The sequence below is a fragment of the Musca domestica genome, unplaced genomic scaffold, assembly GCF_030504385.1.
Source record: "Musca domestica strain aabys unplaced genomic scaffold, Musca_domestica.polishedcontigs.V.1.1 19, whole genome shotgun sequence".
NCBI classification, from domain to species: Eukaryota; Metazoa; Arthropoda; class Insecta; order Diptera; family Muscidae; genus Musca; species Musca domestica.
In genome coordinates this window covers 13,067,078-13,139,166 of record NW_026712245.1, presented here as the reverse complement: position 1 = coordinate 13,139,166, position 72,089 = coordinate 13,067,078, and the positions used below count along the sequence as shown (strand labels likewise).

At 36.0% G+C, this 72,089-nt stretch overlaps 3 protein-coding genes and 1 long non-coding RNA gene across 4 annotated transcripts; 1 reads left to right on the top strand and 3 right to left on the bottom strand.

Moving 5' to 3' along the window:
* Nucleotides 1–8,042: 8,042 nt before the first annotated feature.
* On the bottom strand, nucleotides 8,043–8,816 carry LOC131802056 (uncharacterized). Its single transcript, XR_009342023.1, has 3 exons — nucleotides 8,569–8,816; nucleotides 8,358–8,480; nucleotides 8,043–8,291 (listed from the first exon to the last, which is right to left on the bottom strand). It is a non-coding gene; the product is annotated as an uncharacterized LOC131802056 (long non-coding RNA).
* Nucleotides 8,817–10,314: 1,498 nt separating this feature from the next.
* On the bottom strand, nucleotides 10,315–11,193 carry LOC101892681 (cylicin-2). Its single transcript, XM_005185681.2, has one exon. The coding sequence runs from the start codon at nucleotides 11,191–11,193 to the stop codon at nucleotides 10,315–10,317; it is 879 nt and encodes a 292-aa protein (XP_005185738.2).
* Nucleotides 11,194–25,909: 14,716 nt separating this feature from the next.
* LOC101892506 (probable serine/threonine-protein kinase tsuA) lies at nucleotides 25,910–29,506 on the bottom strand. The gene is made up of 3 exons (XM_005185680.4): nucleotides 29,213–29,506; nucleotides 28,255–28,560; nucleotides 25,910–28,181 (listed from the first exon to the last, which is right to left on the bottom strand). Exons 1-3 carry the CDS (start codon nucleotides 29,219–29,221, stop codon nucleotides 26,901–26,903), a joined length of 1,596 nt encoding a protein of 531 aa, XP_005185737.1. The 5' UTR covers nucleotides 29,222–29,506; the 3' UTR covers nucleotides 25,910–26,900.
* Nucleotides 29,507–42,597: 13,091 nt separating this feature from the next.
* Nucleotides 42,598–45,434, top strand: LOC131802054 (odorant receptor 33a-like). Its single transcript, XM_059121400.1, has 2 exons — nucleotides 42,598–44,698; nucleotides 44,757–45,434. Exons 1-2 carry the CDS (start codon nucleotides 43,962–43,964, stop codon nucleotides 45,166–45,168), a joined length of 1,149 nt encoding a protein of 382 aa, XP_058977383.1. The 5' UTR covers nucleotides 42,598–43,961; the 3' UTR covers nucleotides 45,169–45,434.
* The last annotated feature ends 26,655 nt before the right edge of the window (nucleotides 45,435–72,089 follow it).

Here is a 72,089-nt window from a genome sequence, read left to right as displayed (position 1 = left end):
AAATTTTTCACGTCTGAGCCTTTAATATTAAACGTAGACTCATCCCAGAAATAATGTTTTTTCCATTGAGCTTGATTCCACTTAATATTATCGTTTCCGAAAGCCTTTTTGATTTTTTCAGATATAAATGGTTTTTTGATGCCTTACGGGCATGCAGACCAGCTGCCCCTACTCGTCTACGTACTGATCTCCAGCTTATATCCAATGATTGCTCTGTCACCAATCCAGTTGAACTCTTAAATAGTTGTTTTTTATTTCTCTCACAATTTGTGGATTAGTACGGGCTGAAGTTTTTCACGGCCTTCATCCGTTATAGACTGTTACTACTGATCCAGTTTCAAAAAACCGACTTAGTATACAGAAATAATTATGAAATCACAGAAATATTTATGAAATATTTCTCGGAAATTATTTTCTGTGATATGTTGTTTTGATAGTCACTGATAATTTGCTGTTTAATTCAGTTACTGTATTTGCTTCTAGCCATTTTTAAAATTTTTTTGGGCAGTACTTAAAAAACGAAAAGAAAAACACATACTATTGTAAAAAACTTCTCAAAAAGGATTTATGACTAGCGAAATTGTCGAAGGAAGCAAAAAGCGATAAATATCACAGTAAAAACCACTGAAATTGCAGCGGTTATATGAATGTACAACAGAGTTGCTTTTGTTTTGTCCAAGCCAAAATCGGGTTAATTGATTTTACCAAACATTATTTTTTATATAAAAATGAATTTTGGTTTTATGTTTTAGGTTTTTAAAAAGTGAATAAAGTACCTAATTTAAAACAAGAAAAACTTTCTCATTTTCTTAATTTTTGAAAAAGTTACAGGGCATTCATTCTCCTTGTAACTTCAGTTGCTTTAGTTTTGGCCACCAGTGTATATTCTTGATATGTGTAAAATTCTAAGAAATGGTTCGAAAAGTAAAGAAGCGACTTGATCGAAACCCGTTCGTGAGCTGAACATATCGCAATATTAAATTCGGCAAATATTCAAAAATGAACTCGGGGTAAAACCATTGAAATTCTAAAAAGTGCAATTGATGGTGTGGGCCGCCATATCAGACGACGGTCGATCTCTGCTCATATTAATCGACCGTGGCATCAGAATAAATACCAAATATTATTGCGAAAATATTCTGTAGGGTGTATTAAAGCCTTGGGCACGCAAACATTTTGGCCGCAGACCTTGGACATTCCAACAGGACTCAGCCCGCGCCACCAAAGAATGGTTACAAAATGAGGTTCCTCGCTCCATTTCCAGCGCACAATGGCCATCAAAGTCTCCGGTTACCAATCCGTTGGACTATTGAGTCTGGAGTAGTTTGGATAGCAAGGTTGGCACTAAAAAATACCAAAGTGTCGATCATCTCAAGCAAGCGTTTCGCCGGGTATGGGCCAAAATACCGCAGAGCAACATTCTAGCAGCGTATGAAGGTTTCATTGGCCGTTTGAAGGCCATATTTCGTGCCAAAGGTGACCAATTCGAACAAATCTAAACTTATTCTAAAATTTGATGCTTTTTCCAACATTTTTTGCTTTCATTCAATAAAATTAAAAAAAAAAATGTAAATATTATGGCGTTTGACTTTGATTCAGTTTTTTATCTCACCCTGTGTAGCACCCTTATAACGGAAGCCCCAATATTCGGTATTTTTATGATGTTAGACATATTCAATGGAATTGTCTGAAACACAAGGAATTCCTTCTGAGTACTTTACCCCCTGGAAGATAATTGTGTATATAGGTCCACGATATCGTATATCCCCCACATTATGGTACATTCTGATATTCGGTATTTTGATAGTTTTTGGCGACATTATTCTCCGTTTAGAAATACGAATTGAAATACAATTTTGGTGAGATACTAAGGTAAGAATTTCTGGAGGCAATTATGTAAATAGGATCCTTCGATTTTGCCTTTTACAGGCTCATCCAACATCCGAAGTGAAAGATACCAAAATTCGTCGAACGTATAAGTTTTCAAGGTTGAAGGCATTTGACCGAAGTTATTATAATTTTCTAGTATAATAATTGGAAATGAAAAATATTTAAATTTAGCAAACTTTTAAAATTAGTTCACATTTTAACTATATTATTAAATAGGTTTGCAGATATATTAAAAACTTGGAGATGGTATTTTCGAGCTGTATTTGATGTCCGGAATCAAAAATCATTGTTATGGAGGCCTATTACGCAAACGGATGAAACATTCATATGGGAGCTATAGATATATCTGAACTGATTTCCATCAACATTTGAAGTACTTGATATTAGCCAATTGAGGCACAATAAACCTGAAATCGGATAAAGATATAAATGGGAGCTATATTCACATCTGAACCGATCTTGACACACTTATTTCTGAGCTGTATTTGATATCTGGTACCAAAGATCATTGTTGTGGAGTGTATATTACGCATTTGAGGGACCTAAAACTCCAAATGGGATGAAACATATGTATGGAAGCTATAGCTAAATCTTGATGTACTTGCTTCAAGACTGAATTCGGTAGGATGTTCCAAAATGCAAGTCATTTTAACTGATAGTGGCCCTTTGATGCCCAATTAACCCGAAATCGGTTAAAGATATATATTGTAGCCATATCTAAATTTTGATCGATTATATCCAATTTCAATAGGATTCGTCCTGTAAAATATCATCTCGATCGGGCAATAAATGCGAATGAATCCATTAATTGGTAATTAATTTTTTTGCTGAAATATTTGAACTTTACATGTCTACTAACTTATAATGTTATCTTTGTCGTTCATAAAAAATGCAGCTATTTATTATCGAACACAAAAGATAGATAAAGATAGTTATCATTATACTCATAATATGCCTTATTTAAATAACGTTTTATTATAAAAACACTGGTCATAACAAGTTTTTGTGTAGAAGAAAGTGAATCGTAGCCATATATTAGGATTTTGCATATCGCGTGAAATGAAGCAAATAATAACTATAAAATGTGTCAAGAATTAGATACGCAGGGTCTTTTTGGGCTATGCAACAAGGGTTTTTGAACACACACCTAGGCTTCAAATTGCCAGAATAATAGTGGCCTCTGAGATTTTAAGGCTTATTCGAAGAAATTACTAAATTTCGACTTTTTCAGGAGCAATAATTATTAGAGGAATAGTTGTTAGTATAGTAATTTGCTTGGTTAATAAGTCGGATTGGAATTTTTTTAGTAGCCATAAAAACAATGTCGTTTTTTGCGTGTCATACATTTTTAATAATAAAGCTCGGGAATTAATGCTGCAGAATCCGATGTGATTATTCTCAACTATAAGGTCTTACTCTGTAAAATTCGAAATTCTTACAAAAAAAAAGAAAATTCAACTTTCCACAAACTAATCGAATGAATGCAAAAGGTTAAGTCCATGTCCTTTTCAGATGCTGTGGCCATTGCAAGATTAGACGTTGTTCCATTCCATAATTCGCCTTCGTAGCCAAAGATTACATGAAGCTCTTTTTGGATTATGACTTGGTTGCTGTTGCTGCTGTTTGTATTTCCCTCCGACCAAAATGGGCACCAACAATGTGCTGCATGACAGAGCGTAAAGCGAGTACACTTGCCCACATGGCGTGGTATGTTTGCACCACGCTGTGAATATCGCCTCATTGACAATTTAAAGTGTTTTGTTGCCAGCAATTTACCAATTTGAGCAACACATGCACCATGTCTGGCAGTTAACGTCACCAGCACTACAACGACCGACCACCACCTCCAACGTCTCAAATGTGGCGTAAATATCAAAAAGGTGCCGTGCACCCAACGCACGCACTTATGGGAATGAAATCACACAATTCGATTGAGAAGCGATTAAGAGAGTCAACGAATTGTTGGTCACTACGGAGTAAAGCGTAAACTTCGAAACTTTTGATATTTTGGACAATAATGAAAATGTACTATTGTGCAACACTCGTCTACGGGCAAAATATTTTGAAAAATGTTCACAAACGTTTGTGCCACAAGTAGGGTTCTAAATCCAAAACGAGGCTAATTCCAAAAAGAATCCGAAAAATAATCAAATGCATTCCTGTACAAGTGCTGCCGTTGCATTACCATTGGCCATAAAAGGATTTCCACTTGCATTGTGTTTTCCTGGAGTCGGGTCGAATATTGGCATGTTTAGTCCAACACTGCCTGCGCACACTCCGCGACACACACAGACACATCCATTGCCTGCAACAGATGCAAAATGTAAGTGAACACCAGGAATGCTGTGTCCGAAAATTCACCACGATCCATACACAAAACAATCAGCAGCATGTTCAGTGCTGCGAATTTAGGCGTCCATAAGATCGGACCAACATACTCGCACATAGCTGCTGACCAAGCTCATTTGCCTCGCCATTGAAACGTTTAGCTGAAGTTGAAATTCCCAAAAAAGAACTGGACGTAGTCGCAATGAATTTGAACAACACCAAGACGGCGAGTAGCTAACAAACAGATGTTAATACTGTGGTGATTGGGATTCGGAATACCGACTCCTGGGATTTACGAAATTTTTAACAAGGCTATCATTTAGGAAAAGAAACGTTGATAATGTTATCTGTTCCCTAGGATTTGTAAGCAGAATTTAAATACCAATCAGGGTTCTATTAATGGGAGAATACCTGCAATGAATGTGGGTACGAGTCAAATTTTCAAAAATTATTTGAAAACCTATTTAATTTGTTTTAAAAAAAATAAAACGAATTCCACTTTTGGCAACTTGGGCCTCAAACCCATATAAAGGGCTCTTGTTGATTGGAATTAACCAAGGGACCATATAAACTACATTAAATTTATCGGGGTCAATGAAAATGCTGCCGCTCGTTTTATGATAATATTTGTTAGTTTGTCAATCTATACCAATACTACACCACGTGGGGGTGGAAAATATTTTTAGGATTAAGTTCTTAATGTAAGACCTGATTTAATTTGGATGAAAATTTGCAGATTGTTTTTGGAGGAAAATATGTAAATTTCCTTTTTTAAATACCTTTGCCTACTATATGAGCAAAGGATTTGCATTTTCTAGGGGGAACTACTCATTTCGATCTGAACATGTCAACCAAAATTTTGTAGTTACTATGACCAAACAAGAAATGTCCTATATCTTCAAAGGAATGCGAGAAAATTCAACTCTGAACTAGAGTCTGCAACAATTGGTTTTGTATAATTTTAAGATGGAATGACAATATACTATTATACCAATATTGTAATTTTTTTGCCAATCTACCTCGAAAGATTTTTTGTTGCAATTGAATTTGAAATAGTGTTAAATTGTTATTTTTTATTCAAAACAATACACACACATATACAAACTGTGTAAATGTTTTGACAGAATTGGAATAAAAAAATATTGTATTGAGGAAATGCAGGGTCCGCCAAATAACATTTTTTTTTGAAAATGCGATAAAAAAAAAACTGCTTAATGCTTTCGATTTTTTTTTGTTTGAAAATACAGTGTTGCCCTTTAAAGACTCAATTAATCCCCGGCTTGTCGACGTAACACTTATCTTTAACGGCAGCCACATATAATTGTATAACGGTGTAAATCGCGGCTCTGAAGTAACCAACCGATTTTAGGTCTGCTGTTGATAATACGACATTTAACAAGTAAACAAGCAGGAACAAGGCAAAAACCAGGCCTGGTCGAACTTAATACCCTCCACAATTTGGAACGAATTTGGACATTTTCAAAAAAAGTGAAAAATAGAATAGAATAGAAAAATAGAATATTGGGAGTCACAGTTATTTTGGGGTCCATACGAAGACGTGGACCCGCATAGGCAATTTTCTATCACAGGCTGTAGTACCCATATCGAAGTGCAAATACGAAATTTGAAACAAATCCGGAGACTAATGTAGCTAAATCATCAAATAGGGAGCTACAGATATTTAGGGGCTAAAAGAAGACCTGGACCTGCATAGATGTTTATCTGTCATAGGCTGTAGTACCAATTACGAATTGCAAATACGACATTTGAAACGATTCCGTTGAAAAGTGTCGCCCTAATCTGCAAAATACAAAATATGAGGAGGTACCGTTATATGGGGGATATACGAAGACATGGACCTGCATATGTAATTTGTTGCCATAGGCTGCAGTACACATTACGAACTCGAAATAAGAAATTTGAAAAAAAAATCTGGTAAATAATGTCGGTATAATCATAAAAATACCGAATAAAAGGAGATACCGTTATATGGGGGCTATATGAAGACCTGGACCTGCATAGACAATTTTCTGTCACACATTGTGGTATCTATTAGGAACTTCATATACGAAATTTGAAATGAATCCGGTGAACAATGGGAACAAAACATCGAATGTAGCTTCGGCTGTGTGGCATGAAGCGTCGTCCCGCAAAAACCAATTGTTGCCAATATTCTCCTCTTCCATTTTTGTGAATAATAATAAAAATGGTCCATATAGGTATACATTTTAATATAGCCGCCATATGAACAGAACATAAACTCCTGTACTATAACCTACCCCCTATATTCGATATTTTGATGATTTGCGTCAAATTTGTCACCGGCATTCTGTCAAATTTGATATTTGGAGTTCTAATGAATACCACCACCACTGAGAAAAAATTGCTTTTACAGGTATGTGGTTTTGCATAACACCAATATCACTGGACAATTCCAAAATTCGAGATGAATCACCACTGTTCGGCTTCAAAAAACATACTGCCACTGTGCAGACAATCTAGCTCGTTCGTTTCATCGGTCTCATCATCCTTTACAGCTCCCATTGTGAAATGTTCAGTGTTTGTTTGGTTGGATGTAACTTTTGGAAATCTCTTGTTACGGTAAAGCATTTAATGAGCGTTCTTTCGCAATTATCTACTTATGGCTACAATGGCCACAACTGCGCAGAAGATTCAAATGCTGCTGACGATGTCTATTCGTCTAAACATGGAACAAAGTAGAGCATCGGAAAATTGGTTAACAGTTTTGTTGTTATTTGTTGTTGTTATCTGTGAACATTTGTTAAAAGAACAGCCTAATTTTCATTTCGTAATATTTGACATGACCTGTAATTTGCAAAGGGCTTTCACAGGCCACTAAAAGAAAAACAGTCACTCCAGTAGGGCTAGGTGGCAGAGGGAGAAAGAGATGGAGATGGATAGCATTCAGTCTAAAACGTGCCACGATGTCAAAGTAGTCACTGTCGTTGCTTTGCAACAATTACACTTTGGTGGGAATCAAACAAATGTTTGATAGACCCCTGAACTTCGTCTTGGAGGAAGTGTAACGGGCATAGATGGCGAATCAGCGGTTGGCCGGATGGATGAGCTTCATTTGATTTGCATTGTTGAGAATAAAGTGCCGTTGAGCGTTTTGTGGTGTGCGCCTTAAAAAGGGGTAACCATGAAAATAATTGATAGCCAGAAGAAGAAGAAGAATGTTGTCAACCATTATTAGGGAACATCTGTTTATTCCAATGACTTAAATGTCAATAAGGGGGAATAATTTAAAAAGAAAATGGACAAATTAAACGAGGAAAATGGCAGCCAGAATTTCCTGGCAGAAATTGTAAGGAAATTCTTTCCTTTTTATCTCATCAGCGAAGAAGATTGGATGCGTGGCTCCCAGCTCCCAGCGAAGTAAAACACCCGGCATTTTTTGGCGATAAATTCCATAAGTAAACGGAATTACATTTATTAATTTGATGTGTTCAACAAAATAAATGAAAAGAATACAAAATCCAAACCTTTTTTTTTTTGCTAAAAAGGCTTGAATCTTAAAACAAAATATAAATCTTAAAACAAAATATAAAATTTAAAAAGCTAAAATGTGAACATTTAAGAACTAAACCTGAAAGTATTCTTAATAGTTATACAAAAACTAAATAAACATCTTAAAGTTTGGCAAAATTTTAAACAAAAAGGAAAGACTTGAAACTGAATTAAGTTTAAACAAAACAAAGCTGAATTAAGTTTAAACGAAATGAAAATGAATTAAAGATTAAACAAAACAAAACTGAATTAAGTTTAAACAAAATGAAAATGAATTAAAATTAAAACAAAACGAAACTGAATTAAGCTTGAAACAAAACTTAATAAATACAAAGAAAATTAAGAAAAATCTTAAAAATTAAGTCCTGGCAGAATTTTTGGAGTAAAGAGCCACACCATCGCCCATCCAATCCATCGAGGGAGGCGCAGATTTTCCGTCACTGCTATACCAGCGTGACTTGGTATCTTCCCTATAGACGTCACTATAAACTCCGGACAGACAGACGGACGACGAGGCGACATAATTAGATTCCGCGGTTTTCCTGAAAAGAAAAGTACAATTTTTAAATAAAAAGGGGTAAACAAAAGAAGTTTAATTTAAGATTTACTCGCCTGGTGTTGCAGTGCAGGATCCCTCGTTGAATTGAGCTCATTTCGAGGTTAGGTATCCACTTTTTTTTCTCGTCGATTGTTTTTGTGGTGTCGACATACTGCCTTTTGTTTGTCCTGGCCTGGAATTGGAAAATAAATTATCATTTTTTTTAATCTTGAACCGGGAATGTAGTTATAAAGCTAAACTTCATACTATTACGTACTTACTCTTTGGGAAGAACCTTGTCCATTAGCTGCCGTCAGTGGTCCTAACTCTTGATACCCGCCATCGAACCCTGAAAAGGAAAAAGAAAGAGAAGGAGCTTAGAGTTGGAATTAATTTTTTTTATGGAGTTAATAATTACGTTTCCTGTTTTTTTTCATTGATTGATAGTATAAATCAATATGTAATGTACAATAGGTGTAATAAAATTGTATACTTCCAAATGAAGATGATGTCGTTGGCTTAAGGCCATTAAGAAGGTGGTAGGGATGGTTTAAACGGAGGTAAGTGAAGGGTCAAATTTGGGACGTCAGGGAGTGGTGACGTCATGGCGAGAGGTGTTCTCGGTGGGAGGGCTATCTCTTGGTCGGACAGCCGCCAAGAGAGCTGTTTCCGGAGGAAAGAATTGGGTTAAAGTGAGTTTAAGATTGAGTTTTTGGTAGACAAGTGTAGTTTTTTGTATTTTTAGGCATGTTTCAGGCTTCTAATAATATTCCCCTTTTAGATATTCGTGCAAGCCCGGTATGATATTTTTTTTGTGTTCAACCGAAAAGGTCTTCAAGTGGCAAGAACCACCCCTCACCCGACGAGCCATAGCCGCGCTAAACGCCAGCATACCGGCAACGCCACTTAAAGCCAAATATTGCGATTTTTCGTCATCCTCGGAAAACGGTTGTTACAGTTTTGTCGACATAATAATTCTGGCTAATAGTTTGAAGGGAATAATTGAAAATTTTGGGAAAATTCATTTGTCATTGCATTGAAGATGTGGAACAGTCGCTTATTAGCGGTCGGAAAAATGATCATTAGCATCTGTGACCGTTTCTCTGTACAATACATGCATTGTGCAGTTCACTGGTTTAATCTGTTATATCAGAAAAGACAGATTGTATGCATGAATATGAGCTTACCAGTGGTACAGTAAGAAGTTAGAACAGCTTCGTAAGACTACAGCCCTAATGCCCACTTCCTGTCAAAATTGTTGAAAATCAAATGCAATATGTTGTTCTCATTTCTCAAAAAATAGTAATCAGCTGGTAGCTCTACCTTAATTTTTCATTGTACCATGAGCTTATCAGCTTTAGTTCTTCCAAATATTAAAGATGTTCTTTTAATAGTTCAACCTTTTTGTGTTTTTTTTTTTAAATCGAGAACAATTTATAGACCTTCTTCCTTCTCAATGGTTTAAATTTTGAAAAATGCCTAAAATTGTTATTTTCCTGGTAAAGTTGAATCCTATTGCCACACCAAATATTTTTGCAGTTTGTCACTATGTACCGTTCCCGCCAACCAAAAACAGAGAAACCAACTCAAATCCTCCCCTGGGGAAATGACAATTTGTTATATGCTTTTATGGCTTGACAACATGGCTTCTATTGGTCACTTAGCGTCAAGTTTTGCTCTTTACAGAGGTTGTTGTTACTGTTGTTCATTGTTAAATAAGATGTTGTGTTTGACATTTATGAACTGCCAATTGATAAGTGGAACATGAAATTGTATATGCTTCAAGTTTTTAGATCATTAACCTATTGCCCCAACAAAATATCGAAATACATAGAGACATACTCCACTATTTATTTTCATATTTATGGGATACTGTGTGCTCTCTTAAAAGGTAACAACTTAGAATTATCTAAACAATAATTTGTCAACCACGTTCACATTCTCCTTCAATATTCGAATATTTTATTGGCAAGAATATTAACATTTGTCGAATAATTTTAAAATAGCAGTTTTTGGGCGACCGGATTTTACCAACCATGCTCATCATGACCACCTCCGCCTTCACTACTTTTCTTTTCAGATTTCTTCCATTTCTTCTTCTCACTTTCTTCTTTCTTTTTGTCATCGCCATGTTCGTGACCCCACTTCTTTTTTTCTTCATGCTTTTTCTTGTGACCTTTGTGGCCCTTCTTCTTATGGCCCTTGTGGCTGTGACCCTTCTTACCATATTTTTCTTCTTCTTCGGATTTTTTCTTGCCACCTTTCTTGTGATGTTTTCCCTTTTTGTGGTGGTCGCCCTTCTCGAATTCACCGTGCTTCTCTTCGTCGCCCTCGTCGTGCTTTTCATCATAGTATTTCTTTTCTTTTTTGTCCTCGTCCAGTTTGTGGACGTGATGTTTTCCCTTTATGGAGTGTCCTTTCTTATATGATCCATGGTCTTCAAACTCATGTCCCTTTTCGCCTTTATCGCCCTTCTTGTGTTTCTTGTGGTGCTCGGAACCCTTCTTGTGCTTCTTTTCGTGACCTTCCTCCTCTTCGTGTTCACCCTTTTTTCCCTCCTCGTCGTGGTGACCTTTTTCGCCCTTGGCATGTTCCTCTTCCTCTTTGTGGTGTTTCTTACTTTTCTCTCCTTTTTCCTCTTCGTGTTTACTGGACTTTTCTTCACTTGATTCGGATTCATAGCTTTCCTCTTCCTCCTTTTCTTCCTTATCGTAATGTTTCGATTCCGACGGTGTCAAGTCCTGAGAATGGTAGACATTCTCTATGGCGCGCCATGGTACAACATCTTTTAGATCAAGTTGAGATAATCTAGGCGTAAGGCTACCGGCTGCTACCAAGTCCAATAGTGGACCCCATATTATTGATGAACTCAGAAAACACCAGCTTAGCAATGCTAGTCGCACCATCTTGCAATTTCTGGCAAGTCGAATATCTCACCGACTGCGACTAATTTATTTTTGCCACCCAGACGTCTTTTTATTGAAATTAGCAAAGATATTGTCGCGATGGTCATCGAAGCGTTGAAATAATTTGTGTTGTGAAATGTTGTCGTTTCGATTCGGTTTATCGGTTGTGGTCACTTCAAAATAATTACGGAAATCTAAAAAAACAACTTTTTTAACTTCCAAAGTTCCGGACCTAAAATTCGAATTGCATTCCATGGTTGGGAAAAATACCATTGATCTATGCGAATCGCTCTTTCTTGGTGCAACAGATGGCCTGGCACATCTGTTGAGCCCCCACTCCAACATTGAGATGTTGTTCCCTTTGGTCATTGCCTTAAGTGTGCATTTGGAAAGTGTTTGCACACTTGTGGCCACCATTTTGCTGGTAAAAAGAACCAATTCAATAACTGTGTAAGAAAATCTGTAGCTAGGCAGAGACTAGCAGTATATGGAAGACATCATGCACCTGTGAACAGTTTTTGTTTTCCACTTCCACTTGTGTCGCCCGATGCTTTTGTTTCTGTTAGTTTTTAGTCTCCTCGTTTTTATCTTTGAGAGAACAGTGATTTTTTGGGGCGAAAGGGGAGGCCTATTATTATAAACTTTAAAAAGTATCAGAAATATGTAAAGTTGTATTGGGACTAGGATAAAACCTATACCAAGTCTGGAACAGTACCGAAATGTAATGTTTTGAAAATATCCTTTAACTAACAAGGCGGTTAGACGGTTTTGTTGCGATGATGCTTCTATATCTGGATTGAAAATTGGATATGCAGGTCAACGTCTTCGTATAGCCCCAATAGAACGATTCCTCCTTTTATTCGGCATATTTATGATTTTACCGACATTATATACAAGATCTTTTTCAAATTTCATATTTGAAGTTCGTGCAGCACCCAGCAGCCTATGACAGAAAATTACATATGCAAGTCCATATCTTCGTGTAGTACCTAAATAACAGTACCTGCCTATATTCGACATTTGGGTGATTTTAGCTACATTGTTCTCCGGAATTGTTTCAAATTTCTTATTTGCACTTCGATATGGGTACTACAGTCTGTGACATGGACCTCAAAATAAAGTTAACTCACTATATTCTGTATTTTTAAGCATTTTGCTGAATTTTTAATGGATTATATTTTTTATTTACATATTTTATTTATTTATTTATTTATTTTTTTTTTGGAAAATTTACAAATTCGTTCCGTATGGTAAAGGATATTTAGAGTTTGGCCCGGTCGAACTAACTACTTTTTAATTTGTTATTCTACTCATCATCGAAAGAAGCCTATTTTAAAATTCGTCATTTCGTGTGTAACACCTCCAAATATGGGTCGGAAACCCCATAATGTATATACATTCTAATTTCGATTAAATTATATCCCTCTGTTTGTCTGCTGAAATATAGTCCTATTTATTTGACATAGAGTTTGAAAATTCGGCATAATAGTAGACATAAAATTATGTTATTTCCGACATAAAATTATGTTATATCGGTTCACGTGTTCATATAGCCTCTATATAACGAATAAAATACTTTATATTTTGATTAATTGATTTTACCTGTTCTAGACAAATATGGATTAGGTTTTCCACTCACTGTTCGGTATTTTTATAATTTTGATAGGTTTTTCTTAAATTGTTTAAAATCTGGTACTGGACAAATAACAACCTCTATATCAGAAACTTGTCTTGCGCCCTAATTTGTTCGATTTGAACAACATTTGAGATTTGGGAAGGTATAATTCCACCTTTAATTTGAGGGTTTTTTAAGCTATGTATTAGGTTTGATCTTATAATGCTTTGAATCTCTCTGGGCGATATAGAGTAAATATTAGCTCTAATTTAAACTGCTTTGCTTAAGAAATAATGAGCCAATGGACTTGAACATATTTTCGCAGGAAAAATCAAATCTATGCTTTCCACTGTCACCGGTTTGGAAATGGCTTTGGCTTGAGTTGAATCTCGCTTGTTTTACGTTCTATGCTCTGTGCATTAATTTGCAACAAATTGTAACCGTCTTAAGATTCTTGTTTTCTTTCTTCTTTCATTCTCTTTTCAGCTCATTCGTGGCTGTTTAGTTTAGCCATGCTCTGTGGTGCTTGGAAATGCATGCATACTTGAGAAAAGTATAATTTTCTAAATACCGTAATAATGTTAATGTGGCTTTGCTGTTTTTATTTTATTTTTTCAGTTCAAGATTTTTTCTCCATTTCATCACTTTGGGAAAAGTCCCAGGTCAATTTAGCAGAAGTCGGTTCACATCCAGAAAATCAGATGTTCCATGGAAGGAGATGGATGAGTGGCAAGGTGAGAGCACGCGGTTGACTTTTTCCAATGACATTCACAGCGATGCTGGTTGGATGGATGGATGGATGAATGGTGCGTTTGAATTTCCGTTCTTCACTGACAATCTCCCCTCCCCCCTCGCATGGAACGGCTTTGGCTAATTTCATGTGAAAATAATAGTGTGCAAATATTTTCATAGCAATTTTCTACTTAAAATATTAGAAATGATGACCATGTGGCGATGAGGTGATGTGACGATGACCAATGGTCTTGGCTGCAAGAATGACGCTGCTGTCAATGCAGAACAAACTTTTGACTTTATTACTATTGCATAAGTTTCCTTGCCGCATCGGAATTTCTTGGCAGCATCTGTAGTTGGAAGTCAACGAACCATGGAGAATGTACTCTTAAAAATTGTAACACTGTGTGACTCATTCGATGAATGAAAAATAATTGGAGTTTTTGCAAGAATAATCCGCTGTCAAAAATTGCAAATCATTTACCATGAACTAAATTATCACACACTCTTTCCCGGCCGACATCTGTGAACACACAAGACAATGTTGAGACACAATCTGAATGAACGTCATCTGTTTGTTTTTTAATCAGTGAATTTCATTGGCATATTTATTGAAATGTCCTTGGATTGAAACGAAACACTCACAACTTCAAACTGTTTCTCTCGCCACCCAGGTATGAGCCCATTGATTTTTCTTTGAATCAATTTCCGCTAACCGATTCTTAGAATTCATTAACAATTCAATCGATTGTTCAATCGTTTCTATGCCACTGAGTTGGGATTGGGTAACAACGATCATTCATTTCAAAATTTGATGGAAAGTGAAATGTAAAAAAAGAATTAAGAATTTTTGTACTAAAAAAATATAACCAGATAAGTTTGGTTAGGTTGTCTATCGTTTACTTATAACTGGGTCAATAGCAAATAATTAACGCAACAGCTCACTACAAGACTCAAGATTTATCTGTTCTACGGTAATCCCGGTGTACACACCAGGGGCGTTCATCCTCTAAAATATTTTGTCAACTCCCCACACAGTGATCTCCTAAGTCGGATATAAATATTAGAAAGTGTCAGATTTTTACTATATCGACTACTTCCTGTACTTTATATTAGGTATGTGATTTTTGGAAAATAGTCAAGTATAAGCGATGTACCAGTGAACTGAAGTATTCCATTTCATCTAATACTGATAAAAATGTTGAGATGTTAAATATTTAAGAATATTCCATCTTCACTTCAGACCTTGGGATTAAAAAATGTAGAGATGTGTGAAATTTGAAAACAATCGGACTCTTTCATCATATATTATAAGAGTTATAACTATTCAAAATATTATCGTGGGGGAGATACTTAATGGAGTGCACCGATGTGGTCTATTGCCGCACCTAACCTAGCACTGATGCAAAATCGGGTTATCGTTTCTCCTTCTGTGCAGTAAATTTTTTTTGTTGAAAATTTCGACTTTTTGTGTGGGAGGTACTTGAAGGAGTGGACCGATATTGCTCATCGCGGAACTCAAACTAAATTTGATAATAATATTGGAATGTGCCAAGTTTAGACCAACCAGCCAGACAGACGGACGGGCATAGCTAGATCGACTCCAAATGTTCTGAAACGAATTTGGTCCAAAGAGACTTAGGGTCTAAAACCGTTATTTCGTTGAGGCACGTTTTAACAGTATCAAATTATATATACCCTCTCTCTCTGACTTGCGTCATAATTATTAAAGCTGTCGACCCTTTATGGGGGAGGTTCCGAAGCGAATGGCCAATATTGTCCATTTCATATCTGACCTAAGTCTGATAACAATATTCAGATGTGCACAATTTAAATAAATATCCCTACTTCACACCAGCTCTTGTCTTAATAAAAAATATCGGGATGTGTGAAATTTAAAGACAATCGGATGCTTACATCGCATTTTAGAAGATATATAAATATTTAGCTTGTTTTATTAGAAATATTGAGATGTGCTGAATTTGGACTAAATCGGATACTCCCTTTTGAGAGTTATCGTGCGCACCAGTCAGCCAGACGGACGGACACCTCTAAATCGACTATAAATGTCCTGAAACAGATTTGGTTCAAATAGAGCTAGGGTCTTAAACCGATATTTGGGTGAGGCACGTTTATAGTTTGATATACGCGTTTATCAAATGATATATACGTTCTGTTACCATAGATATCCAAAATGTATGATGAAGATAAAGACTCCGAGAAATAATAAATTAAATTCTTCTTACGATATTCAATAGACTATTGAGTGTCAAGGCAAAGAACACTCTTTACTTGTTTCCATAGTCAGTTTACCAGACGTCGAAACCCAATTTTTTTCTGCGAGGCCAAATGTTGCCTTCTATTGCTCTCAAAATACATACTCATGCCCTGCACTATAAGGTGGAGGATATACTAACTCCATTTGCAACAGAGTTTATGCCACTCCTAAGATATTTGGTAGTGACAACGGACTAAATTTGTCAACGCTTATGTGCAGCCGGATGTTCGGAATTTTGAAGATTCTACCCACAATTCGAACATTATTAAAATCAAATCAATCAAAACAATCGGTAATGTATTGAGAATAAGAAGCGTAGTTTTGTTTATTTTTTCGGTGAAGGAAAACGCAATTTCGTCTCCTACTTCTCTTTTTCATTTATTGTTTCGGGTTCTCGTTATATAGGTTTTTCCCTTTTAATACTGTCGTGATAGATCCACTATTTTGTAAGTATTAGGATATTGCCCGATTTAATGTATCCCAAGAGGCTGTTATTTTGATATTTAGAAATCTTGCTGAGAATTATTTAACTTCACAAAAACTGCTCCATATAGGTTAAGATTTCGGAAAGACCTCCTTAAGGAGGTACCCTCAAATATGGGTATTTTGAATATCCTCTCCACATTACTCAATAGAATAGTCTACAAGTTTGTATTTTGAATTGAGTTGATGGTACGCTACTTCTTGAAAATATTCCACATTTTTGCAAGTTTCGTCATGTAGTCCACCCAGTCTAAAAAATGAGAACAAGCCATTTTTCCATAATTAGAATGTTCACATGGAGGACATTGAAGAATGTATAGGTGTCAAATAATTAAATGAATGTAAAAAATATTTGCTAGGGCTTTCTACCTTTCTGAGAGATTTCTAACAAAACAAATTTTTAGAGCATTGGATTGGGTTCCAACCATGGTACAATGAAGAGAAGGTAGGTCAACTTTGAAAAATTGCAAGTATAGAGGTCTACCTGTTTGGCTTGTAATGTCAGAATTAGTATCAAAACAATAAAAAATCAAACAACTTGTTGCATTGATTTTGAATTAACAATTAAAAACCGCGAAAACTGAATGAAAGGTCAAAATTTCTTTTCAAAATCATGTTCTATATATCTCTTATGGTTTATTTCGCGACAAAAACTGTAGATTTTGTCGATGCATTCGTTGCAATAAGCATTTTGAAAACACCCGAATTTAAATATTTTCTGAATAATTTTTTATTATTGAAAAGGAGACACACACATATGCAAATGAAGTTGACATATTATGCCAGAAAAATAAAAAAAATTAAATCATATGGTAGTTCTGCCCTACCTTGAATTCATTGTACCATGGTTCCAACCATCTCTTTTATTGAATAGTTCTCTTGAACTAGTTAGTTCCGCTACACGGTGTTAATTAAGATTATTTTATATAGTAAAATGTTTCCTTATTTTAAGTTCTTTAACAAGAAATCCCTACAATTGATTAAAATCAGGTGCAATAATAGATACTTTTTTTAGTTTCGCTATATACACTGTAATTGCTCCAAAAAATATGTTTTGATAGAATTTAAATTTCTTAGATAGAAGATCTCCATTATAACAAATTATACTTGAAATGGTGTAATATATCAAAATCGATAGTTGTATTGTGGCGACATCTATTTGTGACATAACGCATAGCGAAGTCAAACGACAAGACATAACTACATATCTGTGACGCAAACCAGCTTTGTGTTTTTATATATAGTAAAGACATACTCCATGATAAGAAATGGCTATGGAATACTCGTTGGATCAAATTGTTCAATAGATGGTGCTCACTAACATTTCCTTCTACACTGTTACAATAGAGTTTGTAATGCTAGTTTGCAACTCTTCAACAGCATTTGAAGTCATTATATAATGTTAATGTGCCTTTGCACCGGATATTTTTGTACCCTCCACCATAGTATAAAGGGTTTATTAAGTTTTTCATTCCGTTTGTAACACCTCGAAATATACATTTTAGATCCCACAAAATTTATTTATTCTTGGTCAGCATAAAATTATATGTCGATTTAGCGATGTCCGGCCGTCTGTGGAAATCACTCTGGCTTCCGAACGAAATGAAGTAGGGTGATACAATTTTACGCAAATGTATATAATGTTATATTGAATATTGGCATTGAAAATGGGTCATGTAAGTCCACATTTTGATATATTCCCCATATAACGGTACCTCCCGATATTCGGTACTTTGAAGATTTTAGCGACATTATTCACCGGAATTGCTTCAAATTTGGTATTTGAATTTCGTAATGGATACTACAACCTAAGACAGAAAAGTGTCTGTGCAGGTTTACTTCTTCGTATAGCCCCCATATAACGGTACCTCCCGATATTTGGTATTTTGGTGATTTTAGCGACATTATTCACCGGAATTGCTTCAAATTTGGTATCAGAAGTTCGTAATGGATACTACAGCCTATGCCAGAAAATCATCAGTGCAGGTCCATGTTTTGGTGTAGCATCCCCTATAATAGTACCTCCCTAAATTCGGTATTTTTATGATTTTGATGATGCAGGTCCACGTCGTCGTATACATTTGGTATTTTTTAGATTTTAAGAGAATTTGTAACGTATTTTATTTTTCTAAAAATTGCCAAATTTGTTCCAAATGCTGATTTTTTTTGTTGTCTGATTATTTATTGGATGTTGTTTTTTTACTCAAAAGTTCAGTAAAGTTCAGTAAATGAGAATATATTAGGAAAGTATCCTTGCATGGAACTATAAATATAAGTCCAAGTTTTGATATAGTCTCCATATAACTGTATTTCTAGACATTCGGTATTTTGATGAGCTGTGTTCCACTTTCTACAGAAATTTCTTTCAAAAGTTGTATTTGGAGTTCCTGATGGGTGCTCCATTCTATGATGGGGAATTGATTTTACAGGTCCACGTCTTTGTATAGCCTCCATATAACTGTGCCTCCCGATATTAGGTATTTTCACGATATTAACAACATTTTACACCGGATTTATTTCAAAGTTAGAATTTGGGGTCCACAATTGTCTGCACAGATCAACGTCCCCGTATGGCTCCATATAAAGCTATCTTTCTGTATTTGGATTTTGATGATTTAAGCGATATTTTCCAACGAAGTTATTATAAAGTATTTGATATTAACCATACGTACTGTAATCTCTGAGAGAGTGTATGGTGCCGCATTTTTGGTATAACCCCATTATAGCTGTGGCTGACGATATTCGGTGTTTTGATTTAAGAGACATTTTTCAGCGGTTTTGCTTATTTCCTAGTCGTCGAAAAAGCTTGAAGAATTGAATGGGGCAGAGTTATGGATGTTTAAATAAGCACTAATTAAGAGGAACGGAGAAATCGGAGATTAACAGCAACATTATTTTTTATGAAATTCAAGATTGAATGTTGGAATTAAAATATTTTAAGTCTTCGAAAGGTCCTTGATCTTTTATCCATCCCGATGTCTAATTACAATTTTTAACATATTTTGTAAGTAAAGAATTTAATATGTGTATTTTTTAGACGAATATTTGCAGATTTGAATTCAATATTGGGATGCACATTACTCACGATTCATTTCATGACATATTATTTACAAATCTTTTTGTTATCCTTACATATTTGTAAAGCATTTCCTTGCAGAATATAGAAGCTGTAACGATGGTATGCAAAATATTCCGGATTCTTATAGCAGCAATCCTTGTGGGCATTGGGTCCCAGTATTTCCTCTGGCGATTGAAATTTACGAAAAGCAGAGGCAGCCAAAAACGTGGGAGCTTCAAAGGCTTCGTGTTCAACGCACAGGGGATGGTAGTTCGCCGGAGGGTCCTTTGGTGGATGAGGAGTATTGTATAAAGGCCTCTCCTTATCATGACATTTTGTGCCTTTTTCCCGCCTGTTGTGGCAAATCGTATCTACTAATAATTGGGGTTTGCCCCGAAAATTTGCAACGCGCTTAATTATCCATAGGAAAGATTGTTTTTTAGCGAATTTAATTGACATATTAAAAATAATTTTTTTATGTTTTGAATACAAAAATATATGAAAGTTCAAATGTATGTACGTACATATGTTGCTAAGTAACTAAACGTTGTAATTCTAAAAGCATTTGACTGTTAGAGCCGATAGAGGCTTATTTGATTAAATCAAAACAAGACCGAGATTGATAAAGCTGCCACATGTTTGCGGTACGTGATACACAATCGCTCTCTCTCGCTGTCAGTAGTCGTATGGCTTGCATTGCGTAGGAAATTGAATTTGTTGTCGTTGTAAAGTGATACGGTCTGTATCGTTCTCTTTTCCTTTACCAATTTTTCTTGTTATCCTTTACGTGATGGTAGGAGTGCAAAAAAAAGTAATAAAACGTTTCGATGAGGATACCGACTACGCATTGCTGTACATGAAGTGGGAAGCATTGCAAATTGGACATGGCTATACTATAAGAATGAAATGTAGCCGATAGAGTTCTAATTTGGGGCCGAACTTAAACCACCCTTAAAGTTGGGTGCAAGCATGGTACAATGATATCAAGGTAGGGCTATGATACCATATGATTTTAATTTTTTTATTTTCTTGGCTTAATATGTCATCTTTATTTGTTTATGTACGTTTTTTTTTTTTCAATAACAAAAAAATTGTTCAGAAAATATTCAAATTCGGATGTTTTCACAATGTTTATTTCAACGTATGCATCGACATCAACGTATGCATCGATCTAGAGTTTTTGTAGCGAAATAATCCTTTAGAGATATATAGTACATGATTTTTAAAAGAAGTGTTGACCTTTCATTCAGTTATCGCGGTTTTCAATTATTTATTCAAAATAAATGCAACAAGTTGTTTGATTTTTTATTGTTTTGATACTAAAGGGCTAAGTACATAAGAAGCTTGAAGTCATGGCTAGGCATATTTTGTGACATTTCAGAAAGGGATTACAGAGCCGCACTAAAATCCTGCCGTCGTTTTTCATTATAATTTGGCATTAATATGCCTAGCCATGACTTCAAGCTTTTTATGTATTTGCAGCCTAATTTTGACATTACAAGCCAAACAGGTAGACCTCTATACTTGCAATTTTTTCAAAGTTGACCTACCTTCTCTTCATTGTACCATGGGTGCAAGCATGGTATAATAAATACATGGTAGGATAAGTTCGAGAAAGTTGTGTGAAGTGAGACTTAGGCTGGAAATACATAAAGAGCATATTTGGCTGGCTTAAGTCATCGGCTGGCTTCTTCGTAGATGAACAAAGGAGTTGTAGGTTGACTTAGTTCGATTTTGGCCGTAGACTCCTTTGTTCATTTCCGAAGAAGCCAGCCGGTGACTTAAGCCAACGAAATATACTCTTTATGTATTTCCAGCCTTACCCGTATGGATGGTAATGACAGAAATACTACCAAAAATAGCAACAATATCAATTTTTTATTAATTTTTTTTATGAAAAGTCAAGATTTCTTTTCAAAATCATATTCTATGTATTACGATGTCATCACGAAATTTTTAACTTTTCTTTCATTATGGTACAATTTTCAACTTACAATGATATTTTTAACATTTTAAAATGATGTTACTTCAATATTTTCAATCATACACCTGAAACGATATAGACGACATCAAGTGATCCGAATTGTTTCTAAGATAAGCGGTGAGAGAATTCCTTCGTCTATATTTTCATTTGTCTGTGGATTCACTTTCGAGTTAAAACGAGCAAATATGTGCTCTGATTTCTAGACTATATGTGTTCCTTCGTCCCTAATATCAATGGTATGGAGTGCATATAATTACTTTGGAAAGGTTGAAATAGGAAATCGGATGAAACATATATATGGCAGGTACAGTTTTTTTTATCTTGACGAAAAAAATATTTCCAATAATTTAACAACAATAATTTTAAAAATTCGAACCATTAAGTACCTGGTGTACATAAGTAATGTATGTTCCGTTGTAGGGTACCTAACTTAGCCTTAGAAGTGGAAGAATGCAACAAAACGCCTGGAGAGGGCAAACATTACATAAGCCGGGTGGATGCAACAGCAACAATTAACAATGCTTTCAACATTCATTTTATAAATTGTTTGCAAACACTCCACTTTAATTGTATCGCAGTCCTTTAGAACAACACACACTAATGCCAGACATTCGTACATATGTATCCATGCGTTCTTATGTGTATGTATGTGCGTACAAACATGTGAATGGCGATAGAAAGGTGGAAAGAAAACTCTCTTGTTCATTTCTTCCGTTAAATGCATGCTGCGTGGAAACGGGGGCCAGGGGAGCAGAAATATGATACCGATTCTCCCTTCCGTCAGTTGTCAATTCGCTAAACGATTTATCAGGTCGTCTTCGATAAGGATCCGTGAACAATGGAAACTATGAATGAACTCAATGAAAGGAAGACAAGACAAATGTAGTTTGTTTGTCGGAAGGCCATTAAATGAACAACTGCTTTAAAGTGAACAAACGGCATCCATTCACATCCATTCCACAATGGAAACAATTGAAAATCCGTATGACTTCGGGAAAATTGTCCACTTTAATTCAAAATCTTTTGAATTCTTCAGTGATTTGTTGATGTTAACATTAAGTGTTGAACAGAATTTGGAAAGTTTTCAGATTTTATTTGCTAACTTGAACATAGGAGGGATATATACATATATTTATTAAAGCCAACCTAAATTATTCATAGGTGTGAGGACAAAATAGATCTATGTATAAAAATAAAAACAAAATATGTTAAAAATCAATGATTATTGCTGACGTGCATTTGATTTCATTTGCCATGCAATTGAAAGATTGAAGACTTTCGACCACATTTTTGAGAAAAAGTCCAAGCATTTCATTTGATTTTCGCATTATTTAATTCATTTGAAAACAAGTAAGCAAAGGCTACAGTCGAGCGGGGCCGACCGTTGAATACCCTACAACACTATAATAAGTGATACAGCTTATATAGGCGAGATACTCGAATGAATTCCACAAGATATTGTGACAAATAATAAAAGAAAACCATCAGGTTTCGTTCTCTAATTTTCGAATAATAGCAACTTAAACTAATTTGCGCATTTCTAATTTATTGGTAGATGTTGCACGTAAATGGTCTTCCTAGATCTGGAACCAATATTTCCCAAAGACCTATAACCTCTCAGAAGTGGCAAAAGATTAACATTTATTATTGGTTTTTGACTGAAACGTATCTATATGAGATACAGACATTTGACTATATTCTTCAACGAAATCAGCGTTAACGAAATAGTCAGAAGTGTGTCTTTCCTGTATTTGTGAATTCTCCAAAAAGTCACCGGAATGGGCATTTTCGTATTTTGTCTACAAAAGTTGGCAAACTATTTCACACATTGAATATTTTTGGATGGCCATCCGAAACTGCTTGGCTTTTGCAATGTCCGGTAACCCCCATTCAAATGTGCGTGAGGATCGGGCAATAATTACGGCCTGCCAACAATTTTACAGTTTTTTGGTCCATTTCAACCCCTAAATATATGGCGATCATCTCCAAAAAGAGTAGGCTTCTATTCTGACCCTCATCTTATCCCCATGCAAAATTTCGTAAGAATCGGGCCATAAATGCGATCTGTATATGATATCCTTATATCCTAACCACTTAATTTTGTTAGCTGTAGAAATATTACCAAATGTTAAATTCAAAATGAAAATATGCCAAAAATATGACAAAATTGAAAAAAATATGAGAAAATTTTAGAAAATCAATATTTTCATCTTTAGACAGATATTTTTATGCGATTTTTAGACGTTTTTTCTTTCCTGCCAAGAGGCCATTCTGAATTAATGAGAACTGTCGAAATCAGTTCCGCCGTTCTCGACATATAAGAGATCTTTCAAGCATATCTTCCTTGATAGACATATATATCGCACATATTTTGCTATATATCCGATTTGTTGGATGTTAACATCAATGTAAAGATCAGAAGTAACCTTGTCATGGCTTTGTGATTTCGCCGGGATTTAAAATATTCGCGGTTTAATGAAAAATTTTGAATTTTTTCAACACAAAAGATATGGTCTATTTTACCCGCTAAATGTTATCCGATGACCACCCAAATTGGTAGGCTTCTTCCCCGCCCTATACTCTACCTACATGCGAAATTCCGCGTCGATTGGTCTATAATTGCGACCTGTATAGCTACTGCAAAATCCGACATTTTTTCAGTATTTGGTCCATTTCAACCCCTAAACATTTGGCGATCATCTCCAAAAGCAATAGGGTTCTATTCTGACCCAAACCCCAACTTCGTGCAAAATTTCGTAAGGATCGGGCCATAATTGCGACCAGTAGCGTGATTACAAATTAATATGGCTAATAGCTAGATCGACTCAGCTCGGCGAGCTAGGAAGATCCATATATACTTTCCTATATGGGAAACCAATATTTCGTGGTGTTACATAATTTTTGGCCCAATCAAACTTATAATACCCCCAACACATAGAGTTATAGGGTATAAAAAGAACAAAAATATCAAATAAATAATAATAACTTGTTGCATATAATTGGAATAATTCTAACAGGAAGCGAGTATAGCCTCAGGGCTGTATTTCTGTAGTTTTACGAAACTGTTATACCTGAAATGCTTTAAATTTCGGTAAATAACGAAATTTTTCGGTAAGTTAAATCAAAATAGTCGCTAAGACCTACCGATAGATACCAATGTTGTCAACCATAATTTCTTATTTATATCAAAATTGTTAGTTTCGAAGTTACCGATATTTGTCGGTAACTCAAAAAATGAGTTAGAGAATCCCACTAATGAATAAATATAATTTGATGATTTGATTTTTTACATGTGGTGATGTGTGTTGGGATATACGGATGAAAAAGTAGTAAATAGATGTAGTAATAGAAGCTGGAATTTGGAAAATTAAAATTTCCGACTTTATGCTCTCGAAGCGTCTAACACCACATTGAAGAAAATTGTGGCCATATCTTCAGGTACAATATAAGCATAATTAAAAGCTCAAAAAAAAATGGATGCAATTTTGATTTTTGAAAAATAAACCTCGAATTTTTTTATTGCTGAAATTAAGATTCAAATTTGCGGCATAAAGAAACTTAGTCGGATTATAAACTTGATTTTGTGAAAAATCTGTAATGTTCCGTAAATTTGAAGGCAAACAAGGCAAAAGGTTTAGAGTTGTATTTTGTATTTCAGAGATGTATTTAATGAGTCTGTCCTACCTTGCATTTGTTGTGTCATGGTCCATGTGGGATATTTCCTTTTTCACAATTCAAGTTACATCCAAATCCACGCCTTTTTCTAGACCCACACACTTGCCGAAGCTCACAATATCAGATTTCTATTACCATACCTCCACAATTTTATTGCTACACTCAATACCAAATTTAGTACCATTTACTGCTTTTCGAACAAGTAATAGTACTCATTTTTAAATCCACCTCATTGTCTAAACGCTACATACTCGGAGTGATCCTAATACCAAAATTCACAGTACAAGCTCTTATGCTGCATTTTTTTAAGATTCACAGCGAGATCTAGCAAATTAGTATTTACGTACTTTAAATGTACGAATTTAACGTTTGCATTTTCAAGGAACCCTTTGGTACATCTATGCTAAACTTCACAAGTGGCCCTTCATTCCAAATTTCAGAATTCTATTGGTATCAATTCGCCCAATACATAGCACATTTAATAACTTTTAGTACTTTTCGTAATATTTTAGTACGGATTTTGTTGTAATACTCAACTCTTATGTTAATTATATAGACTTTCCCTAGTTTTTCTACATGTCATAGCCAGGATAAACAGGGAGTAATGTTTTTATGCACGAAAGTGATATTTTATGCACGAAAGTGGCATTATATTTCCAGATCGCTATCAATGCCATGATTTCATCACCGGCGATAAGTAGACTCTTTAATTATCTAGTATTCTGTAGTAATGTCAATCAATGATACTCACTTCTAGTTTTTTTTTTGCCCTACATAGATAAAGAGAAATAACTGTCAAAGTTCTTTGCAAAATTAAATAATTTTTTATTTTTGTAATGCTTTTTTAGGATGCCATCTTTTTTGTTTTAATATAAGCTTAAGCGACTAGCAACTAAAAATATTAAAAACACAGAGAGAGTTGAAAAATAAAATAAAACTGAAAACGTTTGTTAAACATAAAGATATTGTAAAAAAAAAAAAACAAAATAAAAATGTTAAGAATAAAAAATACATAAAGTAAGAAAAATACAACAAAAGTGTCACAATAAATGTATGTATGAATGTGTATGTGTTTGTTTGTATGAATGTGTGTAAGTTACTTTGTAATGTATATCTGTTGATGTAGAGGGACACAATGAAGATATTATAAAGGTAGGGATAGAGAGAAAGAAGGAAATAAAACTTTTTTGTTTCATTTTAAAGGAGACAGTTTAAGAGCTGTCTGATTTTATGAGCGAGTTACTCTAGTACCTCAACACAAAATGGAGGTAAAGATGAAGACTCTTTTGTTTGTTTGAGGATGCAGAATGAAAGGATACGGAAACGTCAACGCTATATTGTAGATAACGAGTAAGAAATCAGTTGATGGAGGGTCTATAGACAGACATTATTTGTACGGGAGATAGAAGCGTACAAATAGTCAAGAGGTAAGTGTGTTAGTATTAGTAATCGAGTTTGTGTTGAGTTATACGAAAATTCCCAAATCCCTTTCTAAGAAGATAAAGAATAAAGAATAGAATAGAAAACTATCTTGAAATGAACTCTAATAATAAATACAAATGATGTGAACAATTGAAGAAATTGCGATAAGAGAACTAACAAATGCAAATTACACTAAGGCTTACAAACTATGAACAAAAACAAAAACACTGTACTATAATTGTTGTTTTCTGGTTGTTGTTGTTGCTGCTGTTGGTTTTGTGGTTATACGAGAGTCATGGTCCTTGAAGAGTTAGCCGTGGTCCAGGTGCCAAGTCGAGTGGGAGGGGTATGTGTGTTGTATTTGGTTTTTCTAAAATCTACTGAAGATCGTTGTTCTGCTTTCGTCCTGCCTTTTTATGGAGTGGCGTTTGTTTGCTGCGGTGTGTCCATCTCCTCCTCCTTACCATAGAGATTTGCCGTTTCCATTGCCATTTCCGTTACCGTTGCCATTGCGGTTGCCATTGCCGTTACCATTGCCATTCGAATGATAGATGCCCTGCAAGCGGCGATTATTCTGTTGCTGACGCAAGGAATTTCTGAGACCATTTCCATTGCCGTTGAGACGCAATTCCAAGCTGTCGTTGTTTCCCAACGATTCAAAGGTGTAGTGACCATTGCCGTTGCTGCCACCGTTGCGGCTGCCGTTGCCATCATCGCCATTGCCGTTACCATTGCCATTTCCATTACCATTCAGAATGCGAATGCTGGCCGAGCTGGATGTAGCCGATTGACGGGAGAGGGCATTTTGCAATTCGCTGCTGTCCAAACCGTTCAACAGTTGATCGCTGCTTCCGTGACGTCCGTTTCCATTGATGTTCAGTCCTGAGCCGGATCCAGTGGTACGTCCATTCGTAGAGATTCTTGTCGTTATAATGGAACCACTTCCAGATCGAAGGCCATTGCTGCTTTCCAAAAGCGTGGCAATGGGTGAGTGAATAACTTGGGCCTGGACAGTGGCGCTGGCGGGTTGGGTAATGACAATTTGAGGTTGACCTGTGCGTTCAATATTGAGGCGGGCAGTGCTCTCTTGGATTTCTTTTAGGGCGGGAATGTCATGCGACTGGGCGAATACAGTTCCGGTGGATTGACGCGACAATAGACTGGGTGGGTGATTGACGACGGTGGCATGCACACTGTGACCCAAGGCCTGAGAGGGCAACGACTGCGACAGAAGCAAAGCCTGGTCGTTGGAGATGCGATCCTGGGACTGTTGGAACTGGGTACGCAACAATTGCTGTTGTTGTTGTTGACTACGTTGCAGTTGTTGTTGAGCTTGCAGTTGCAATTGTTGTTGTTTGTATTGTTGTTCAAATTGTTCCATCAGCTGCTGGGCTTGGGCACGGGCTTGATTTTCGGATTGGATTCTGGCTTGAGTTTCTGCTTGGGAGTTTTGCTGGGCCTGAGCCATTGCCTCTGCTCTGACCTGGGCTTCAGCCAAGGCTTGTGCCTCAGCATATGCTGCACTCTGGGCCTGTGCTTCGGCAATTGCCTGAGCTTGGATTTGTGATTGCAAAACCTCAATGCTGTTGTAGCGGGACGAAGAAGAGGTACCAGGAGCAGCAGAAGCAGCACGAGCGCGTTCATCGGACATCTGTTTCGAGACGACGGCATTGAAACCGTTGATATCGTCGGCAGTGTACTCGACTATTCTGCGAGTGCCGTCGGGTTCAATGAGGGAATACTGTACAGAAAGAGAATGTGGAAATTAATTAAGCCCGTGTAAATGACAGCACCCATTCGGCGTCTTATGTTACCTGTCCTTGGACCACATCACCGTCACGTTTCTCTTCCTGTTGCTTATCATCACCGGTTAGCGAGTCTCTGACATCATAAGCAAAGCTGTACTGAGGATGGGCATCATAATCTTCTGAAGAGCTCACGGTAGCGCCAAAATCATTTCCAATTTCCGATGAGTCCGATGTCTGCTCGAGAGAGTTACGCACATCCTGTGGATTTGTTATTGACTTTTGCTGGGCCAAATGGAGGGCAGCATGCAGCGCAGGATAAGAAGCCGTAACCATGTTACTGGCCAACACGCCGAGGCACAAACATACAAACAGCTGGAATGGAAAAAGGAAAACGACAACAAGTGAACAGAGTGCTCGTATAAATTATGTGCCACATTAAACTTGCAACTGGTGGCATGCCGCTGCATTGGATTACTACGGAAATCAGTTTATGGAGCATGAAAGTGACTTCGGTATTACCTTTGAGATTTCCCATAAAATACAAAGAAATGAAATGATAAAACCATGTCAACAATGTTGATTGGCATGGAACACTGGACATGGAAATCAAAGAAGGATTCCTATAACCGAAATGTCGGACATATATCTAAATATTGCATCCATATGACTTGAACGCCCTTGGTAGTACTGGATGCAAGGGAAAAAGGGAGAAGGGCTCAAAAAAAGAAGGTTATAAACAAAAAGTTAGGTTGAATCGGGTCACAGGATCCATCTGGTGTGTTCGCTTCCAGACAAATACGTTTCTTTACCCCCACACTATTTCCTTTGCTTTAAATCATTTTGTACAACACTTTGAAGTGCATAGATATTTTTGTGTGGTGTGGGTTTCGGAACATTTCGAAAATCCCTTGAGGGTTTTGATTTATGGCATGCTTTAAAACAATTCCGGTATTGTCTTTAAGATTGTTTTGGTGTCACTGACAATTGTTTTGTTTGTTCTTAAATATTTCTGCTGATCACATACCCACTTCATAGCTTGCGAGAAAAGTTTTTAATTTGTAAAAAGAGAGTTTGTAATAATTTGTTGATATTATTGCTGTTGTTGTTGATGTGGAACAACTTCAAACTCTGTTCGTTTGGTACACTTTATTTGCACTGCACTGATACACGGACACACACAGTCACATACACAATTTCACAAACAATCCAAGGAGTGTCGTTGGGCAGGGCGTTGTTAATCCTTATGGAAGGCGAGCAGGAAGTGCTGGGCGTTATTGTCAGTCGGGCAAGTCAGTTGGTCTATTGTACGTGATAATTGTACCGCACAACTGCTTACGATAAATGCAATAAAACTTTTGATGACTTTAGAATAGTTTCAGGTAGCTTTTATACCAAAACAGCCCGAGACACCGACGTAGACTGGTTTAGTTTGCCAACAAGCGTATGGCCCAATGAATGAATGGGCGGTTGGATGAATTCAATGTGTCACACATCACTCTCTGCATGTACGCCCTTCTCCAGTGTATGCCTTGTGTTGGCCCTTTTCCATTCGACCAAAATGACAAAAAACAAGATTTGAGCAAAGACAAAAAAGAGACTTTCAAAATTGTTAGATTAGAGTTACAAATGACCTTCAAGAGATGGTCATTTTGCAAATCCCATTCCCGCACCGCCAGACACACTGCTCCAGTAAGCTCTGCCGGCACACTGTGAATATAAGATTTCGGTAGATGCTAGGTATGGCGTTTTTGCATTCCTCACTTTTACCAGCCGAAGTGCGATTATAATAATTTGAGAATACAAATTTAAGTCAAATAAGTCATCAACATGGTCTATTCCCGAAAAGCTTGTGCTACTAATCTGCTGTTGTTAAATCCGGATGGAAATGTGTGCAAATATCTTTTCCATTTCGATAGTATTAAGTAAAGTCTAAAGGGTGTTGCAAATAAGCGTTGAGGAAATGAGAGTCAAATTAAGAAGGGATATAAAACCTCTTTGACATGTCGATTTTAGTCAATTTAGGCTAAATTGGATGATCTTAAAAGTTCTAAAATATGCAAGCATTCCAAATTTGTATTAAATTTATGGTTTTTTGTTAGAAAGTGGTTAAAGCATAAAATATAAAATATGGGAGTAAATTTATGTCCGATTTACAAAAAAAAAAAAAAAATGGGAAATTAATTCTTATTTTTTGTTCTCGAGATCGAAATCGTAAGATGTTGTTGAATTGGGGCTGTACCATAAAGTACTCTGGTTCAAATAAACTGGAAGACAGACATGACCAAATATATAACACTAGTAAATACCCATTACTTCGTATGCGAAAAAATGGATTTAAATTAAGTGGATTTATGTGGGACCCGAACACACGAAATTGTACCAAACTTAGTATCTTTTAGTAAGATTTTATTGGTTGTTAGTTTAATAAAAACAAAGAACATTGGTCGCGTGCGCTAGAGCACCTTCTTGCTCAGCTATATTTTAGAAAAAATGTAAGTTTTACCTTTCTCGAACAATTTAATTTAATAATAATAAAAATAATAATAATAGTAACAATTAAAAACACCAAAGTTCGGCCGGGACGAAGTTTTAATATCCTCCACAATTTGGAAAGAACTTACAAATTTAAATAAATCGTCGAAAGATACCATTTAAATGAAAACCGTTATATGGAGCTATACGAAGATGAGGACCTGCATACATAATTTTTTTGTCACAGATTGTGTTTGTGTGTTTTTTAATACGAAATTTGACACAGTTCGGATGAATAATGCCGCTACAATGATCAAAATATCGAATATTGGGAGGTACCGCCATGAGGGCTATACAAAAACGATATAATACATTTTCGAACTTAACCTGCCTACTGGCAAAATACACTTTGTGCTAAATTTTAGTCTTCTATCTAAATTCGCTCGAAAGATAGCGTGACTACAACAGACAGACGGACATCTCTAGATCGACTTATAATTTTACGCTGATGAAGATTATATATATTGTTAAGTACATATTTCGAGGTTGTAGCGGTTAATAATATACACCCGAAAGTATGGTGGAGGGTATAAAAAGTTTAATAATTTAGATACAAAAAATGTTTTTTTTTTTACAAGCATAAACATAACACAGGGAGCAATACCTCGTGCCGAAAAATCGAAACAAATTACGTTTTCTCTGTAAAATCTTCTTCGAAAAACTGGCGACATTTCTAAAGAGTTACTTCTCCCAAGCACAATTTTCTTTCGAGTTTGTAAAGATTTGCTTCTTATTTTGTTCTTAATTTCTAGTTTTGAATAAATGTTGTTATTTTGTCATTTATTGTTGAGAGACACTTGGCAGGGAAATGTCTTGGTTCCGCCTAAATCAAGGCCTATGTAAGGTCGACCAAGAAGACTAGTACTTGGTAGTTTTTGCACTGTTGTGATTTCTTTTTATTCAAATCATATGTTTTTTGGCAGAAAACAGAGTTGTCAGATAGGCTTACTGATCGACCTCATGTAGGCCATGGCCTAAATCGTAGCATGATATCTTGTCAAATTACACTGCATAGAAAACAAATTCCACTCTTTGACTTGTGTACTTACAATGAATTCATAAATATAAATTTTGACAATGAGATGTTGTCAAATGAACTATTTTAAAAAAATTGTTAATATATGATTGCATGACTTTACCTTCTTAATTCTATCATGATCACGTGTTTCTTTTCATAATGAAGATTCCTTATATTTATTTAAATATTTAGTACACGGTAACCCTAACATTTGTTTTCGTTCAGTTTTTCTTGTGCTTCCATTCTCATCAGTTGCCGGCTTGATTGTCCGTAGTCGCGTTTCGTGAATTCGTTCTTTTAACTAAAAAAGTTGCAATTAAAGAAATAAATTGTGAAAAATATCAATTGAAAATCGCAAAACAAATGAAATTCAGTCAAATTCCGATAAAGAAATTAAAAAAAATGTTTTGTCATATCATTTTTATTTGTTGATGTTTGTTTATTGTTGCAGTGTGTGTGTGTTTTTTTGGTGGCTTGCCACAAGAGAAAGAGAAAAAAGGGAGAGAGAGAGTATTAATAAGTATCTTTGTGGTGCATAAGTTGATGTCAGTTTATGTTAAAATCATGGCAGAAGAATACAGGTAGATGCATCAACGCTTGGGAGCATTGATATGTCAAAAAAAATGTAAATGTTTTGCCAAATATAAGTAGATTTTTATATGTTTTCTTATACTACGTCATTCGGATGCTATTATAATTCGCGTTTTCAACAATTTTTACAAATTTAAATAATTTTTCATTCAATATTTTCAATTCCAAAATTGGTTTGTCAGTTCATTGTCCCAGCAGCTACGTCGACGCGTCTACCTATGTTCTTCTACCATGGTTAAGATTTAAGCAATCATAAGTTTTGCAATAATCTACCGTGTTTCGTTGTCGTTGTTAAATTGATCTCCGTCCTGTGGGGAGAATACCGCTTAGGAATGAAAACATTGGAAAGTGAAGGTAAGTTTTAAGTTTATTTAAGTGTTACCACATTGCTTATTGGCATTATGTTGTGTTTAGGGATAATGATCACTTCAAAATTTTACAGCATGCTTATGTTTTTTTGCCCTGATTACGGGAACATATTGTTAGGAAACAACCTGGTTATCGGGGAAACACTTGGCTACTTGTAGGGAAACCCCCATTTTTTCAACCCACCGGTTATGCTGAAGTTAGTTGGTTTATTATACCTATTAATGGGTTATTTGGCTCAAACAGCTCCCAAGCTCCCAAGCTGGGATTTTCTTACACGCAGGGTAATAACGTGATTAATTTTACCACACTCCATTTTCTGTTTTGTAATTCATATTTTACAATCGAATACCATCTTCTCATATCAGCCTTTATATTTTCCATTCTGAAAAATGAATCCAACAAATGTTAATCTGCGAAACACCCATTTAGCACACACTTTATTCGCTGAGCAGACATTATGCATCGCTTATGATGCAATTAAATGTGTGTCTGTGCGTATTAAATGTCTTTGTTAACGGTTAAATCAGTTCATGAATGACTCTGTCTTGCAGTCCGTCGTCTGCTTGGACATCCGATAGCCATATAAATGCATATGTTTGTAAATGTATGAAATTGATGTCAGGTGTGACAAACAAATAATTATGTCGTCATTCTTTAAACGGATAAGAAACAATGTGAAACGTAGACGAGGTTTAATAAATGGCAAAATAAGTATTTATGAATGGAAGTCGATCAGTTGAAATAAGTAGATTTAAAAAATCAATTTTTGAGGAGCATACTCATGAATGAAAAATTAGTTTGGATTGGCTATCTTTTTAGAAAAAAAGTAAAAGGTTGGCTTGTGGAGTTAAATGGAACTCTAGGAAAAATAATATTCTGTCATTACTAAACTATATTAACCCAAACTGAATATATTCTTCTATCTGGCCATGGTATCGAAAGTGTCCATGTACATCATCTTTCTGCTATCCATGACATAATGGAGAACGAGGTAAAACCGTTGTTAAAACTGAAGCCAGAATGCATTACTCAAAGTGTTACTTGCTTAATTGCATGAAAAGTGATATGGCCAAACAGACGCTAGACATGCACCAATAATTCAAAGCAAACCCCCCAACCCAAAACAAACAAATTAAGTGCTGGCTCTCGGTGCACTGAGCGCAGCTTCCATGAATTGGATGACATTTTGCGCCGTGCATATGTGCGAGATTGTATCTTCATCAGATTACAGAAAAATGGCTAGCCATCGTTTAAGAGATTTTCGTAAGATTGGCCGGCCAGTCGCGCTGGGATGTTGCTCCTGCTCAAACAGCAAAGGTGTTGCAGTCCGCACAACAACAACAGGCAACCGTGAACTTTTACATAGGGACCGCTAAGCGATCCTAACTAATGTCCTTTGGTGGCTGACACATGATTATAGATGAGGTTGTCTTCAATACTAGTACAGGAATCGATTTTATAGTACGTGATTCCTGCGGCATGCACAAATTAAATAAGACAAAAAGGTGCAGGTAGATTGGAGCACAATATTAATTCAAGAGAGTGCTTGAACAGTGAATTGGTAAAGGAACTGTCTGAAATAAAAATGATGTTTACAAGTTGAAACGTGTTGGTGTAACTGAGAAAAAAGAGTTCTGAGATTGGAATTGGAAAGTGTGTGTTTTTTATATAAATATAAATAACAAACATAAATACAACACTGAAAATAACAATTTTAAAAGACCCGGGATGATAATTATCTCAATGTTAAGCATAGTGTTTACTCTGTTTTGATACACTCCGCTCAAAGGGACAATGTCACGAAAAAATCAAATTAGTTGTTCAAATTTTACACATTGACCGATATTCTTCTCATGGAGAATATGTCTAAGGCCATCCAGAATGTGCAGTTCCGCTATATGGAACACACGTCGAAAAGTGACCAATATTGTGCATATTTCGTAGGACGAATTTCCATTTCGATTATATATCCTTCTATAGAAATAAGTTGCATTGCGTTGGTCATTGATGTTCTCTGGAATGAGTGAACCGATTTTGGCCATTTGGCCATCTGAAAATCAACCAGTTAAGTGAACACAATTGGTTGATCATCAGATGACTTTTCAACTTGTAATAGTAATAAGTTTGTAGTAAGTTGAAAAGTAATGCAGGAATGAACATTTTCCCATTGCCTTGCTCATCCCCATATTAAAATAGTTAGTTGGCGTAAAGGAAATAAATCAAAAGGAAAGACAAGGCTAATCTTAAATTGACAGCAGTTGCAGCCAACAATTTTTAGCAAGATATATTTTTTTTTACATAAACAAGTCATGCGATTACAATATATATATGGGCTAAATAATTCACTTTAATTCTAAGTACTCTTTAAAATATGCATTAAACGCTGAAACAACGGGCCAGCAACGCGGACCGGGTCAGCTAGTATTTTACAATTAAATCCTCGCACATATATATACCCACTCTCATGCTTGTGGTGGTGTAGGATATTCAATTCGACAACAAATGAGATGTTATGCTGTTTTGAGAGATGCAGGGGGACAAAACATAAAAGTCGTCTACTTTTACCCAGCAGCGACAACAACAACAACAGTGGAAAATTGCACAAGTCTTCCGGCATGCCGTACACAACATAGTAGTCCTCTGGTGTAATAAAACAGATCCTTTCTTTTCCTATTGTTGTTTCGTAGTTTTTTTCATTTGGTTTCGGATGTGTACGTCTGTGCTTTGTGTGTTTCTTTTTTTATTACTTTCAGCGAAAGTTATTCTGTGCCATTGCGAAATGCTTTTTGTATTACAGCTGAAAAGAAATGGCTCGAGTCCTGTATGTCATAAAAGGACCTCGTGAGCACACATAGACGTCCTCATGTTTGCAGGACTACTTCTCAATTTACAAATTAAATAGTTGATGCCATTGCTGGTGTGCACCATCGGTCGTGTGGTACAGCAGCGCTCCGCATGCCTTGAAGTGAATAACTTAAAGCCTGGCAAGGCAAGCAGATGTAGGTTGCGGAATTCAAAAGGCACACATAAATAGTCAAGTAGTTTCCTTTTCGAATTATTTCGTATTCTGCTAAAAAGTCCACTCTCCTTGAAGTCATGTGGAGAGTGTAAATTGGAAATGTTTGCAGGAAATTTAATAAAAAATGTTGTTGTAATATTAAAGAGTGATGTACATTTCGTAATAATTGTGGACGATGTAGAGCACCAAACATTGCTGCCTCGCCACCTTTGTGGCAATTATGCCATTAAATGCTACCACATTAGGGAATTCGTTCAATGTCCTGACATGTTAAACTACATTCCAGGTATTTCTATTTTAGTTTCTGTTGTTGTGTTTTTCATTCGAATTCATTTCCATGTATAACAATACTCGAGGATTTTCCTTCCGCATTTTCCCCAGAGTGTTGTTAACGCCAGCAGAGTGAGAGTTGTGTTTGAATATCGTCGATGGCCTTTTTTTGTCGCTTACAAATGTTGTGCGTTTCAGACATTTCAGCATCAATTGAAAATGTTCAAGTATGGAAAGCTACCCACCAACCATTGGCAAACGTACTGTGGCAGGATGTGTGCTGGGGATAGAAGGGTGTGTTGTGGCCCAAATATTCCAACACTACAACGATGCTGCTTGGTTTTCCATGGGATCAAAATGGTATTTTCCGCATTGCGGCGTAAAGGAAATGTTTGGGTTGGGGACAACTGATTTGTACAGCCACAGCCGAAATCAAATCAATGCGGGAGTTCTATAAGTTTCCTCATTGGGAAAATTGAAGTGAATTTTCAAATGATGATAAAATGTTACTTTTTGTTATGGGAAAAAGAAGTCATTTTATAAAGTGTTAGTTAAAATAACACAGCAGGTTCTTTAAAGCGAGCATAGTACTTGAGTTATCCTAAATTCACATGACAAGATTATATTATATTTAATATTGATTACTGAACGTATTTACTATTCTTTATCCGAAATTTAAAATATACTAATTCAAAAACCCACTTTCCACTCGTTTGTAAAAAAGTTATCTTTTTAACAAATTTACAAATATTGAATTCGTTAAAGGGTTCGATTTTTAATGTCAGACTATGTTTAACATAAACACTAGAAAGCGGTACCGACTGGCAGAGGTGGGAGTAATATGATGTATCCAGGAAAAAATCATATGTGGATGTCACCTTTTCAAAAATTTATTTTCATTCGGTCCCCATTTTTTATATTTTTCACCAGAATATTTTTACTAAACATTTTTTATCGTCTATGCAACGGCAAATAAAAATGTGCGTATTCTGAATTTAAATTATTAGAATATAAAGAATCCCCCTGGTGACGAATATAGAAAATTTAGTCAGTACAGAATTCAACTCAATATTCACAGGTGGCCCCAAAGTAAACTTTCGATGTTTTTTGGTTGTGATCGTGGTACAATGAATACAAGGTAGGCTAACTTTGAAAAAAAATTGGAAGTATAGAGGTCTACCTGTTTGGCTTGTAATGTCAGAATTAGTATCAACACAATAAAAACTCAAACAACTTGTTGCATTTATTTTGAACAAATACTTGAAAACCGCGAAAACTGAATAAAAGGTCAACGTTTCTTTTCAAAATCATGTTCTATATATCTCTAAAGGTTTATTTCGCTACAAAAACTGTAGATTTTGTCGATGCATATGTTGCTATAAGCATTTTGAAAAGAATACACACACATAAACAAATGAAGTTGACATATTTAGCCAGAAAAATAAAAAAATTAAAATCATATGGTAGTTCTGCCCTACCTTGAATTCATTGTACCATGGTTGTAATTAAAAAACATTGAAAAGCTTTGATTATTCTTGTGGATTATTATTATTTGTTCATTCATTTTTTTTTTTACATCAAGTCGAGAATATGATGTCATTTGTCGATTGAGCCCTTTTTATGGCATTTTCCATCACTTTGGCCAAAACTTCCGGCGATAGGTCCTCACATCGTTGTATATATATTATCTTTAAGAGTTGAACGAGTCTGAGGCTTGTTGACATAAACCCGCGACTTCAAAAAGCCCCACAAAAAGATGACTGTAGCGGTAAAAACAGCGATCTTTCTGGCCAGTGAAAATCGCCAAAACGGGAGATTAGGCACTCGGGAAATGCATCCTTAAGCACATCGATTGTGGCACGTGCAGTGTGCACCGTTGCACCATCTTGTTGGAATCACATGTTTTCCAGTACCAACTCATCAAGTTGCGGCAAAAAGATCATTGTTTTATAGAGCTCATCATTCACAGTAGCCGTTTGGCCCGCGACGTCATCAGAAAAAAAGGCGTCTTCGATGATTCCTCCAGCGAAAACAGCACACAGCACAAGTCACTATAGACTTTGTGCGGGTGTAATGGCTCTTCGTGGAGCGGATTTCAATGTCCAATAAACATGAAGTTTGCTTATATACGTACCCGTTAAGATGGAAATGTACATCATTCATTATTATTTTTGATGAAGAATAATCTTCTTCTTTGTGGTGGTTATGGATGGCTTGATCATATGTTAGACCCGACTGCGGGACAGCAGCTAACAGCTGATGCACCATTTGGACTTTTTACGGAAACATCTTCAAATCTTGTACCAAAATACGCAGTAATGACAACGGCGCTTCCATGACATCCTTGGCTACAGCAGCAACATTCTCTGCAGAAAGCATACTCCGGTGTTTGCCACGCCTGGCAGCATCTTTCGTTGTACCAGGGTGAGACGAGCGGGTAAACGTCGCAGTGTTTCACCAGCAGGCGTTGAACGGCCAGGAAATCTGGGACGAAATTCACGTTGTGCCATAGTCACCGACCGATTATTGGTATTGGTTGCGAGACACTTATAGCCATGATGTACCTCCCTTCAAGTTGGGGAGCGCAGACCTAGATATAAATGTTCAAACCGATTTTCACTGTTAATAATTTTTAATATGCAAACATGTAACTAAAAAACCAGAAATGCCTAAAGCTCTCTGAAAACATTCTGGATGTCGAAGATCAGAGGTTATCGATTTGATCCATTATTTGTTCCAAATTTCAATGCTCATATTTCATATTGTAGCTTCTTTCTAGATTTCAACCGTGCCCTAGTGTAATATTTATATCCTTAAATCTCTCACTTCCGGCAGCATCTCCTAAGTTGTGAAAAATTTGTAGCCATTGTTTTCACTTGTTGATTTGCATGAAAATATGCTTCTATCCTTATTGGCCAACTCTTCAAGAATGTGCAATCATTATAAATCTCCTTCATATTGCAAGTAGTCATTAAGTGTTAAGCGTATTGGAGAACAAGTGACCTCGGAGTATTGCATCGAGATGACTTTCACATCTTATCCGCTTGCGAGCAGATTATTGCAAGCATGTGCAAACATTTTACACATGCTCATCTCCAGTAATGACGTCGAGAGTAGTGCTTGCCAGATTTACAGTTGCCACCGACAATTCCATGGAATGCACTCAGCACTGTGTGCTGAGCTGTGGTGGTGGTGCTTGCCATGCTGTTGGCATTTTACCTGGTTCCCTTTGCATCTACGTTTGCCACGTCATAGTGACGTTGTCGCGACTTAACAAAGACTGATGATGGGAGGATGTGCTCTTGCATTAACGTAACTGTTTGTCATTGTGATTGCAGGAGTAGTCTGTGACGGGATTCCACATACACATATATAAACTGACGTGTGTGAGTGTGTATGTGGATAAAACAAGATTTGTATTCGCTAGCGGTTATCACTGAATATATCTGCGAGAATGTGTGTAAATGTGCCACAATCATTCATTTATGCATATCATTTGCATAATGGTTTGTATGGGCAAACACTCACACACATACACACCTTGCACACATACACAACAAAAGCAAGGCGGCATATGTGTGAGTGTTCATCTAAATGGTGTTTGTTTATTGGGTTGTAAAGACAGTCGATTTAAATGACTGCGAAATGGCTTGTTGTATACCATGATATTGCCCCGAATTGAAATCTAACACCTGATAGCTAATAAGAGGATTTTGAAAGAGTTACCCTATTTAAGTATGGTTGGTATTAGTTTTTGAATTTGAATAAAGAATTTCGTATACATCTATTCCACTAATTTTTCTGTTCATTAAAATCATTCATAAATATGTATTTCACCTCCATTAAATGCGTTGACAGGTAAAACGGCCCATGTTAATGTATATCGCAGAAATATACAATATAAATAAAAATATGTACATGTGTTCATGGTGCTGCTGGCTGAATTGCAATATACAACTGGAAGAGCAGGCATATCCAATCTATATGCCAGAGAAAATTTTCAATTTAAATTCTGTTTCGATGAAAGCGCTGATGGGTGTGATTTTATTTATAATGTCAGTTTGTTTGTATTTTTTTGGGAGGGGATACGAAATATTAATTGAATTCATCCAATTCGCTTCAACGAACAAGAGATTATTATTCGTATAGCCTGAACAAGGAATTATTTTTAATAACTATTTTCAAAGACTCCACTTTTTTATGTTTTTAAGTTTTCAAATAAATTTTATTTCATTCAAAATTGTAGAAAAAACATGTAACACTACTCTTTTCAATATACTACAATATAGTACATGCTAACAATGTCCCCACTCCTCCTTCATTCTCCACCATTTTTTCAATCTGTTTCGTTTCTATTTCTGTTTTAATTTTTTTAATATCCATTGGAGAATTGCTCTGCACAAGGATTCTCCCTGCAATTGTCAATAATTGCAGAACATTGTTGCACTTTATTGTGCCGTGGAATGGACGTGAATGGGGCAAAGTTATTCGTTCTGGGGAAGTCGTTTCAAATGCAATTATAACCACATTATTGCGGTCGTTTAGCATTCGTGGTTATTGCCATCAACCCCTTTCGACTGACCAACTGTGTGTTTAGATGGAAAAAATCGTACTTTGTTGAGAAGAAGAAGGAGAACAGCATAAGGGAGACACGACAATATAGATAACAAGTAAAGAAAGTCGTAAAGTCGGGCGGGGCCGACTTTATGATACCCTACACCACTTTGCTAATTTAGTAGAGCTCCGCATAATAATTAAAAGTTTTTATTGGAGAATTCAATCATACACTATGATTATAATTATAATTTAAATTTCAAAGGTACTAAATTTGTATCTTTTAAATTCGGACTTGAAATGTCCATTTGGTGCGAAATTAATTTGAAATCGGATAAAATATATATGGGAACTATATCCAAATCGGAACCGATCTCGATAAAATTTGGCAAAGATATTTCTGAGCTGTATTTGATATAATTCCCTGAATATCGTAGTTTCGGAGTGCATATTACGGCTGTGGGTAACAAATATATCAAATCGGATGAACAGTATATATGGGAGCTATAGCTATATCTGAACCGATCTTCACCAAATTTGACATACTAGCTTCTAGAATCAATTCGGTCGTAAGTGCCAAATTTCATCCAATTTGGCAAATATTAGACGTTTGGTGCACAATAAAAAGTAAATCGGACGAAGTTATATATGGGAGCTATATACAAATCTGAACCGATCTCGATAAAATTTAGCAAATGTATTTCTGGACTGTATTTGATATATTTCCCCAAATATTGTTGTTACAGAGTGCATATTACGGCTACGGAGGACAAAAATAACAAATCGGATGAACAATATATATGGGAGCTATAGCTATATCTGAACCGATTTCGATCAAATTTAGCACACTTATTTTCAAGTCCAATCTGATCGTACGTGCAAAATTTCATACTATTCGGACTGATATTACACGTTTAGTGCACAATTAAAGGCAAATCGGACGAAGATATATATGGGAGCTATATCTAAATTTTGACCGATTATCTCCAATTTCAATAGGGTTCGTCCTTGGGCCAAACAAGTGATTTGTGCAAAATTTCATCTGGATAGGGCAATAAATGCGAACTGTACTTTGTTTACAAAAATACATGGACAGACGGACGGACGGACGGACGGACGGACGGACGGACAGACGGACGGACGGACATGCATAAATCGACTCAGAATGTGATTCTATGCAGATCATCAAAAGGAACTATGGGTCTATCTCGTTTCCTTTTGCCTGTTACAAACAAATGCACAAAGACATAATACCCTGACCACCTTGTGGTGTAGGGTATAAAAACGAGTAGAAAACAAGACGACTGGGAATTTTAAATTGTAAACAAATATTGTTAGGGAGCGGAACGTTGCTGAACGTACACCGAGTGATGCGGCCAAGAAGCAGAAATGTGAAAGATTTTATGTTTATTTACTTTTTAGAAAATTTTGTAGTTTTCGTTTTAATCATGAACAAAGGTAAAGTTGTGAGTACTTTTGGTTGGGTCAAATTTACAATTTGATTTTGGAAGTTTTGCAAATAATTTAAATATATCTTTTTTTGATAATTGGAAGCATTGCTTGCCGTGTGTAATTTTTTGTGTATTAGATTTTATATGCAAGTTTGTCTTCCTTGATGGAATTTGATTTCATTATTTCCTCGAGATAAGTAAAGATAATATAACCACATCGCTTCGTCTGTTATAAACATTCGAGCATATTTTTGGATTGTTTATAATGTCTAATTATAAGCTTGTTTTCATAAATTGCGATAATATTAAATTTTTGTAACACATAGGTAAAAACATTTTCCAAGGAGTATCGTTTTGTAATTGCCGCCTTTACAGTATTCTGCCAACTCTCCGAGTACTAATGAGCATAGGATTTCGTCCTAGTGCCAAAAGCCCTCTCTGTTACTTTCATCACTGCAACGCATACAGTAAGCACATTTAAAGTTTTTTCTACAAAAAGGATAATTTTTGGATACTGTAAAACTTCTTCTTACTCCTCAGCAAGCCTACATTATTCAGTATCATCATCTCCATCCGGATGTTAAAGTGACCCACTATAAATATATGATGAGTCGGTTCTTGAAATGTCTTAAATTAATTAAATTTTGCCAATTCCAAAATTTAGAGAGTTAACTTATTCTATTAGTCGTGCGATAATGACATTTCTAAGTGCCCAATGCTTACGTCGTTAGACTCAGATCGGGGTCTAAATAATTGGACTTAGCACAAATAGTGTAACATATAGAAATACACAGTAGTATTTACACCCCTTTAGACCATACCTTCATTCAAAAATTGCCTGAAGCTTAATCTCCGAGGGTCCTAAAATCGTTGTAAGGCCATACGTCTCTGTTGGCAATATGATAAGCTGTGACACACAGAGCTGCTTGTTCCTCTACAAAGAAACTTAATGACCATACTTTTAGAGTGATGTTCCTTTTTGATCTCATGACCTACATAGTTTCTGTTCAACTAGTGCCACCGGCATGGTTTGTCATCTAGAATGTGCGACATAAATAATTGAGGTCCTAGGTTGTTAGCAAATAGTTCCGAGGTACTTGGTGTTCCGAAGATATCCCTCAGAGAGGCGCCATCCTGCGTTAACAGCAATCAAATAATCCATTTGCCTGTGAAAAACTCTGTTTTAGATAGATCTACTTCATCAATGCGCAAACTGTGCTTTGGTATTGATTTCTCTTACGCTCGTTTGTGGTATCTTGACCAACAGGAAAATACCCGTTTTTCTTAATTTTTGGAAATAATTGGTGTTTTTTCACCACACTTGATTAACTTTTGACTTCTAATCATTAAAAATAGTAAACACGTTGCAAACATCTGCTTTTGGGACTTCAAAATTTTCCTTACCCCTTTGAATATTTCATTTGCTATTGAACATTTAATTATCTCGGTGTATGTATATGTGCCAACGATACTGGCAAGACTAATTGTAACCAAAGGATTATTCTACTCGTTTGAATTGGGGTTTAAATTATTCAGTTATTACCAATCAATTAAATCATTTTTGGCTTTTAAATTGCTCGGCCATTTTAAAGTAGATTCCCTAAACTTGCTATCGGTTACCTAATGACTTGAGTTAATCGTCTTTGCCCAATGTTTTCATGAAAGAAACGAAACTTGTAATTAAAAGTAATTTATTAATGGTGTTTTGATAAATTGAGGGAAGTATCCTACCAAGGGGAAGTGGTTTCCTCAAAAGTGTCTTAAGAGGCAATGAGTTCTTTTACTTAAAGTTATTGTATATTGCATCGAGAAATGGTGTGGGGACCCTTTAAATTATAATATATGCCCATGGTGGTTCCTTCCCCCACTCAACAAATCCTTTCGTCAATTATATAAATATCAGCAACATAAATATGAAATTCATATTCGGACGCGATTCCTTCAACAGTTCGGCAACATAAGTACCAACATGGCATTCGAGAACTTCTACCAAACGAACAGCGTGGAAAATTTTAAAATGTTCTGGTTTCTATGGCGTCTTTTGGGTTTCAGGGGATTCCAGAATAAATACGCCAACATCGTACACAATTTGGTCTTGCATGTTGCCATTAGTTTTTGGTATCCAATGCACCTGACCCTGGGCCTGTTAAGTTTGCCTAACCAGGGTGAAATTTTCAAAAATCTGTCCATAACCATCACCTGCATTGTGTGCAGCATGAAACAGCTTTTCCTGCGCTGGAAGATTCGACAGATGCACGACATTGAGATGTTATTTCTGGAATTGGATGCCAGTGTTGAGAGTCGGCAAGAGTATCACTTTTTCACCAACGGACCCAGAAAGCACGCCCAGTGGATTACCAAATTGTACTGTACATGTTACATGGGCGCCAATGTTGCGGCCATAACGATGGTGATGCTGGACTCGCAGAGAAGACTTATGTATCCGGCTTGGTTCCCGTTTGATTGGAGTTCTTCTTCGCAGGTTTACTGGGCGGTGTTGATGTATCAGTTTATGGGTGTCACCACCCAAATCGTTCAGAATTTGGTGAATGATGCTCCGGCAGGGGTGCTGCTTTGTTTGATCAGTGGCCATGTCCGTTTGTTGGGCATGCGAGTGTCCAGAATTGGCCATGACTCGAAGAAAACTGAAAATGAGAATCTTGCGGATTTGGGAAAGTGTGTCGAAGACCATAAAAGACTCATTAAGTATATAGAATAGAGAGGCTAGCATCAGAATTTCTCAGAAATATTGTTTTGGTTTCAGGTTATTTAAGCTGGTCGAAGACACCCAGTCTTATGTGCAGTTGATTTTGTACATTTCCGGCGGACTCAACATTTGTGTCGCCGTCGTCTATTTGATATTCTTCGTCGAAAGTTTGACAGCATATCTCTATTATTCCGCGTTCATTCTGGCAATTACCATCGAAATATATCCGAGCTACTACTACGGCAGCAGTTGCCAACAGGAATTCAACGATCTAAGCTATGCCATATTCTGCAGCAATTGGTTGGAGCAACCAAAGCGTTTCCACAAAAACATGAGAATTTTTGTGGAGAGCACATTGCCCAAAGTCACGATGACGGCTGGAGGAATTGTAAGGATGCAAATCGAAAATTTCTTTGCCATTTGCAAAATGGCTTATTCTTTGTTTACTCTGATCAGAAGTATTAAATAGATGTGACTAAGAGATAAATCAGTTACAATTTTGAAACTATCTAATTGCACAATTGTAGTAGAATGCACCATGAATTCACTTGGATATTTAAGTGTTGGAAAATTACGAATCAACATTAATCAGTCATGTTATGCACATTAAATGGCATATGGGATAGAAAGCTTTCAATGCAGTTAAGGTGTTTTTTATTTTTACATTAACAAATATCCACTCCCAGTACAAAAATATTATTATTTTAGCAAGTGTATGTCGCACGTATTAGCTATATTTTGACCGTCTAAAACGCAGTTAAATAAGTATTTTTTATCGACTTTGGTCAGTAAAAGCTTTTATATAAGTACTTGTACTTGACAACCCAATTCGTGCGAAACGTTATTGGGAAAATAATAGGTTGCTAAACAGATCTGTAGTGAGTATTTCTTTTGCTGCGCTTTCATGCAATTACTACATGCGAACTTGGTTGCTTCCATTTATCATTTGTATTTTCAAGTTTCCAAGTCCATGTGGGATTAGTAATAAGAAATGCTGTCATAAATTCAAAATTGTTAGTGAAACTTATCCATTTATGTATAGTTTACAATTTTTGTGTATCCGTACCTTTTTTACTCCTTGAGAGAACTACTTTGCCCAAAGTGTACGAAAACGGAAAAGTGAAAATGTCAAAATGTCCATCAAACAATTTAAAAGTATCAGGCAATGTTCGATAAATTAAATATATTTCGACTTCTATTATGATTATTCAAATGGTTGACCCTCTATGGAGTAGGTTCCTAAATAAATATGATATAAATATTGCGACTTGCCAGGTTTGGACTATATCAAATACTTCTTTCACTTTATATGACATATATGATAATTTTTAGATGTGGGCGAGGTACCAGATATAGTCGACCGAAGTATTACATTCTCTTAGTTCATCTAATACATCGAATCGAACATTTGTATCCAATTCTATAAGAAATCACAAATTCCATATTCATCTCAGGTTTCTGGTTAAGAAAAATATTTGTTTCGCAAGTTATGACAGATAAAATTGTTGAAAATTGTGACCCTTTGTGGGTAAGGTACCAGAAGGGGTTCGCAGATATATGACATCTTCACAACAGATCATGTTTGGATGTGTGAAATTTGAAAAGATTTGGATACTTATTTTACGTTTTGTGATCGTTTGTTTTTCGAAATTTTGAGCACTTTGTGGGGGAGGTACCAGAAGGAGTGCACCCGATACATCCCATCTTCACAGCATATCTTGTGTTAGAGGAAATAACAGGTTGTGTGAAATGTCAAGAGAGCCTGATGCTTATTTCGTATTTTGTAATCGTTTGGAACCTTTGTGTGGGCGGTATCAGAAGGAATTGTCTGATATCTATCATCTTTATAACAGACCTAGTGTTGATAGAAATAGATTGAGATGTGGCAAGTTTGAATGGAATCGGATATTAATTTCGCGTTTTTCGAGCTTTTTGGATATTCAAAATGGATAATATGGACCGATATACCCTATCTTCAAACCAGATCTTGGGTTAATAAAAATATTGTGATGTGTGAAATTCGAAGACAATCGGACTCTTACAACAGAGATATAATTATTCAAAATTTTGACCCTCTGTGGGGGAGGTACTTGTTGGAGTGAACCGATATTTTCCATTTTTACATCTGACCTAGCAGTGATGCAAATATTGTTGAAGCGAAATCGAATTATACTTTCTTTTTTTATCCGATATTGCCCATCTCCTAACTTGACCTAAGGTTGACAATAATATTAAGATGTACCAAGTTTGAATCAAATCGGATACTCCCTTCGAGAGTTAACGTGCGCACCAACTAGCCAAACAGACAGACGGACGGACATCCCTAGATCGAGTCCCGTACCTGTCCTGAAACGGATTTGGAAAGAGATCTAGGGTCCAAAACGTTATTTCGATGAGGCCCTATCAAATGATGTGTACCCTCTGTAGCCATTACAATAGTTTTTCGGAACCGAAATGGATTTCTAGTAAACAATTATAAACATCAAATTATAAAACTGGTAATAATTACATCGTTAAGGGCTCTGAAATGGATCTGAAAAGTAAAACACCCATTGCTCAATATTGTAAGCTCGAGTTAAAACTTTCCGCACGATGTTTCCGATACATTTAATGTTCTGATTTCTTCTCATAAGTCGGAGTAGGTTTTTTTGTATTATATCTGCTGTCCGTCTTTTTGTTTCATTCTGCTCTCTTTTATCCTCGCTAAAAACGTCAATTATATAGATTTTTGGTATAAGCCGCATGTAACAGGACTTTCTTATTTTTTGTAATATCAACCGAATTGACTGCAAATGAATTAAAAGGGAGCTCTCAAAAGTATTTGAATACGGTCTCACTATCTGATAACGTTTTGTAGTATTTTTAATATCTAGCCAAGTGAATCGGCTGGGATTTAATATTTTGAATAAACATTCTCTTTTGCTCTACGACCATCCGATACATATTATATTTTATATTGTAAATAATTATTCCTTAAAATAAAAGTTTGAAAATTGTAGATCAGCAGTGGGATTCTCTAACCATTTTTGAGTTAGCGTTTGTCGGTTTATCGGTAATTTTGAAACCCATCTCTCGGTAGGTCTTAGCGACTACTTTTGATTTCGTCGCTAGATAACCGAAAAGTTTCGTTAATTACCGAAATTATAAGCATTTTAATTTTACCAACTTTTGTCGGTATCTCAAAAAAATAGTTAGAGAATTCCACTGCAGAAATGCAAAGACCAATTATTAAAAAGTATTTTTTTTCCTTTTGAAAAATGTGTTGCGCCTCACAAAATCGACTTAGCAATGTTTGTCTGGTGAAATCACATTTAAACCTCACATTTCGAAAACTTAAACGAGGCGTCCGCCAGACCACATCCCTGGCTCTGGTCATAACCTTTGGCATATTGCATTGCAAAAGTACATTTTATTTAACTTTTAATGGCCATAGATGTTGGAATCATATCTACATACATTTGAAACTGTAATCTTTTGGCTTGTACATGTTCCTGTTTGAGAAAGTAGTTCAATGGAATCTACGAAATATGCAGACTCTTGGACGCACACGCCACTTTAGGCCCCTCTACCGACATGCTATTCAAGTCATTCGTCCGTAGTTGGGTTTTTTCTTTCTTTCTTTTAAAATTAAAATTTGTGAAGCTGAAACTGAAGGTCGAGGCAAGTGTTTATTTTGCACCGGATACAGATATGCATGAAAGCGAAATTCGTCTATTCAACAAGAAGCAGCAGTGGCAGCTAAGCACTACACATACACACACACACATGCAAACATACGTTCACTTGAAAACGAACAACACAAACAAATGATTTATAACAAAAGTTTTTTGTTCCTTAGTCCTTGGGCAACGTCAATTACCCCACTAGTGCGATTTTAATCACAGACACGCCAAAGAGTGCGGCTCACATTCACCCTCTTCCCACCCGGTTTGTTTTTGTTTAGTTTTTCGTAGTTTGGTATTTGCTTTGTTCTCTGTCAAAGAAAGTTTTCTTTTTTGGGATTTCTTTTCTTGACAAAAGTTTATTTTATTGAGCGTTAAAGCATTCCTCAGCATTTGTCAATGAACTTTTCGAAAGCTCAGCCAGTTTGAGGGCAAGTTTTAAGTAATCATTTCATATTTATTTACACGCGTAGGCAGATAGATAGATTGCTTGGGGCGGTAATCTATTTTAGACAGGTAAGATTGCATTGCTCCCAGCCGGACAGGGCTTATTCACATGACAATATTTTATTGTATGACTTTGTATTTGCGAAGCCTGTTTGAAATTGTCGCAAGTAATGTCGTCGAATTGTCTCCGCTTAATTCAGGCCATAGGAAGTTGATGTCATTTTTGTGTCACCACTGGGTCTGGCCATTTTGTGCGTGACATTCATTCATTTGGCAATGCATTTTAATGACCCAATAGCCCAGTAAACATTGTTCTGTTCCTGGAATTGTTGGAAAGTTGGTAGGGTGGTTGTATTTCATCTTTACATGCCAAACCGGAAACCAAATTTTACACCTTCCATTGGATTGTTGGATACCACTATTGAGTTCCCTTAGTTTTTGGGTAATTGTTGTGGGGTTTGGAATTATTTCAAATATTTCCATGTGGTTCTTTCATTACAATACAGAAAGTTGTCATTGTGGAAGGCTGTTTCTTGTATTTTATTTATTAAATTATAAAACTTTGACCCCAGGATTTTTGAAATCCAGCTAATTGCAATTGTAATACGCTGTGTTGTTTTTTTTAATTCTTTCAAACAAAAACTTCCCTTCCAACACACAACAATTGCTTTGGCTCAATCAAATGCAAACATTAAAGTTTTATTTAATCAAACTAAAACTCATAAAGGCAGAAAAGAAATCCAAACATCCTTAACTGTTCCCCGAGGAGATTCGGAAAATGATCCTGTAAATGTTGTGAATCTAAACAGAAATTATGAAAAGTTATTTTGCCCCTCCTCTGTTCGCCTGAGGACAGAGAAGAGACAACATGTTCAAGTGTGTCCCCCAGGAAAGCAGATGTTACAATAAGCGTGCTTTATACGAACGTACGTATATACATATATATATAAGACTAAATTTGATTGTGTTTTTAATGATTATTTTTTTTGTAAACAATGGTTCTTTTTAAGAAGGTTATGAATATAAGACGCTAATTGTCAATGCTTTTTTTGGGGCAACTGACCGCTTAGAAAATACTCATGTTCATTTTTATTGAAATATACAGTTATGTTCATTGCTGAGAATGTTACTCTTAACTGCAAATTAACTGAATTTAGTTGTATACAGGGGGAAATGCATTTTACTTTATTAGCTTCTAACTGATGGAAAATTAAAGAAATTTATTTATGTGGTGTGAGAAGGAAAATTGGAAATCACCTACAAATAAAGGGTAATTTTTTAACATTTAAAGGAAAGTTTTTCGAAAAGAAAAATTCATATAATTCAGAAAAATGCATTTGCAATAGGAACGGGTTCGTCTGCGTAGACATGAGTTTTAGACTTCAATTGTGTAATCACGAGTTTTTTTCTGCTTTTGGTTCATTTCAAACCCTAAATATTTTGCGAAAGTAAGAGGCCCCACTGTATCTCCAAATTTAGACTCATCTATATGATTTGCTTATCTACGATATATGGCTATATTCGTCAACGAAATCAGCATAAAAAGCCAGAAGTTCTTCTTTTGTGTATGTCGGATATCGCCTGTAAGTAATGTTGGTAAGTCCTTAACTCCAACTTCATGCGAGATTTCGTGTCCATTAGTTTCTATTTGTGACCTTTATAACTGCTGCAAAATCAGGAACATTTTTAGTTATTGGTCTAGTTCAAACCCTAAGTATATTGCGGACATCTTTGAAAAAAATAGGCCTAGCCCTTCTGAGTCTAACCCTGCCCTTATGAAAATTTTTGTGAGGATTGGACGATAATTGCAATCTGTATATAATAACCCCAACATGTGTTGAAAGGTGAAAAAATATTACAAAATATACACTTCAATATTATTAGTCAAATTGAAAAATTCGCATGCGATAAAAAATATGAAAGTAAAAAAAAAAAAATCACAAAATACTACAAATTCTATATTAACATCATTATTGACACATTTTTATGCGATTTTTTTTTAGATTTAATACTTTCACACCAAGAGGGCATTCTGAATTGACATAATTTGTCAAAATCGGTCCAGCCATTCTTGAGATATAAACATTCTATCTAACATCCCTTTCATTTTTATATACACATTGAATATATTTCGCTATATATATCCGATATATTTACTATCGGCAGCTACGTTACGGTCAGAATTGCCCTGTTCGCCTATTTGTGATTTCGCCGTTATTAAAAATATTCGCGGTTTAATATAAAATTTGACTTTTATTTAACAGAAATGTTATTGTCTATATCACCCACTAAATATTACCCGATGACCACCAAAATTGGAAGGCTTCTGCCCAGCCCGAAGCTCTAGTCCCATGCTAACTTCCGCTTCCGATTGGTCCATAATTGCATCCTGTAGAGCAACTGCAAAATCAGGAAATTTTTCAGTATTTGGTCCATTTCAACCCCTAAATAGTATGCGATCATCTCCAAAAGTAATAGGGTTCTATTCTGGCCTAAAACCCAATTCGTGAGGATCGGGTCATAATTGCGACCTGTAGAGTGATTACAAATTAACATGGACAGACGAACAGACGGACGGACGGACGGATGGACATACATAGCTAGATCGACTCAGCTCGGCGAGATAGGAAGATCCATATATACTTTCCTATGTGGGAAACCAATATTTCGAGGTGTTACATAATTTTTGGCCCAATCAAACTTATAATACCCCCAACACATAGTGTTTGTTGCAGTTTTTTGATCTCACTCTGTAGTAAGTTCGCCATTCCGTTTGTAACTCAACGAAATAATAATTTTAGCCATAACAAAGTGTATATATCAGCGTAAAAATATAAGACGATTGATCTGCGTAAAATTCTAAGACGATTTAGCCCTATCCGTCCGTCCGCCTTTTGTAATCACGCTAGAGTCTACGAATAAAGATAGGAAGTTACAATTTTGGACAGATCAGTCTTTTGTCTGTGGTCAAGTACGAAGATGGGCTATATCGGTCCACGATATCGTAGTTCTTTCTGAGCACTTTACCCCCTCGAAGAGAAATGTCTATTTAGGTCCACGATATCATATAGTCCACATACAACGGTACCCCCGATATTCGATATTTTGCTGATTTTAGGGACATTATTCACCGGAGTTGTTTCAAATTTCGTATTTAGAGTTCGTAATAGGAACTACAGTCAATGCCAGAAAATTGTCTACACAGGTTCAGGTCTTTGTATAGGCCCCATATATCAGTACTTCCCTATATTCGGTATTTTGACGATTTTAGGTACAATATTCACCGAATTTTCTTTTCAAGTTTCAACAAATGTTGCCTATGAAGGCTCAATATATATAAAATGTTAGTCACTTATATCCGTGATGGTAGCAATATCATAACCCAAAGCGCAATTTTCGGGTATTTGTAGTCTATCTGTCACTGGCCCACTGCTGAAGTCTGAGAGTAGTGACATATTGTATGATATGATTATATCAGTGAATAAATCTTCAATTTTGAAAAATATTTTTACGCACCATTTCCATATTGTGTTAAGGAGTTTTATCATGTTTAAGCGTTACATACGCCATTTAGCTGCTAAAAAATTAACACGCACTTCCCTAGAACATTTATGACGAATATCTGTCGGCATAGAGAACGTTATGTAGTAGGGAGGGCACATCCCTTGCAGATAATCAAAATAACTATTAAATCCCTATAAAGTGTAGTAGTTTACGTTTTGCAACAGTGCCATTGAATGTTTCGTTCGTCTTCAAAAAATTCAAGTACTCCTCTCCATTATACATATCAAAACTTATTCGATTTCCTTACGAATATTAAACATTTTAACAAAAAGTGTTCGATACAAGTCCACATTACGATTCGTTATTTTGACATGTTTTAACCGTATTGGCATTTGGGATTGTTATCAATCAAAAATTCGAATATATATTTTTCATATCTTAATGGTGGAGAATATATCAAAAATTCGTGTCGGACTTATTTAACCCTTTTTTAAGTGATCCTTAATTGAAATGATCCTTAATTGAAAATCTTAACAATTTCAATATTGAAGTCAAAATTGATTTCTAATGAAGTGATGAACAATTGATTGTTGGTCTTGTTTGGCCGGATTGTTGAGTTGCCCAGACATGTCAGTTGGTGCGATCACTTAATAGATTTGTGGTATTCAATCTTCAGGTTTGCAAACACTTTTCCACACATACATGCATAAGTAGATTTGTACGTTTATTTGCTTGTAATTTAAATGCTATAAACAATTTTGGCCAAGAATTACTATCATCGGCAAGCACGGGCGGACAACCCATGCCCCTGGCGAGAGAAATGCTCACATTTGTGTCTTGTTTTGGCCTCTGAGTAAACATATTTAATCACACATATGTCCTACAAATAGCAGTCATATAGCATATGTCTGTGTGTCCTTTGCCATTGTTGTAGTACATGCCTGTGCAAAGAACAATGATGCCAGTAGGATTCCTGCTACTTGGCTACGTACATACCATAGATATGTGGCAGAAAAGGCTTATCTTTTCGCTTACACACCACCGCCACATCAATACTCGAAAATGTGGAGCACAAAGATATCATCACTGCCACGCAGAGACCGCAACGAACATACCGCAGGGTAGACAATGCGTGCATGTATTGTTCTCCGCAGCGTGGGCTAGGGACCGAGACACACGCCAATGATATAAACGCTTCCGAGCACAAAATATGTTTATGTAATAACAATACCAGATAAAATTGACATTAAAGACGTGTTCAAATTTTCAATTTCAATTTTTAATCGAACATTCTTGGTCTGACACTGAAAGATGATGCGAAAGTGTCCGTTGGTGGCTTTTCAGTTTTATCAATTGTTCGAGACATAGCGAAAGAGAAACAGACAAAGTAAGTAGGTACACTCAAAAGCCACATCAAGGACTTGGCGAGAAATGTTCTGTCGTGATTTAACAAGCATTTGACATTGTAAAATTCACACAAAACCGTGCCCATCTGAATGCGGAAATTATTGATGCTGTGAAATTTAAAGATATCATTTGAAAGCATATCAGAGAATGCACGGAAGCTTTAAAAAGGAAAGCTATAAATTTTAAATTTTTAGAAAGTCACCTACGAAACTCCTAAATTGTCATCCTATTCGCTTTATTTTCTTTAGCACTTCTTGAATTCTTCACATAGTTGTCGGTTTTTTTTTGCTTTTCTATCTGTGCGTGTGTCTGTCGATGCTTTGATATCCCACAAGGGATATATTAAATACATATGTAGTCAATTCGTGTGTGTGTGTGTAAATCTTAACATATTTATTAACACTTTCCTGTAAAGGTATACGTGTTGCTGTTATTCTATGGAAATTAATTACTTTAGGCATGATTTGTCAACTTGACTTGAATGAAATCCTTTCCTTTTTGTTTTTAACAATTTTATACAGATTCCTAGATTCGTTTTAATTTATTGCCAAGACAAAGTATTGTGCCTGCAATGGCTGTATTTAGAAAATAATTAAATTACATTCATACAAAAATATTTTTTAATATGGATTTAAATCGATTTGGTAGGGTTGCCAAGCCCTATGAAATATCGTAAAATTATTTCTGATTAAACTTGGAATGCCTTAAGAAACCAGACACTAAGCATCTACAGACATTTTATTACATAATATTTTCAGAATAGCATAGTCATGTCATATGAGTAATTATTTATTGAAAAGGGAAGGCTATTATCATACAGGTCTGCAATCTAACTTTCTTCAACTAGTGTTTAGTGCTTTCGTGAATATTTGGAGGATAAATAGTTGTATCCTTCTCCTGAACAAATATATTGGGTGAGATAAAAAACTCCATAATTGTTACTTTTTTTTTTTAATTCTATTGAATGAAAGCAAAAAATGTCGGAAATACCATCAAAATTTAGAACAAGTTTAGATTTGTTCGAATTGGTCACCTTTGGCACGAATTATGGCCTTCAAACGGCCAATGAAATGACACGCTGCCCGAATGTTGTTCTGCGGTATTTTGGCCCATTCCCGGCGAAGCGCTTGCTTGAGGTGATCGACATCTTGGCATTTTTTAGTGCCAACCTTGCTTTCCAAAATACTCCAGACATAATAGTCCAACGGATTGATATCCGGAGATTTCGGTGACCATTGTGCGATGGAAATGAAGCGAGGAACCTCATTTTGTAACCATTCTTGGGTGGCGCGTGCTGAGTGCGATGGCGTTGAGTCCTGTTGGAATGTCCAAGGTCTGCGGTTTGAGTGCCCAAGACTTTAATATACCCTCCAGAATATTTTCGCGATAATATTCGGCATTTATTATGATGCAACGGTCGATTAATACGAGCGGAGAGCGACCATCGGCTGTTATGGCAGCCCACACCATCACCATGGCCGGCGTTTGAGGTGTGCACAGTATCAGCTGAAAGAAGGTGCACATTATCAGCTGACCTCTTTGGCAAATAAACACGATCATTTTTTTCTTTGAAAACTGTTGGACAACGAATGTTTTCTCATCGGAGAAAACCAAATTCGGCATTTCACACTTTCGGCCAAGCGAAGCAACTCTTTATCTATTTTAAGTCTTTTTCTTTCTGTTGCGGTGTAAGTTCTTGCACTTTTTGGAATTTCAATAGCTTTACCCTGTGCTCATTTTTCAGTATTTGCTGAATGGAATTTTGCGATATGTTAAGCTCACGAGGCATTTTTCGGCCACTGCGACGCGGGTTTCGATCAAGTCGCTTCTTTTCTTTTCTAACCATTTCTGCTGATGTTGCTGTTTCTTTCATCCATTTCCTTGATGTCGGGCTACGCTATCAGTATCACGGTAACGGGCAACGTTACAAAAGATTTATTCACATTTAAATGCTGGAGTGCTCCAACGATAACCACTTGTGGTTTTCCAGCCAAATATAAATAAATCACACTACCACGCTTAAATTCCATCACGAATAACTTTTTTTTTCTGGAAAATTCTCACCAAAATGCTTTTGTAGGCTTGTAAACAATATAATGAGCTGTCACTGGAATAATTTTAACAGCTGTCGGACGAGTGGCTTAGAAATAACAGCAGTCTGAAGTTGGTTGCAGTCTTACCCTGTAATATCACCTCACCTTCTCTTCAGTATAAGTATGCACTATTTTTTTCAGATTTTTTAGTTATTTAATTGTTTTTGGTTTTATATCTGAATCGTCTATGTTGTCCTCATTAATTTGCTTCTCAATCTATGAGTCATTCTGGTTCCGGCTTTAAATTTTGATTTTTGTAAAGCTTTGATCAATGGACATTTATTACAATGTGGCAACACTGCATTAGCAATCCATGGCTGTCAACCTTCACGAGGCTCTTTGTTGGCTGAAGGCATTTAAAAAGGCGTTAAGCATTTCCACTCGTGTGTTATAAGTTCGTATGCAATCGAGTGTTATACCTTTGTTGTAAGAGCCTATTCGAATGGATATAAGGACGTGAAGGAGTCGAAACAATACCAACATACTCTTACACACAATTCACACGCACATGCACAAGTGCGACGCCAACGACAACACCAACAACAACAGCAAAACAATTTACATAGTAAATAGCATACATGTGGGCTTAGTCGCACTAGCACGACTCCAAAGCAGGACTAGAAAAAAAAACAAATTTCTCCTTTTTACAAATTGGTCTTCGATAGATAAACTGACTTTTACTCTCTATGTCGTGGCATACATTTTTGTCCCCTTCAGTGCCATCCATTGTCATGCCAAGCATTCTTCTTCCGCGCACTTGAAAGTCTGACATTGTTGTGTATCATACGCATAGTAGCACCGAACGGAAGTTCAAATTCAATCGAATAATTCAGGTGTATTTCAATGCAAACAAACACAGTCACACACACACTTAAACATTATAATAGGACGATAGTTAAGGAACTTGTATGAAATCTATCTAGGCGCAACATGTTCGCTTGCAACCTCAACAAATATCCGCATTACAACACATTCTTGTATTGCACGTTGTCAAACTGAATATGGCTATCCAGGTTCATTTCAATATACCCAGTTGGAAATTTCCAGGGTGGCTTTTTTAAAAAATATATGTTTGCTTTAGTATCTGTAAAAGTTTGTCAGGTGATTTTCGGCATTTTAATGTTTTGGGTCTAAATTTCCAAATCGCAAAAAGGTGCCTCTAGACATTTAAATGAATTATATGTTTTAAAGGTAGTACTTCTAATGTGGTTCCACTATTTGGTATAATTTTATCTCAGACTTAAAATTTAATTTATTTTATTATATATAATTGATTTTATTTTTTCAAATTTACTAACTTATGCTTTCCATATGATTAAGTATAAAAAGTGCGGCCCGGCTACAATTAACGTCGGTTTTATTTACATACAAATTCTTGAAAACTTTTTATAGTTCATTTTTTGTCTTCGCCCAATTTTAAAATTTATTGTGCACCAAATTCGTAACATCTGAAATGGAGAATAGATTTTTACACATATGAGTTTTGCCGTGAATAGAATAGGTTCCATGGATCATTATATATATACTGCTTTTATAAACACATGTTTCATCCTATTACAAATGTATTATATTTGTTACCGGAAGTTCTTTTTATACCCTACAACACTATGTGTTGGGAGTATTATAATTTTGATTGGGCCAAAATTATATAACACCACGAAATATTGGTTTCCCACATAGGAAAGTATATATGGATCATCCTATCTCGCCGAGCTGAGTCGATATAACTATGTATGTCCGTCCGTCCGTCTGTCTATGTTGCTTTGTAATCACTCTACCGGTCGCAATTATGGCCCGATCTTCACGAAATTTAGAATGAAGGTGGGGCTAGAGCCAGAATAGAACCCACTTGCTTTTGGAGATGATCGAATAATATTTAGGGGTTGAAATTGCCTAAAAACTGAAAAATGTCTAATTTTGCAGTTGCTCTGCAGGTCGCAATTCCAGACCAATCGACGCGGAAGTTAGCATGACGCTAGACCTTAGGGCTGGGCAGATGCCTTCCAATTTTTACGGTCATCGGGTAATATTTAGTGGGTAAAATAGACCATAACATTTTCCATCACTGACACATTGACTTGCAGCTAATACAAACTTGCTTGGCGGCCTGACAAAATTTCCAATTGGGATGCCTGTAGTGCTGGGCCATGCTTACTTTGTTGCTGTTCGTGCTGCTGCGTACTTCTTTCCGTTCGAGGCATTTTCTTACTTTTCTTGTTCTATTTTATTGTTGGGGTGTCAGTTGTGTTGCGGCATTTGTTTGTAACGGTTCGTTACCAAGTAAATTTTGTTCTCCTCTCTCTGTCTGTGTGTGAGTGTTTTTGGGTTTCTCGATTTCAGTTCTGTTGGAAAGTGAGAAGAATATCCTTTCTGAAACGAAACAAGAAGATATGCCCACAACAAAAAAGTAAGATTATGGCCAAATAATGTGCAATTTGTTTATGTTTTCGTTTTGAGAGCGTGTGTGTGTGAGTAATTGTGAGCTTATATAATTTAAAGGAAGAAGAAAGAAAGAAAATAAGCCGCCATTTAAAGTTGGCTAAACTACAAAGAAAAATATAATAAATATGTGATTTGAGCGTAAGCGTTAGAAAAAGTCGAAGTTCATATTCAATACTCTGTCTGTGGGCATGAACAGAAAAAAAAAAAACAAAAACAAGAATTTATTAACACATTTTTAATAAATTCTAAAATTACGTTTGTGGCAATGCAAATGGCTGAAATGCAGTAAAAAATGTTATGTGAAAATGAAATGAAATATTTTAATTTTGTAACAGCTAAGCAAACCGAGCAATAACCGTTGGCCATAAAAATGAAAACAACAAGCCAACGGCTGTAACAACGTCGAAACCTTCTCAAAGTCTGTTCAAATAGCCATAGCGAAACGACGAAAGTGTTTTGTGTTGTTTTTTTTTTTGTTCCTGCTCTTCGTTGTCGCTCTGTGAACTGTGCATGGACGACGTGGTTTGGATATTTTTAGCATTCCCTCCAAAGTCTGTTCGTGCTTTGTTTGAGAACAAAATACAACGTTCGTCCACTATAAATAAATCAAACGAAAAAGGTTAAATCCATACAGAAAGCGGTAGCCGAGCGGCCATGCTTTCATTGTGGAGCGTGTAAAAGGATAATCAATGAAGGTGGTATGTGTGTGTGTGTTTCTTTTGTTGTCTTTTTGGAAGAATGGGAAGAAAGTGGTGGAAATATGAAAGACATTTTACTAAATTATTCAACAGCACAAAGTATAATTACAGCTACTTTTGTGTGGTTTGGAGTTTTGGAGGTAGCTATGACGAATCGATGGAAAGAAAGTACGTCAATGTTGGCTGATATGAATTCAAAGCAAGGTTATATTGAAAAAGTTTGGTCTATTACGGTTGATTGATTCTTAAAATGGAAACAATAGTGACATTTCTTAGTTGGGCTAAGAGTTTTCTTTTTTTATATCGAGAGTAGATTTCTCTTTTGTGGGCCATTTGTAAATGACCGGAAAAAAGAATTTGGCTTTTAGATTAAATTTAATCTACTTAGCATTGCTTTCTCATCATCATATTATATGGATATCGATTTTGTCGTGATTTTTAAACCTATTTTAAATAAATAGATGATGGATACAGGACTCTTCGTCTGCTGGATCATCATCGCATAAGTTAAACTGGTTTGCATAGTGCGTTGCTTTGGACGTCCTATGGGCTGAGTTTTATTTTAATTCTAGTGAATATAGTAATAAGAAAAGCTCTTAGTAACCTCCGCCATTGTTTCCACCTTCAAATAGTTTTGTTGAGACCTAGATTTCGAACTTTATATATTTTTCCAGAAAGGCAAAAATATATAAAAATGGCCAATTTAGACCTATTATTCTTGATTGCTAAGAATTCTATAAACCGTGGGTTGAACAAAATTTGACGAATCTACTGGAAACGATCCATTAAAAAATCTGACTTAAATAAACAAAATACAGAATATGTGGAAGGATCGTGTTTTGGAGAGATATGAAAATGTTTGCCTCTATAGACAAGTTTCTGACTGGCCGAGATCGGTGATTTTTACGAACTTCAGTTTCCTAATTCTAAACAATTCCGTCACATTATTAGATTCGGGGAGATTGTATGATATGATGGATCGATGTAGTTCATGTTTGAACTCGACCTGAATGCGGACAAAATACAAGTAATAAACATTTAGTTTGGCTTGGCAGAACTTTTAATACTCCTTTAACTAAATAATCCATTTTTAAGTTAAAGGTTTGTGGACTAAAACATTTTCCATTCTAAACTGAAAATTCCAGTGAGATGGGTTGGAGAATTTTATTGAATGAAAACAAAAAATGTCGGAAATAGCATCCAATTTTAGAATAAGTTTAGAATTGTTCGAATTGGTCATTTTTGGCACGAATTATGGCCTTCAAACGGCCAATGAAACCGTCACACGCTGGCCGAAAGTTGATATGCGGTATTTTGGCCTATTCCCGGCGAAGCGCTTGCTTGAGGCGATCGACACTTGGGTATTTTTAGTGCTTGCTTTTCAAAATACGCTAGACACAGTGCGATGGTGCTGAGTCCTGTTGGAATGTCCAAGGTCTGCGTCCAAAATATTTGCGCGCCCAAGTCACCCTCCAGAACATTTTCGCTATAATATTCGGATTTTATTCTGATTAATACGAGCGGAGAGCGACCATTGCCTGTTATGACTGCCCACACCGTCATCATGGCCGGCGCTTGAATTCTGGTGGCCAACCGAAGTGCAAATTTTCAGATGTCCTTTTTGGCAAGTAAACACGACAACGTGTTTTCTCATCGGAGAAAACCAAATTCGGCAGTTCACCACTTTCGGCCAAGCGAATCAACTCTTTAGCTCTTTTGAGTCTATTTTCTTTCTGTTGCGGTGTAAATTCTTGCACTTTCTGGAATTTCAATGGCTTTACCCCGAGCTCATTTATCAATATTTGCCGAATGGAATATTGCGATATGTTCAGCTCACGAGCCATTTTTCGGTCAGTGCGGCGCGGGTTTCAATCAAGTCGCTTCTTTACTTTTCGAACCAGTATCACAGTAGCGAGCGATGGTGCGAGACGCAAAAGATGTATTCACATTTAAATGCTGGGTGCCCCAACGATAGCCACTTGTGGGTTTCCAGCCAAATATAAAGAAATCACACTATCACGCTTGAATTTCATCGCGAATAACTTTTTTCTCGAAAATTCTTACTAAAATGCTTTTGTACGCTTGCTATCCATATAATGAGCTGTCACTGGAATAATTTTAACAGCTGTCGAATGATTGACTTGAAAATGACAGCAGTCTGAAGTTGGTTGCAGTTTTTTCATCCCACCCTGTATAATGATAATATAATAAAAGCACTCGCTTAAGTGATATTCTATATACATCCATTTTTAGAACAGCGCTTTGTAAAATAACACCTCTACAACTTATTTGAACGGGTTAATGTGTCCAACTATTGAACAAATATTTATTGTTTGTGTGGACCAAACCGAATCCATATCTTATTCGGCCATAGTATGTTTATATGTATGTAAAGTAATGGCTTAAGAATGCCTTACCTTTCAAACATACATATATGGGCAAACATACTAAAGCAAATTCGAAATTAATACAAAATTCTGATGAAAAGCAACGTCCTAAGTGGCTCAAGTACTTGAAAGGTGTACACACACGTCGTGTCTTATTAGCACGTGTCAGACAATTAATATATCACTGAGGATGTGGAAAAGAGCGCCAACATTTAACATGCACTCGAGCTTTACCAGATGACAGAGAAAATAGACTTGTTCATTATTGTTGTTGCTGTAGTTTTTGGCCATTCTTATTTCCATTTCTTTTCCATTGACCTTTATTGTTGACATTGTGAGGTGGGTGGGTGGTTTGGTTGTTCTGCCATTCAGTCAGTCGGTCGGTTGGTTGCTTGTTTGGCGTTTCATGTCGGTGGGAATTACATTGTGGATATTTGGTATTTACGATTGTTTGGTTGATGTGGCGCGTTGTTGCTGTTTTTATTTTATTTTGTGCGAGCAAAACCATCAACAAAAAATGAGCATATTCGATTAAGGAACATAATTTCAATGCCAAAATTTGACCAACAAACGATTCCAATGCCAATGACGTCATAGCACATTGTTCAACAACAAAGTGACAGTAATTTGAGTAACTGGAAACAATAACAGCGTCAAGAGACAGACCTCACAAATGAAGTGAATGTTTCATTCCTTCAAAAATGGAGAATAAAAATGGTCATTACCAACAACGGCGTGATGGCTAATGATTGGCCACCATAATCACAATTGGTATTACAATGGAATTGTGTTTGGCTGGAATTAGAAGAAATGCAACTTAATTCTCTTGCTAAATGACAGCTGTAATAAATTAGAGCAAACAATGACTATTAAGGGAAGAGTAATGGAAAAGGTCATGTGTATGTCTGTGTCTAAATATAAAACCGATGTTTTATTAATTTATAGAATTCGATGGAAAAAAAAGAAACAAAAAGAAAATAAATGGAAATTTTTTGAATTTAGGGAAAACTTAAACTGATTGATGTGGGTTCTTTTGCCCATAATGTGCATTAACCTAAATACAATCACCAATAACATACAGTGGGTCACCAATTGAATGTGCTCTAAATTTCAGTTTTGTTTAGCATAACCGATTTTAGTTGAAATAATTGGAGGACTCAATTCCAAGATATGGGGTACATACTAGTGGAACTGGCATTCAAATATATGTTACAGGAAAGACAAAAGTTATAATTTCAATAATTAAAGATTTTCTGAAGATATACACTCCTACACGGATACTACCAGCGTATTCTCCATAGATCTTTAAACAGAGATGTTCATTATTTTAACATCACGTCTAGATTCCGGGAGCGCGATGTAAAATTTGCAACGAGTATAAAAAAATTGAATCATTCTCGATTTCTTTGATGATTTTGGTTAATGCAGTCATTTGGTTTGATCTGAATGAAATAATAAATAAATATTTTCGCATCAGATCGAACACTCAGTTTGAAACACCTCGCTAAAAATCAAATATGAGTGTTCGAGAGCGTTTGACACGTTCAGCAACATGAGTTGATCGAACACGTGAATTGGAATGAGCAATCACAACTGTGATTGTTTTTTCCAATCGAGTTCGCTCAGCATCATTGTTTATCCATTCGATCAACTTAGTGTAGTTTTCATAAGATTTGAAGTGTTGCAAGTAGAAACTACACAATGTGTAGGTAAACGAAAAGGTCGAAGTTTTGTGTGAAAAATCTTGAATAATGTTGTAAAAAAAAATATTGAAACATATTTCGTTTAAATAATACCGTAGATGTACTTCTTTATTAAAAATAATGATTTTGTTTATTTTTTTTGTAAATAAGTCACAGAAGTCTAATATACCAAAAAACGCAAATAAAATTAAAATTTGTCTTTGTCTGTAATTTGAATTCTAGTTATGAAATGCTTAGTAAAATTACAATCATGATTTCGCTCAGATTCGATCCTTTTTTGTTTCAATCAAATCAAATCACTCACTTAGCTATGATGAATCAATAGATGATCGCCCGTTATGAACAATTCAACATTAGTTCGTAACAACAACATTCGTTCAGCTCGTTTGAGCTGTTTGATTGCGACACAGAGCTTCGATCAATTGATGTTTGCGCACAATTTTTTCGTTTCGCCTGAGCAACTCGAATTAACATATTTCATCTGACCGACTGAATTAGTTTGATTAGATTTCCACATGGTCAAGCCTACTCAATTATACTCATTGCAGACCTCTTATACTAACTATGCTACATGTTTCCAATTAAAAAATAATTTCGAATTATACGATCAAGCTCCAGCTAGGATAAAGTCTGCCAAGTTTGAACCCATTATCTTCAATTAATGTTATTGGTTATATGCATGTTTAGTACGCTTTTAATCCTTTTTATACCCTCCACAATAGCATGGGGGGGGGGGTATATTAAGTTCGTCATTCCGTTTGTAGAACTTCGGAATATACATTTTAGACACCACAAAGTATATATATTCATGATCAGCATACAATTCTATGTAGGTTTAGCGATATTCGTCCGTCTGTGGAAATCACGATAGCTTCCGAACGAAATGAAGTAGGTTGATAAGATTTTACTCAAATGTATATTATGTCTGCAGGACTTTTGGTATTGAAAATGGGCCATGTAGGTCCACGTTTTGGTATAGCCCCCATATACTGGTACCTCCCTATATTCGGTATTTCGATGATTTTAGCTACATTTTACACAGATTTTTTTAAGTTTTTAATGTTGTTGATATTTTTAAGATTGTAACAGAATTTTTTACAGATTTTATTTTTTTGAAAATATTTGGCAATTTTCGTTCCAAATGGTGGAGGGAATTCAAAGTCCGGCACGGGTTGGCTACCTGAATTGTAATAATATACTTTCTTTAGTAACGAGAACTGCTACTGTCTAATTTGATGTTTTTGGCAATTGGCGCATTATGTACATAATTAGTGTTACGAATATTTTGTATTTTCTATTTTTTTTTTTTTTTTGTTTTGTCCTTATGTTTTTTAGTCAGATACTTGATTTGGCCTTTCAATTTTTGTTTTTAAGAAAAATTCATTATTTTTTGGCTTACTAGTATAGTGGAGTATGTAGTTTAAGTATATAGGCTTCATATACGTGATATTGTAAGACGATTTAGCCATGTCCGATTATCTGTAGAAATCATGACATCTTATACCGAGCTTTAATATTGGGATTTTTTTTAGCTACCAATTCGAAGTTATGAGAAGTTCGGCACGATTAAACTTACCCCAGTTTTTATCAGTTATTTAAGAGACGGCTTCATATTTTAATTTTTCAGTCTACAATAATACATCCTACTAATATTCAAGGAAGAGTAGAATTTATTTATATTTCCCATCAAAATATAGTGGTTTCTTAGTTAGAAGAATCAATTTAATTCGTAACTCGACTTTTCGACGTGTTCAAAACAGTAGGTCAATTTATTATGGTCCCCCAATCTTTGCAAATTTTAATTTTGAATATCCTTCAAATTGTACTCATTCTTTGGAATATGAATTTTGTTTATTATTAATATTCCTAATTGTGTGCCTAACACATTTCTATTCCTCCCAGAAAAAAAATTCAGTAACTCATTTCTGTTGCATAAATGAAATGCCAACACGCTTTTCATAAACATGGCATTACACTTATTTCGTTTTCTTGTTCGTTTCATCATTGCTTTCCTATTGGCATTAATTGATAGTCAAGTTAAATTTTTCGTTGTTGTATTGGAAAAAAATGAGCTCGGAATGTCCATGGGTTGCATGCACGAATTTTTTTTATCCCTACTCCTTTGTCGTAAACTTGTGCGGTCGTTTCGTTGGCATTGGTGTGGCGGACAAGAGACACTTATCTCAACGACCTGTCGATATTGCCATTAGTCATTTAAGTAAATTGCTTTGTGAAAAAGGACAAATTTCCCAAATTCCATGATGTGGACACGGACACGGACACGGACCGGGACAAAGACGCACAGGCTGGCTGCCCTTGCCGTTGATTTCCTCGTTAATTAGAGAAGAGCATTGAACATTAAAAACTAGTGGCCGATGGGGCGAATTTTCCTATTTGGCCACGTCCATGCCGTCCACATCGACTACTTGGCACACGCAATATCGAAAAGGATTTAGAAGAAGTTGTATTGACTGATGTTGCCGTGGCTATTCTTTAGTGTCCGTTCGCCAGTCCATCGGAACGTCTCGCCTGCATTGCATATGAAAATCGTGACTCCCGAATTCTTCTTGTTAATGAAATTCGTTTTGAGTGGAGAAAAAAACAAATTAAGCACGAAATTTTGTGGGCCTCTTGAACGCCATAACCGAGAATGTCACATGCCAGCCCAGAAGATGAGATGTCTGTACACAGAGCATAGACCACCATGGTCTTGTTGTTGTAGATGTCAGCGTGTTTTGGTGTTGGTGATAAGAAATTACAAGTCGGCCAAATGGCGTCATGAGCGTTAATGAATTCTTTATAGCATCCCATGGTGGGTCAGGAAAAAGTATTCTCTGTTCGATGGGGAAGGTAATGTTTTGGCATCCCTCACGAAAAGTTAATTAACGCCGTCTTTTTTAAGTCATATTTATTTTACGCTTTGCTGAAACGCAATTTTGGCTTGGTGGCACTTTCCAGAGATTAAAAAAGGACTGTCTAATTAGGTCAAACAGTGATTGATAATAAACTAGTGTTTAAGTGCGACATCGAGTCTGCCTCTTGAAGGTCTTGTCATGATGTATTGCTCTCAGAAATGTGATGTAATTTTCGGGGTTTTTGTTTTATTCTCATCCATTAGTTGTGAGTTTCACATAAACTTTTGAAAACAGCTGCTCTTTAACATGATGGCAGGAATTAATACTTGGCAATTAATGGCAGGAATTAATACTTGGCAAATAAATCTAAGCAGCATCCATCATATTTAACATGATGTTCATACTTAGCTGAAGTAAACAACCAAATCTGAAGTTCGCATCACTTAAAGTAAATATTTTGACGCCATTCAGTACATCAAATAGTGGAGACTACACATTGTATTGTTGGGTGGGCGAGAGAAAAAGAGAAAATATAGCGGAAGGTGGTTGAAATCGCGACAGAGAATTAATTATTTTATGTAGAGCTTTGGAATTTTAAAGGAAAAATATGGTTACGTAGTTTGGGCTCAACTTAACCGTGTTTTATTTCACGGTGATATTTATACCAAATGAACAGATGGTTCGTTTAGATTACGGGACTTCCAATGATTTATTCCATAACTCACAACATTCTTTACCTTACACAATCTCATAGTGTACTTAGCCCACCGCTCTTTACTTCACTTAGACACAGCTTTACTTTGCCTCTTTACTGTTGACGTTTACAAGTCGTGGTTCAATACTGAACTTACACATTGACCTCTCGCTGGCTCGTATTTATAGGTCATTATCTATACATGTATGTTTCCGGAATCGCAATCCCGGGCATTCCACAACATTCCAACGAAATGGCTACCATAGGAACTCATAGAAATAATAATTTTGGACCCTACAAAGTATATTTATTCTTGTTCTGCGTAAAATTCTAAGACGATTTAGCCCTGTCCGTCCGTCTGTTCTGATCACGCTGATTAAAAACGAATTAAGATAGAAAGCTAGAATTTTGCACAGATCTGCCTTTTGTCTGCAAGCAAGTCAAGTTCGAAGATGCGCTATGTCGGTCCACGATATCGTATAGCCCCTATATAACGGTGCCCCCGATATTCGGTATTTTGATTATTTTGGGCACATTTTCCAATGGAATGGTCTCAAATTCTACCAAGGAGTTCTTTGTAGGTGCTTTACCGCCTGTAAGAGAACTGTATCTATCAGTCCACTATATCGTATATCTTCCATAAACGGTACCTCACGATATTCGGTATTTTGATGATTATAGCCTCATGTTTTAATCGGATTGTCTGAAATTCCACACAAGGAGTTCCTTCTGGGTATCCCCATTTTAACGGACCCCAACCCCCCAATTTTCGGTACTTTGATAATTTTAGCGACATTTTTGTTCGAAATTGTTTCAAATTTTGTCCACGTCTTCGTATATCACCCATATAACGATTTTCATTTAAGTGGTATTTTTCGACGGATTTTTTGGAACCATTCAAGATCCTTCAAAATGGTGGAGGGTATTAAAGCTTTTTTTTACTTGTTTTTTTTTTTTTGTTATTTGTGTTTTATATTAACCTTCAAACTCGATCGAAGTTATATAAAAATATTACAATGTCCCCAATCGGATCATTTTGAATTATCTATTTAAGAGTTACTGTGATCAACAGCCACATAGACGGTTAAACGGACATCACTAGATCGACTTCGAATGTCTCGAAACGGATTTTCTCGGATGAGAGAAATGTCAAAGTTAAATCAAAGTTCCATGAATAAAAATAGCAGCAGCAATAACTTTGTGCTACACGATTGATCCTCTTAAAATAATACAATTAATATAATTTTTAAAGAATCTAAAAAGGAAAAAGTCGAAATAGTTACTGTATTATCTGCTCTATGTATTCTTGTTTAAGAGTGTTCTTTTCATTATGTCTACAAGTTTTACTGGATGTTCGTGTACAAGAATTGGGTTCCAGTAACAATATTTTAAATAGTACCATACAGAACATTGTAGGTTCTGGAACACAACAAATATATTGCTCGACTAGCAAAACATGTAAATAAATGGAATCGATGTATTGTTGTTTACATTTACAAACATTCATAAAGTCGGTTCATATTTCAATACTTCCTTCTCCTTAAAGAAACACATAATGTTCTGCGATACCACCTACACGCTTTGAAAATGGAGTGATGTTACATCGGAAAGCGGAGGACATCAAATCAGTTAAACAAACAGCCGTACTCTGTTGTTCAAATATTGTAAGCAATTGAATGATCAAATTTTCAAAATTATTTATTGGCCAAATATGAAAGTGTACAAATAGAAAGTAAAACATTTTGACAACAATAATCGCCGTTCGACGACTGAAGAAAAACAAAATAAATATTTGTGGAGTAAAAAAAAAAAACAATTGCAATAATCGACAGCTCAATCACGTGGAAATGTTAATGTTTGTTGTTTTTGTTGTTATTTTATTTTAGCAGAGAGATAAACATTCGAGAAGTGTGATTAATATTGAATAACAAGTCAAAAAGCAATCTTAAAATAAAAACAAAAAAAAAGCGATATTTGATAATAACTGGAATCTAAAACAAATACAGAATCATGATTGACATCCAATTCCGTTAGCTACTCTTTAGAACTGTAAGTATAGACATCCATAAATATTTTACGTTACTACTTTCAAATAAACAAAATAAAATGTGTAAAAACAAACGAAAGTACTTTCGCATATGTATTTGTATATTCAATGTCCAAGAGAGCTATTTGTAGTTGTTTTTTTTAATGGAAAACTCCGAACTGTTTTGGTAAAAGGGCGGTTAAGGACCTTTTCATCCAAAGACTAAAAATCGCATGTGGCAAAAATATCTTCTTCATATCTTCAGATTCTCCGAATTGTTGTGCTTACCTGTAAGTAGATACATATTCATTTGCACACAATCGAGCCTTTCATTCAAGTCACTCTATTTATAGTCAAGTTTTCTCCTCTCAGCAACTGTCAACTGAAAGTGCAAATTCAATTTTTTTCTCTTCGACTTCTTTGTTGACACTGCACATGGCCCAGGGCAAGTGTCGACCAATAGGGCACGGGCCCATTAAAACTATTTAACGATTAAAGTGCTCTTAATTTTTAAAATTAATTTTTATTACTTTCACCTTTATTTGTAATGAAGCTGAAGCTGCTGGGTCTGCTGCTGCAACAGAGTGTGCTTTACAACTTTATTATAAGTTTAAGATTAACGCCGTCGAAGGACTCGCAGCTCAACTACTTGAATTAATATTAATGACAGTTATGATGATTCTATCAGAATACCGAATGCAAGAAGCACCTCGGAGACAGCAGAACTTTGTTTCCACCTAAGGTGAAACAGCTATGCAGGTATATAAAAGAAGTGATCTACTTTTTCCTATCGTATTAATGTTGTGGCAGAATGTTTGTGTGTGTGTGTGTGTGTGTGTGTCATACCACTTCTGTGGAAAAGTTCTCTCTAAATTTCACTTTAACTTTTTAATTTTATGACTGAGAAGGCGTAAACGAATATTGCCATGGGGGTCAAAGAAGGCAACAAACAAGTTTCTTGAGAAGCGAGACGACAAAAAAAACGCAATTAATTTTGTGGGTACACTCGGTACAAAGCTGCGAGTGCAGGGGATGAAACTTGTTAACCTCTTTAATATCCCAGAGGCTGTTTTATGGCATCAACATTATTCTTAATGTATGAGGAAATAAGATGCTGATGTTGGTATTAAAGTCGAAGCTATGGCTACGGCAATGCGGTTAACACATGACAAGTTGAGATCGGGATTACTGCAGTGTGACGCAGAGATTGAAGAGAACAGAATTAATTAAGAAAACAGCCGTTTTTCAGGTATTAATGGAATGAAACGAAAACATGTCAGCGGGATGGTTGTTCTCAAATTATCCGTTGATACATCAAGCTGCTTAGTGGTGAGGGAAGCAGCATTCATTATTTTAAATTTTATTGAATGAAAGCAAATGTCGGAAATAGCATCAAATTTTAGATTAAGTTTAGATTTGTTCGAATTGGTCACCTTTGACTCGAATTATGATGACCAATCCAACGTCTGATGATATCCGGCATTTATTCAGATGCCACGTTCGATTAATACTAGCGGCTGTTATGACGGCCCTCACCATCACCATGGCAGGCGCTTGAGTTCTGGTAGCCAATCGAAGGTGCATATTTTCAGCTGACCTCTGTGGCAAGTAAACACGATCATTTTGTTTGTTTACAAACTGCTGGACAACGAATGATTTCTCATCGGAGAAAACCAAATTCGGCAGTTCACCACTTTCGGCCAAGCGAAGCAACTCTTTAGCTCTTTTGAGTCTATTTTCTTTCTGTGTCGGTGTAAGTTTTTGCACTTTTTGGAATTTCAATGGCTTTACCCTGAGCTCGTTTTTCAGTATTTGCTGAATGGAATATTGCGTTATGTTCAGCTCACAAGCTATTTTTCGGTCACTGCGACGCGGGTTTAGTCGTCATCATTAGTCGAGTAAATAATCGATTAAAAAAAAATTAAAGGTGTTAAATCGCTCGATCTAGGCGGCCAATTCTGGTCTCAAAAACGCGAAAAAATGCGACCGGAGAATGACAAATGCAGTAATTAAATCGTTTCTCTTGCTGTACGACATGTGGCGCCGCCTTCCTGATACCACATATTCTCCACATTAATTTCTTAAATTCCAGGCAAAAAGAAAAACATATAATTTTACGATACCGATTTCCGATTTCACGAATGTGTTTTTGTTGTGACACCTTTTATAAAAATGTATATATTAACAATGTAAACCCTTTGTTTGAGAATTACCAGTAGACGGTGAAGAGCGATTTTTATCTTTATTATTTATCTCTATTTGATCTTTTTCATCGATCATTAAAGAAAATCATTGGAAAAAATATTACGATGTGGATGTTTGGACCGAATGACATATTCCCCTTTGAAGCCTTATGAATGGACAGACAGACTTGGCTAGATTATCTTTAAATGTCCTTAAACGAATTTCGTACAAAGAGTCATAGGTTCTAAACCAGTTATTTCGATGAGGAACATTTTGGCCTTATCCATATACCATTTTTAGCTTTGCAGCTGAGGGTGTATATGGTACCTTTTTAGAACTTTTCATTTTCTTCAAATGTTGAATCATTCGGATTAAGACAGAAATTCTGTTATGTTTACAAAATGTTTCCCACTCTAACCATTCTCTCAGTTAAACATTTTCTTATATAAAAGTGTATATATTTTTTAATTTTATAAAAAAAGAACGCCCCAGCCGAGGCTATATAACATAATTTCCCCCTTATCATTTTACCCAAATTGTTTAGCCATCACCACGTCACAGACCTGTAACGCTACACAACGCTATGTTTTGCATGCAAGTGGTGTTCCAATTTCAAGCGCGCATAGATTCCTTTCAGCGGAGAAGTAAATTTGAGCAAGAACACAAATTTCATGTGTTGAGAATGAAAATACAAGATGTAACATTTCAGCAAACATACGTAAAAGGACAAAAGTTCGTGGCGAAATGTTGTTTCAACACCCCACCACAGGGGCCAAGGAAGGGGGAGGGGAGGCTGAAAAAATTCCAATTAAATGTCGAGTGTAATCCCACGAGACCCTTTGGTGCAATTCAAAATGTAGGCCATATTTTTTAAACGTTTATGTGTGCGGGATGACAGGCGGGGGCATAACAACGCTGAAAAGCTTAAATACTTTTTAACGCATTGTCTAACCTGAATACATATTTACCTGAGTACATGGTTAATAACTAAGGACGAGGCCTGGCGAGGCATATTTGCAGGCGATATGAGTGACGATGAAAAATGAAACCGAGCGGGAAATCTCTTAACAACTTGAAACACGAATAACAATGCTGGTATTGTTAAGTGCACGTTTAGCAATTAACCCCTTTAATGGGGTATGACTTGGTGAAATACCACTGCCACAGCCAAAAGTCATACACTCCTATTCTGCAGGATCATGTTAATCAAACAATATTTCTTGGAAGAGAATTACACGCTAAGGATGTTTTTCTACGTTTTGTAGTCAGTGGTGCGTGTTGCGTGGAA

Excerpts from the sequence above, each read along its gene's own strand:
- LOC101892506 (XM_005185680.4), bottom strand. Across the intron at positions 28,182-28,254 it reads GTGATGTGGTCCAAGGACAG|TATTCCCTCATTGAACCCGA; the intron begins GTAACATAAGAC and ends CTTTCTGTACAG.
- LOC131802054 (XM_059121400.1), top strand. The coding sequence starts at position 43,962 with ATGGCATTCGAGAACTTCTACCAAACGAACAGCGTGGAAAATTTTAAA. Across the intron at positions 44,699-44,756 it reads GACCATAAAAGACTCATTAA|GTTATTTAAGCTGGTCGAAG; the intron begins GTATATAGAATA and ends TTTTGGTTTCAG.
- LOC101892681 (XM_005185681.2), bottom strand. The coding sequence starts at position 11,193 with ATGGTGCGACTAGCATTGCTAAGCTGGTGTTTTCTGAGTTCATCAATA.